Source organism: Glycine max, chromosome 11, assembly GCF_000004515.6.
Source record: "Glycine max cultivar Williams 82 chromosome 11, Glycine_max_v4.0, whole genome shotgun sequence".
NCBI lineage: Eukaryota > Viridiplantae > Streptophyta > Magnoliopsida > Fabales > Fabaceae > Glycine > Glycine max.
In genome coordinates, this window is record NC_038247.2 from 22,001,051 (window position 1) to 22,073,139 (window position 72,089).

At 38.4% G+C, this 72,089-nt stretch overlaps 1 protein-coding gene and 1 non-coding gene across 2 annotated transcripts; one reads left to right on the forward strand and one right to left on the reverse strand.

Moving 5' to 3' along the window:
- Positions 1 to 39,359: 39,359 nt before the first annotated feature.
- Positions 39,360 to 51,052, forward strand: LOC100799035 (26S proteasome regulatory subunit S10B homolog B). The gene is made up of 6 exons (XM_041006835.1): positions 39,360 to 39,597; positions 39,756 to 39,798; positions 40,169 to 40,313; positions 50,210 to 50,296; positions 50,392 to 50,478; positions 50,564 to 51,052. The coding sequence occupies exons 1-6, from the start codon at positions 39,360 to 39,362 to the stop codon at positions 50,717 to 50,719; spliced, it is 756 nt and encodes a 251-aa protein (XP_040862769.1). The 3' UTR covers positions 50,720 to 51,052.
- On the reverse strand, positions 43,863 to 43,969 carry LOC112998468 (small nucleolar RNA R71). Its single transcript, XR_003263570.1, has one exon. It is a non-coding gene; the product is annotated as a small nucleolar RNA R71 (small nucleolar RNA).
- Positions 51,053 to 72,089: the final 21,037 nt, after the last annotated feature.

Sequence of the window (72,089 nt, forward strand, 5' to 3'; positions counted from 1 at the left end):
TCCATTTGATTTCCGGTGTGTCACGGAAACTTACGGATTGTGCATCAATATTTTTTTGGTTTTTCGGCATGTCCTGGAATTTCACAAATTGCCTAATGATGGGTGCTAAGCACCTCACGAGGACCAAAGAATGGTCGCACGTCATCGAGCAAAGGTCCCCGGACGAAATTAGGGTATGACAGTTGCCCCTCTTTACTTGTCTTTTATTGGAGATAAAAGGAAAGTAAAGATAAGACACTAATTTCGTTCCTCTCGACTTGGCGAGAGTCGCGGGTGAACATAAAATCTCCACATGTAAATGACTTGTTGTTCCCGGAGGAACAAAAGGTGCAGAAGACTATGTCAGTCCCTGCATGCTATCAAGCGTTCTGTCTTACAGATAGCAAAAGAATGTTTATACGGATAACCACTCGGGTATTTCCGCGTATCATCGGGCCCGCCGCCTCTGGATGATACAAGGGTGCAGAATGACCAAACTTGGTCTCTGCTTGTCATCGGGCCCGCCGCCTCTGGATGACAAAAGGGTGCGAATAACCGTAAGGTATCTCCGCGTATCATGGGTGCAGAATGACCAAACTTGGTCTCTGCTTGTCATCGGGCCCGCCGCCTCTGGATGACAAAAGGGTGCGAATAACCATAAGGTATCTCCGCGTATCATGGGTGCAGAATGACCAAACTTGGTCTCTGCTTGTCATCGGGCCCGCCGCCTCTGGATGACAAAAGGGTGCGAATAACCATAAGGTATCTCCGCGTATCATGGGTGCAGAATGACCAAACTTGGTCTCTGCTTGTCATCGGGCCCGCCGCCTCTGGATGACAAAAGGGTGCGAATAACCATAAGGTATCTCCGCGTATCATGGATGCAGAATGACCAAACTTGGTCTCTGCTTGTCATCGGGCCCGCCGCCTCTGGATGACAAAAGGGTGCGGATAACCGTAAGGTATCTCCGCGTATCATCGGGCCCGCCGCCTCTGGATGATACAAGGGTGCATGTCACATGACCTCAGGGTCAGTATGACAAAGATTATGGGGCGGCCGACAAAAGCAAGGCTCTTGCTCCTACGTATCCTCCAATGAGGAACTCAGACCTACGTAGTTCTGGATAACTTGTGAGACTTGAAAAGTCTCCATCGGAAAATGATGACATCTCCGGAAAGGGCGCAGATGACCATATTGGTCTCTGCTCGTCAATCACACTTGGGGTCACTGAATGACGAGGTGCGGATAACCGTAAGGTGTCTCCGCGGGCTACCAGCTCTTGAGTCATGGCAACAAAAGGCGGTATGGTCGACAAAAGCGAGGCTCTTGCTCCTACGTATCCTCCAATGAGGAATTCAGACCTACGTAGTTCTGGATAACTTGTGAGACTTGAAAAAGTCTCGTTGTTTTCTCCACTAAAATGCGAACATGCTTTAGCAAAGAGACAAATATTCCAACTGATTTAGAGCAGCATATGCTTTGAGTGAAAAACAATGCGTCTACCGGGGAAGGAGAGTCTGCTGATGGGATCCCCCATAACCATAAATGAGATCTTGGATGTTAGCATTTCGTTTCTAAATGACCATTTAGAGGAAACACTGGGTCCGACAAAAATAGAAGAAATCCACTCAAAGTGTATCAATCTCGCACAGGTAAGTGTTTCATCCTAATTCCGAACCATAGATATGTCATGACTTGACTTTGCAAATTATTTCCTATCAAATCAAAAATTACACGCGTGATCATGGATCAATAGGGCTTCCCTTGGGAATGGGTTCTTTTGGTGGTTTCTTCTTTCGGCTTTTGTGTGTTTCTGGCTTTTGATTTTTTCTGTTTTTTTTTTGTTTAGTGCGGGGCGAGAAAAAAAAGTCGCTAGCGCACGGGATTTTGGTTGGTAATCAAAGGGAGAAGACTATTTTAGGTCGTGGTTCCCTTTCCTTCTTTTTGTTCATTTGGTGACAATTCTGTATTGTTCAGATATTGTCTGGTCAAAAGACCTTTCTGCACATTTCTTCTAGTTCTTTGATCAAGAACTTTCCTTCCTTCCTTTTTTACTTTCTCCCATTCTTTGGTTGGGAATTTTCTTTCTTTTCTTTTTGACTTTCTCTTTGATTGGAAATTTTCCTTCTTTCCTTTTTTGCTTTCTCCCACTCTTTGATTGGGGAATTTTCCTTCTTTTCTTTTTTGCTTCCGAGGGTAAGGATTGACATTCTCACCCTAGGTCAAGGTTCATGGTGAGTCAGGATTTTGGCTCAAGGTTTGTAGAATGGCTAGACATGATACATGTCGGGGTTTGGTTTGGTTCAAGGATAAAAAGGGATGCCCCACATTATTTCCATGACACAAATGCAAAAATGATGATTTAGAAACTTTATGCAAAACTGGTCATGCATGCACCTATGCGGACACTCAAGTGTCAAATCTTTATGGTCATGTGATGCTAGGGTTCAGGATTCATTTCCTTTATTTTAGTCAACCCAACGTTTCCAAAATATGTTCTTTTATCAATTTGTGCATTCATCCGAGTCCATTTCGGGCGTCTGGGAAAATCTTCACAGCATTCACCCTTCAGGTGTATACACATTTTCCAAAAATTGGTTATGATCAATGAATTTTTTCAAAGAAAAGTTGGAAATCGTCTCTTTTCAAAAGCATGTTGGTTTTTCAGCTTAACAACTTATTTTTCTTTTTTCTACCTTTTTCCTTACTTGCCCTTTTTTCCTTATTTGCTCTCTTTTTCTTTTCACTTTCTTCTCTTTTCTATCTCATTTTCTTTCTTTTTCTATTTCATTTTTATCATGATTTTTTTGTTTATTTCACATACATACTTTTGGACGATGTTCCTAAACGAAGAACTCTAAACGGTTCTGGAATTTCAAACATCATTGATAGTAGTGATATATAAATACTAATGCAACAATCTAAACAAAAATGTATGCGCTGTACAAATGACAATCGAAACAACAAAAACAAACGTTAGTCTCTCAAGTCAAAACAATAACATAGAATAAAAATGATAAAAGAAATATGAAAGAAAACATGAATCTGGGGATCTCCCAGTCACGTGTCTCCACTCCCTCCCAAGAAGTCAAGCAAATCGGCCATCTCCTCATCCTCGTGGGCTTCTTCTCCATCGCCGGGAGCTTCCGGGGGCGCCTCTCCTGCTTGGGCCTCGGGCCAATCTCCGGGCCATGCTACCTCTGCCCTGAACTGGTCTGGAGTAGGGCATGAAAAAGAAGCGAAGCCCTGGCTCTGCATGCTAAGGCTCATCTGGTACAGACAGTCATGGGTCCGTACATGTGCTCGGTGGTTGGCCGCCTGCTGGCGAACCAAATGCCGTAAATACTGCTCTATGTCAAATGCCCCAGCCTGGCCAGCCTGATGAGGTGGTGGTGGCGCGCCTGCGGCCTGTGGAGCATCACCCTGAGCCTGTCTCTGGGTACAGTACTTCTCAATAAAAGCCCGGGTGATGGGCGGCCGAATCACCTTGGTAGGTGCAACGGGGACTCCGAACGACTGGCAGAGTCCTGTGATCAGTGCGGGGAATCCCAGAGCCCTGTTGGACTTATCTGGGTCCAAAGGGTGCCTAGTGGGCGTCATACTTGCAAAAATATAGATGGCATCAGCGATCAACTGAGCCACATGGATGCTCATCCGTGTCAGGATGGCGTACACCAGCTGGCACTTCGGCATGGGGAGGTCGGAATTATGATCGGTGGGCAGGATGTTGCTGAGGAGCAACGTCATCCATATCTGGGTCAGGGTGGTCATGTTGGTGCGCATGATTCGCACTCGCCTTCCTGCAGCAGTCCGGGCAAAATCTTGCCCCGGTATACATAGCAGCTGGGCGATGGCCTCCTCATCGAACCCATCAGACCGGTTCCTCCTCTGGCCATACTCGCATTCCTGGCCCTCTTCCAATACCATCGGATATCCCAGGAGCTGGCTGATAGCGTCGGCATCGAACGGGATCCACTGACCCCTAACCCAGGATCTCATGTCACGCACGCCTTCCTCTGTTGGCCAAGCATTGGCATAAAACTCAAGGACTATTTCTGGATCAAACTTGGCCATGGGAGTAACCAGTGGTGCCCACCGCCGGCGCCCTATTTCTTCCTGGAAATCAGTATACTCGTCGTCCTTGAGCTGGACGCGTCGCTCCCGGAGAAACGACCATCCCTTAATGGCTTCGAAGCGCTGCTGGTGTACAACGCTCCTAAAGCGGTGACTGTCGTACTCCGGGGCGGAACTAGTTCCTTCGGCCACCTTGTCCTTCCTGGACCTCTTTGAGGCAAGCTTCCTCGGGGCCATTCCTGCGAAGGCAAACATTTGGAAAGTTAGTTTTACCAGTGGGACGTTACTCTTAAAGCAAAAATGGCATATAACCTCCTCCCATAAATACAAACATCAATGTAAATTTAGAGTAAGCTTATGCGCATATTTCCTTACAAATGTTCTCTTGCACAAGACATTCTATTAACCGAAAAAATGCACCCATATACAATCAAGGCAGCTCCGTTACCTAGATTGTTTACACGTATTTCCAAGGTGTATTTGTTACTTACATCACACACATCTCCTTGGCTAAATTCACATACATGCATACCCAAAGCATTTTGGGGTACCAAAAATTGCACATGTACACCTCTTGGTATTTCTAATACCTATACATACACAAACTTTATGATGAATCTTGACTATCTACACAATAAGGTGCTACATTTCATGCTCTTTTCAAGTTTTTGCTACCTAAAGCCGCATGCAAATTCCAGTATATTTTCCTTTGCTAACTAAAATTGTATTCAAATTAAAAGGTATACATTTTTTTGGTAATGTATCTTCTTTACATAACATGCAACATATTTATGTGTATTTTTGTGAGACATTTTGACTACCAAAAATTATATGTACATACATCCAAGTATTTTGCCATCATACCCAAAGTGTAAATTGCCAAAGGTATTTCGCTACCTATTCTAAACCTACACATTTATGATGAGCAAAATTCCTAACCATCTAGGCATAGGGAAAATATTGTAGCGTGGCCCATAGCTGATTGCTGGCCAAAAGGGTAACTTTACCCAATATGCACCTCCTTTTGTGCTCTTTTTGCAGAAAATTTCAGTTTCTAGGACTAGGATATATGTGGGGCAATTACTCTAGCCTTTTTCGGGAATGAATACATATTCCAAAAAAATAGAAAATATGCACAAACCAAAATACCCCATGGGTTGTCTCCTTACAAAAGTCACACGCTAATGCCATTGAGGCATTTCACCGAACACTTGGTGGGCGCGCGTTTAGGCATCAATAGCAAGAGAACGGGGACAATGTGGCATGTCCTATTGTTTCAAAATGCATTATAGGCCTAGGGCCATCTCATACCAACCCCTAATAAATCAAAATTGCCCCACATATTTGAGCACACCCCCACAATTTAGAGCACCAAAAGGAGATCAAAATACACCAATGAAAAGCTAGAAAGCTTAGGGATGGAATACTTACTTGTTGGTGATGAACAAAAGCGCAAAACGGAATCAAAAATGCGAAAAAGGATGACCCTAGGGCTGCAAATTCGTCAATCCCGCGGGTATGGCTTTTGAAAGGGGGGAAAAGAGGTTTTTGAATGTAAAAACGCCCCCCCTTTCGTCATTTTTATAATTTGGTGCAGGGGTGGCTCGCCCAGGCGAGCTAACCTGCATTTTTTTTTTTTTTTTTTTTTTGAGGGGAACATTAACCATGTCCCCTCCCTTCTCATGGATTAGCATTTTGCCTAACTTGAACTTACTTAGGTTAGAATTAGGCGTTGATTACTTATTTTATTATTACTCTTTTCCTTTTTAAAACAAGCAAATAGTAAAAGAAAGCTGCAAAATACAAAGGATACGGGGCTGCCTTGCAGCGACATTCCCTGCTTGTTTCGCACAGAGCAAGGGCAACGATCGGTCGGTCGTGACCCCATCCCCGCTTGCGTTCATCCTTAAGTACCTGCAAGTAATAAACAACCAGGTATGGCCAATCTTGACCGCATCATTACCCTACCTTGATTGGTTTCTGCCGTTCATGTTTTGTCTCCCCTCCAGAAGGTAGCCCAAGGTGATCCTGCCCCTGTTTTACCACAACAATATACATGCGTATGCGTATGCGTATGCATGGATGTTTTCAAACGCAGAAAATTTAGGGAAAGTTGGTTCAGGTTCAATTCTAATTAAGCGCTTGGGGGATCCCATGAACTGAGCGGAAGGGCTCAGGCGATCACAAATTAACGCAAGGTGTGAAACTAACGTGAGGGCTAAAAGCCTCAAATCCATGTTTATTTTTTTGAAAGATCGTAACAAGAGATACAACAGACCGGAAAATCCTGGGGGGAAATCTAGAAAACGCATAAAGATAGAGAACATGCAGCGACATCCTTAATTGCCCCAGCTTCTAAGCATAATATTGTTTGACGACATCAGAGTTCACGGGTGAAGGTAGCTCTTCGCCATCCATGTTGGTAAGCACCAGGGCTCCTCCGGAAAAAGCCCTCTTCACAACAAAAGGCCCTTCGTAGTTCGGGGCCCATTTCCCTCGATGGTCCTTGACAGCATGGGACATTTTCTTTAGCACAAGGTCTCCCTCATGGAACTTGCGTAAGCGTACTTTCTTGTCGAATGCACTCTTCATTCTTCGCTGGTATAAACGCCCATGACTCATGGCCGTTAAGCGCTTACCTTCAATGAGGTTGAGCTGATCGTAGCGTGTTTGAGCCCACTCTGATTCCTTTAATCCGGATTCTGCCAAGATCCTTAATGACGGGACTTCTACCTCAAATGGTAACACCGCCTCCATCCCATATACCAATGAGAACGGCGTTGCCCCAGTTGACGTTCGTACTGAAGTCCGGTAACCGTGTAACGCGAATGGGAGCATCTCGTGCCAATCCTTGTATGACACGGTCATCTTTTGGATAATCTTTTTAATATTCTTATTGGCTGCTTCCACGGCTCCATTCATCTTTGGCCGGTAGGGTATGGAATTGTGATGCTGGATTTTAAACTCCTCGCACATTTCCCCCATCATCTTGTTATTCAGGTTGGTGCCATTGTCCGTGATAATCTTCCTTGGCAAACCATATCGGCAGATGATCTCCTTCTTAATGAACCTGACCACCACATTCCTCGTGACATTGGTATATGAAGCCGCCTCGACCCACTTGGTGAAATAATCTATTGCTACGAGGATGAAGCGATGACCATTCGAGGCCTTGGGCTCAATGGCCCCGATGACATCTATTCCCCACATGGAGAAAGGCCAAGGGGCGGACATGACATTCAGAGGATGCGGTGGGGCATTGACATTATCCGCGAATGCTTGACATTTGTGGCACTTCCTCACATGGACACAACAATCACTTTCCATGGTAAGCCAGTAATAACCTGCTCTTAAGATCTTCCTGGCCATAGCATGCCCGTTGGCGTGTGTTCCAAACGAGCCCTCATGGACTTCCTCGATCATGTGATTTGCCTCCTTGGCATCCACACATCGCAGGAGTGTCATGTCGTGATTTCTCTTATACAGTGTACCTCCGCTCATGAAGAAACTGGCTGCCAACCTCCTCAATGTCCTTTTATCGTTGTCGGCAATCTCTGGCGGGTATTCTTTGCTTTCGACATATCGCTTGATGTCGTAATACCAGGGCTTTCCGTCCCGTTCCTCTTCCACTTGGCAACAATGTGCGGGTTTGCCACGACACTGAAATTCAATGTAGGGTAGGTCCCCGTGCGGTGTTAGCTGGAACATAGATGCCAATGTAGCAAGTGCATCCGCCATTTGATTTTCCTCGCGGGGAACATGATGGAAGGAGATCTCATCGAAAGTCTCAGCCAACTCCTTGATGTAGGCTTTGTAGGGTATCAGCTTGGGATCTCTAGTTTCCCATTCTCCTCTCAGCTGATGGATTACCAACGCTGAGTCGCCGTACACCTTGAGTAGTTTGACATTGGAGTCAATTGCTGCCTGGACGGCTAGGGCACATGCTTCATATTCGGCCATGTTGTTGGTGCAGTCGAATCCTAGCCTGGCTGTGAAAGGTACACATTGATTGTCCGGAGAGATCAACACTGCCCCAACGCCATGACCTAGAATGTTCGACGCTCCGTCAAACCATACAGTCCATTTGTCCCGATCTTCGTCCAATTTTTCCTCGAACAAGGCCATGATGTCCTCATCCGGGAATTCAGGATGCATGGGCTGGTAGTCGTTAAGAGGCTGTTGAGCCAGATAATCTGCCAAAGCGCTTCCTTTTATCGCCTTTTGGGTGACGTAGACTATATCAAACTCAGATAGCAAGACTTGCCACCGGGCGATTCGTCCTGTGAGAGCTGGCTTTTCAAAGATGTACTTAACTGGGTCCATTTTGGATATCAACCAGGTAGTATGGCTCAGCATGTACTGCCTTAAGCGATGGGATGCCCATACTAAAGCACAACACGTTCTTTCGAGCAAGGAGTAATTCATCTCACAGGTCGTGAACTTCTTACTTAGGTAGTAAACAGCGCGCTCTTTCTTCCCAGATTCGTCATGTTGCCCCAGCATACACCCCATTGACTCGTCCAAGATTGTCATGTACAAAATGAGAGGCCTTCCAGGTACTGGTGGCATAAGCACGGGAGGATTCATTAGGCACTTTTTGATCCTTCCAAAAGCCTCTTGGCAATCCTCATTCCACCGGTCAGTTTGGTTTTTACGCAAGAGTTTAAACAACGGCTCACAAATGGCGGTGAGCTGCGATATGAATCTGGCAATATAATTCAAGCGCCCCAGGAAACCTCGGACTTGCCTCTCTGTACGGGGTTCTGGCATCTCAAGGATAGCCTTCACTTTTTCGGGGTCTACCTCTATCCCTTTCTGGCTTACAACGAAACCAAGCAATTTCCCTGATTTGACCCCAAAGGTACACTTAGCGGGGTTCAACCTTAATTGATATTTCTTAAGCCTTTCGAACAACTTCCGCAGGTTGACAAGGTGTTCTTCCTCAGATTTAGATTTAGCAATTATGTCGTCCACGTAGACCTCGATCTCTTGATGCATCATATCATGGAACAAAGCTACCATGGCCCGTTGATAAGTTGCCCCGGCATTCTTGAATCCAAAGGACATCACCTTGTAACAGAACGTTCCCCACAGGGTGACGAAAGTAGTCTTTTCCATATCCTCGGGCGCCATCTTTATCTGATTGTAACCAGAGAAACCATCCATGAAGGAAAATAAAGCGAAATTGGCCGTGTTATCTACGAGGATATCGATGTGTGGTAACGGAAAATTGTCCTTGGGACTGGCCCGATTCAGGTCCCGGTAATCTACACACATTCGTACTTTCCCACCCTTTTTAGGAACTGGTACGATGTTGGCAACCCATTCTGGATACCGAGCGACGGCCAGAAATCCAGCGTCAAACTGCTTCTTCACTTCTTCTTTTATCTTCAAGGACGTTTCGGGCTTCATCCTCCTCAATTTCTGTTTTACTGGGGAACACCCGGGATTTAGAGGCAATCGGTGCTGCACAATGTCAGAACTCAAACCGGGCATATCTTGGTATGACCAAGCAAAGATGTCTTGGTAGTCTTTTAGTAGGGTTATTAATTCTTCACGGATAGGTGCGGTAATGCCTGTACCTATCTGTACTTCCCTCTTTCCACTGCCAATTCCTAAGTCTACTAGCTCTGTTTCTTCTTGATGAGGCCCCATTTCTTGGTCCTCATGGGCGACCATTCTTTCTAGTTCCGAAGGAAGTCCCACATCCTCATCTCCTTCATCTTCCGTTTGGTTCATTTCTTGCTCGAAGTTGATAGACGGGTCCCAGGTATTAGTACCTTCGGGGGACTCGTCATCGAACCTGCCGTTTCAGAAAAAGAAGTAAACATGCAAATGAATGAGAATGGGTAGAGACCAGGAACAGATGAAGAAAGATCCTTGTATTATAAATTCAAAAACAAAAGACACAAAGCCTTAACAAAATGAAAACTCTAAAGCCTAGGCCCAACTATAGAGCTTTTAAAACCGTAAAGGTTTACATTATGCTTGTTGCGTAAATGCCGGGGCGTTCCTCCACTCGCCAATTTCCCAGCTGGAAATCAGGAGGGCATGGTCGGACCAAATCCGAAGTACTTGGAACATCATCTTCACATATCGCGAACACTTGACCTTCGTCTCCCAGACCCGCACTTATAAAGCTTCTACTTATGTGGCAGGGCGGGCTTCCTTCACTTTCTTGTCTCCAACGCGAGCTCTGACCACTGTTCTTCCTTCCCGCGATGCCTCTTTTCATGTCCGCCTGAGTGGGCTTATAGCCTAAACCATACTTCCCACGATTTCCTTGGGTTTTTATCAGGCTAGTTATGCCGCTATTGTCTTTGCCTAAACCCATCCCGGGTTCATAACCGTTCCCCAACATAACTCGGGCCATCATTACCGCCGCATCGGACAGACAAGGTTGCCCAAAGAGGGAGTCCACGGAGGAAATGCTGACCACCTCAAAAGACTGGAAAGCGGTTTCTAACGATTCTTCTGCGGCTTCCACATAAGGCATGGAGGATGGGCAGCTTACCAAGATATCTTCCTCGCCTGACACGATGACCAAGTGCCCCTCCACTACGAATTTCAGCTTTTGGTGGAGTGTAGAAGGCACAACTCCCACTGAGTGGATCCAAGGGCGCCCCAACAGGCAGCTGTAGGGGGGGTTAATATCCATTATTTGGAAGGTGACTTGACAGGTGTGAGGGCCTATTTGTACTGGGAGATCGATCTCTCCCCTAACCTCTCGGCGAGTGCCGTCGAAGGCCCGAACCACCATTGAACTTGGTTTTAAATGGGAAGCATTGAATGGTAACTTGTCCAAAGTGCTCTTAGGCATCACGTTTAAACTGGAACCATTATCGATGAGTACCTTGGCCACGATATGGTCCATACACTTGACTGATACGTGTAAAGCCTTATTATGCCCTCTCCCCTTGGCGGGGATTTCTTCTTCGGCGAAGGCAAGATAGTTGTTGGCAGTGATATTGTTGACCAGCCCTCCGAAACCTTCTACCGAAATATCTTGGGCCACGTGAGCCTCGTTCAGCACTTTTACTAGCAGAGCCCGATGAGGCTCGGAGCTCATAAGTAACTCTAGCAGCGAGACCCTAGCCGGGGTTTTGTTGAGCTGTTCGATAACCTTGAATTCGCTCTGCTGAATTATCCGAAGGAACTCGCTGGCTTCCTCTAGCGACACCTCCTTTCTACCATCCCTTTTCTCTGGGGGCCCCTTTGCTGGCATATCTTTATTCGAAGCGTGGGGTGCTTCGCCATCTTGTTCCTCCACCACTTTTCCTTTTCCTTTGACGTCGGCGGGTTGGACTGGTAGGTCCGGAGGTGCGAACACACGACCACTACGGGTCACACCGCTCAGCCCCGTGATATTTGTTACTTTAGCTGACAGCGAGCTGACGTCAGTGACTTCTTCTTCCTTCTTCCCCGGAGGTGTATATCTCCACGGGACCGCGTGACTATTTTGGTACGGGAAAGGAACAGGTTTGGCCATTAAGGGGTGCCCGGGCTTTTGCGAGGCTGCACTTTTAGTGAAGTATATCACCAAGGGTTTGGGCTTCGCAACACCGCTCCCCTCCGTAGATTGCATGCATATATGCTGCTCTTCTTTTCCTTTAATGCCGACCTCTAGTCGACCTTGGTCTATCATCCGCTGTAACAATTCCTCTACTTCCAAACACGTCTCCATGTCATGCGTCTCGCCGGAATGTAGCAGACAGGAATCCTCCTTACACCCACTATGGGGAATTACACCTCCCTTTTGTAGGGCCTCAAAGATAAACCTCCTAGGGGTTGCCACATCTCCTAAAGGTTTGGACCTGTGGGGCCTATCGGATTCAACTGCATTAACTGCTCCCCCTCCATGATTGGCGAGCGGGTTGGTCCTCACATTGGGCCGATCCTCTTGGAAAGTCAGCCATCCGGCATCCATTAGATGTTGGACCTTGTATTTAAGGGCCAAGCATTTTTCGACGGAATGCCCCGGGGCACCCCCATGGTACTTGCAAGTTGCATTAGGGTCATACCACTTCGGGAAAGGGGGTTCGAGGACCCTTCCGGGAGTTACCACGGCCAAATGATTGGCGATGAGGGATGGTAGAAGATCTTCGTACGTCATCGGGAGCGGGGTGAATTCCGGCAATGGCCTTGGAGGGAAGTTCCTTGTCGTGTTGGAATTACCGGCCGGTCGAGCCGTGTTCGGAGTTGGAACTTGGGGAGCTTCCCTCTGGGTGGGTGCCTTAGGCTGCACGGGTGTTGAGCTAGAGGCGTTCCCAGCATGAGCCGAGAAGCTTGGGTGATGTTGCGCGTACTGATGGGTACCATGAGGTGTTTGCTGGGGTTTGACCCATGCGGGTGTTGAAGAGACGGCATGGGCATCTCCTTCCTTCCTTTTTGCCCCTGTTGCCCCGATTCTTTTGGCGTTCACGTTTGTGGAGGAAACGTAATCAAACTTTCCTCTCTTCAATCCAACCTCGATTCTTTCCCCGGCAAACACCAGATCCGCAAAGCTGGACGGCATGTAACCCACCAGCTTCTCATAGTAGAACACTGGCAGAGTGTCTACCATCATGGTGATCATCTCTCTCTCAACCATGGGAGGAGCTACTTGTGCCGCCAAATCCCTCCATCGCTGCGCATATTCTTTAAAGGTTTCACCCTCTTTCTTAAACATATTCTGCAGTTGAGTACGGTCAGGAGCCATATCAGAATTGTACTGATACTGCCTTAGGAAGGCGGTAATCAGATCCTTCCAAGTACGGATACGGGAAGCTTCCAAATTAGTGTACCACACTACCGCAGCTCCGGCCAAGCTATCCTGAAAGAAGTGTATCAACAGCTTTTCATCTTTAGAATGAGCGCCCATCTTACGGCAGTACATCTTGAGATGGTTTTTGGGACAAGTCGTCCCTTTATACTTGTCGAAGTCTGGCACTTTGAACTTCGGGGGAATAACAACATCGGGTACTAAGCAAAGATCCGTCATGTCTGCAAACGGATAGTCCCCAAATCCTTCCACAGCCCTCAATCTTTCCTCAAGGAGATCGAGCTTCCTCCTTTCTTCAATTGCCGGGGGCGGCCCTTCCATAGACAAAACTATTGGCGATGCTGCGATGTTGGGTTGGGGCAACGTGCCTGGTGCCGGCCCTTCGGGGATCGGGGGATAAAACTCGACATCCCTCCGAGCATAATCTTGAGGGTCTTTATGGACTTCGTCGGGCTGCTGAGGAGGCTCTTTTTCATGGACGGGAGAAGCAATGTGGCCCGCATCTTCTTGCAAGATGGGTGGTGAATAGTTGGGCGGCAATCCATAAGGGTAAGCCGCTCGGTTGTATCCCAGGTGAGGGCTGCCATCGTGCCCCAGTGTGTCCCTTCCCCGTCCTACTATGTTTGAGGGAGGATGGTGCGTAGTTGCCAAGAGAGTCGGGTCTGCTTCGGCAGCCGAACTGACAGCGGCGGCAGTGGCCGCGTTCTTCTCCATGAGCTGTTTCATACCTAACATGGCCTCCATCATGGAGGCCATTTGTTCTTTCAGAGCTGACATGTCGGCTTTCATCTGTTCCTGCGTCTCCTCTTGATCACCCATCGTTCTAGATTTGGATCTGGTGCGATAGGGATCCCTTGCGGCGCGTTTAGTTATGGTGTTTTTCCCTAAAAAACCAAACGGGAGGAGTGGGTAAAGAAAGAAAATGCATGCTAGAGATGAGATGTAGGAGTGATTTGATTTGCACCAGTTTTTTGGAGTAGGAACATGGGACCAACTCATTTTAAAAGGAAGTCATATCTAGTCAAGGTCTAAGAGACCATACAAGTTTCCTAACGATTTCTAATTATGTGGGCCATTAAGTCTATCATATGCTGACAATAGCTGAGAAGCCCATGAATCTCTTCGGGGGTGGAGTAGGTGTCTGCCATCGCCTTGGCCTTGGCTAACAATCGGGGAAGTTCTTGACTCCCGTTCAAGGTAAGAGCAAACCGATCCATCCACATGGTTGCCTCTTGGTGTAAAGAGTCGATCACCCTTCCTCTAGCCTCTTTTTCCTCATATACTTGAGCATACTCATCCGCGATTCTATGCTCGTGGGCCGTGGCTAGACCTAACTCTTCTTCGTACTTGGCGATGATAGCTAACATGTTGGACTCTGTCTCGCATAAACGCTGAGACAAGCTTCTTTTGGACCTTGAACAAGCAATCAACTCCTCTTTCAGAACCATGCTATGTGCTCGCGACTGGTCCCTTTCTTCCCTTCGCAACTTGAGTTCACTATTGCTACCCCATAGAGCTCCGCGAAATTTGTTCCGGCCATACTCTTCCTTGCGAGCCCTCTTGGTCTCTCGTTCAAGGGCTCTTGCGGTAATTGCATTCTCTTCCCGTAACCCGGCACACTCCTTCCGAACGTGTGTAGCAGCCAACTTGAACTTCTCCTTGGCGAGTTTTGCCTTTCCTAACTCGCTTTTGAGAGCTTGGACTTCCTCGTCCTCTTCCGGTGCTTCAAAATTCTCTTCGCTGGCGACTTTTAACTTGGCGAGCCAATCTAAACCTCGTATGCGAACTTTCAGCCATTCGCGGTACCCACCAATGATGCCATTACGAATGCCTCTAAGCTCTTGATCTTTCCTTAACGGGGTTTCCCATGCCTTATGGATTCTTTGTATAGTCTTGGAATTTTGTGCGCCGAGATCCCTCACAAGGAAAGGAGACATGCTTTCTTCCGTCGGTGCTCCCCTCATGGGGTACCCTAGTTGTCTTATAGCGAGCGTGGGATTGTAATTAATACAACCCCTCGTTCCTACCAGCGGAATGTTTGGGTATCTTCCACATGAGAAAAGGACTCCTTCTCTTCCTTCCTTCCATCGGGGGAACCAACTGATTGTTCTACTTCCTATCCCGACCAAGAGCTGGTCCCAATCCATTCTCCTCTTTTCAGTACACGAGCGATGGCTCAGGAGCGGACATGGATGTCTTGTGTCTTGTTGGAACAAGTGTGAAACCAACCAAACACAGAGGGCGGGTAAGCAACAGATGATCCGTGCGCTACTCTTCTCGCACCTTCGGTCAAATGTGTCAAATAGATCTGCCAAGACAGCTACCACCGGACTTTCCTTGCTATGGTGGTAGGCAAGGAAAGCGTCGATCGCTGCTAGGCCTACCAAACCATCCACGTTTGGAAAGAGGACGACCCCAAAAATTAGCAAAGCTAACACATCCATAAACGGGACCCATTCTCCTTGATTGGCCATACCCCTCGCTTTGTCTTCTAGGTACTTCTGTGGTAGGCCCGCTATGCCGTTCCGAGTCTGTTTTATGCGGTCCAAACCTCTTGCGGAATCCTTGACCACAGTTACAATTCTGCTCAAGGAGGGGAGACATCCGGAGGAAAGATATGGTTTTCTTCCCCCGAGAGGACATCCTAGAATTTCTTCAAATTCTTCAATGGTTGGTACTAATTGGAAGTCTCCGAATGTGAAGCATCTCAAAGGCTGGTCGTAGTATTGGGTGAGTGATGCAATGGCTTCTATGGACACTTCTGCTATGGTCAACTCTAAGATCTTTCCGTAAGTCTTGCGGAAGGCTTGCATTTGGAGGGGTTCCATCAACCGCCCTAATTCCTTGATGCTGGTGGTATCTGGGCTTTTGATCTTGACTTGGTAGAACCTCCTGCTGGTTTGATTTGTTCCCATGCTTACTAAAGTGAGACAAAAGCTGGTGCAAATCAAAACTCCGATATCTCATGGGTGGGATGGATGAATGCATGAAGAAATGCATATGACACAGATGCAATTTACGAATACGGGGGTCCGGGGAATTTGTCCCCTTCTTAGATACGATGTCTAGGGGTAGCGAAATGCCCCAACGCACGTTTTTAAGAAGGCGACACGGACCCTCCGTTGGTTGGTTTACAGCAGGGATCAAGACAGAACCCATATGCAATGCCTATGCAAAAGACACAATGCGGGAATGTGCACAGTATGACAATATTTACCGAACATAAGCAAACGGGTATATGATACTCATGCATGGCAGTGTGAAAAATGGCACGCAGCGTGTTTGCTTCGTGCCCCTATTTAAGGGACCTATAAGGGAGAGAACTAACAAGGCTTTTAGCAATAATCCCCAAGGTAGTTATATCTCTCTTGATGGTTTCTAGAGGTATCATCCCCTTTGAAGAACATATTGTAGCAGTAGGGACTACTAGCAACAATAGGTTTTTCAAAGAGAAAAGCTCTAGATGAGGGTTCACTGTAATCAAGCAAGTCGGAGACCTAGCATGATCACAGATTCACCTCCACTCCTTATGCTCCCATGAACCCGGGTATAGGGCCCTTTTTCACTCACAGTGTGTGCAAATAGTGTTGGTGTTTGTGTGCATCAAATGAATAAATATTTACTTCATGCATACATTTAAAACGCACTAAAAGCAACAAAGAGTTTATATATACAAGAACATAATGAAAGGAAACCAACAAAGGGGTAAGTCACGGTAAAACATTGCACAAAATTAAATGGCCTAACTCTCTAAAAACAGTCCCCAGTGGAGTCGCCAACTGTCGCAACCTACCCTTCGGTGGGAGGGCGACGCGAGACTCGCGGGATGCGTGTTCCACGAAAGGAATACGCGCGGAGTCGCCACCAACGTTTATTTGAGGAAAACGTCGGAAAAACCGGAAAAGACGCGATCTACGAACTTTTAAGTGAAAGGTTCGGGAGTTGTATTTACGCACGGGGAAGGTATTAGCACCCCACACGCCCGTCTTAAGGGACGGCAGCCTTTAATCGAATGTGCAAACATGACTTTGATTTTTATGTTCCCTTTTATGTTCTTATATCCTTTATACCCTTTTTATATTTTTCTTTCTTTTTGTGGTCGACAAGGGTGTTTCCCTTTGCTCCTACGTATTCCTCAATTTGGGATGAGAAAATCAGACCTACGTAGTTCTTTCTTATCAAGTGATTCTTTTTTACTTAAGTGGTGATCATTTTAAGGCGTTGGACCTTAAAAATGATCCATTTTACTTAGTGAGGAATTGAAATGACAAACTTCAAAAGCCTATTTTTGTGGACGAGCTTGACTAGGCGAATTGATTTTAGCCTTAGTTTCACTTTAGTTATTAATCAATTCGGTTAAGAATGAGAAATCCCAAAGAGAAAACGTCCGATTGATTTTCCGCTTTATTTCACTAAAAAGATATTTTTTGATTATTATATTATTTTTTACCTCTTTTTGATTTCCAACGTGGTTACGGCATGACCGAACGGTCGGAATTGATTTTAACCGAAGTTAACGGATAATATAATTCAAACGTTCGGTGGAAATTTATTTTATTTTTAAGTTAAGCGAGAAATGACTTAAGTAAAATGGCTTAAGCACGTCAACAGGGGGTATAAAAAGTAAACAAAACGAGAATAAAAATGCACGAAACACAATGTGGACCACTACGGGTACATAGAATGAATCGAAAAGCTTGGTTCGAGGTACTTACCCGTTGAAGATCGAAGAACGATGAAGAACGAATGAAGAACGTCGAAGAACGGTTGAAACCTTTGCGAGATTCCTCACGGAAAACGTTACGGAAACGTTTCGGAAGCGCCTCGGCTTAGATTTTCTTCACGGAAACAATTTTTCCAAGCAAATTCGAAAGAGAGAGAAGTGCCTAAGGGGCTGAACCCCTTCCTTCTTGCATTCCTCCCCTATTTATAGCAAAATAGGGGAGGTGGTTGCCGCCCAGCTCGCCCAGGCGAGCTCAGCTCGCCCAGGCGAGCAGGGTTGCTTCCTCCAGAAGCAACCGCCTTCTGGAGGAATCTTCTGGAGGGCCCAAATGGGCCTGGGTGCTATTTGCACCCCCATTTTTACTAAGTACACCCCCTCTGCTGTTTTTTGGTGATTCTTTTTTCGTAAAGTTACGGAAACTTACGAATTTCGTAACGATACTTGTTTTCTTTCCGTAATGTTACGGAACCTTGCGGATTACATAATCATCCCCTTTTTGACTTACGGAATGTTACGGAACCTCACTTAATTATGCAACGATGCTTCCATTTGATTTCCGGTGTGTCACGGAAACTTACGGATTGTGCATCAATATTTTTTTGGTTTTTCGGCATGTCCTGGAATTTCACAAATTGCCTAATGATGGGTGCTAAGCACCTCACGAGGACCAAAGAATGGTCGCACGTCATCGAGCAAAGGTCCCCGGACGAAATTAGGGTATGACAGTGTCGTATCACGTATTTAGGCTTCATAGTTTACAACACAATTGTTTACTAGGAAACCTATCGAGTCGCCAATTCACTCACAAGTCACACCTCTTCCTTCAATCAAGTCAAAAATTAAATTCACTTTCAAAAACAATCAAACACACTATACCACATCTAATCTAATAGCATTTTTGGTCAAATAACCAATTGAATTGATAGATTTGAATCGGTTTTCATAAAATAGACACTCACTAACTCACATTTTAAGCCATCAGCCAGAACATAACATATTAGATCTTCTAATTGGAATACCAAAAATAGGATTTGTCAAGGGCTTCATTTTATGGGAATGTCCATAGACCATTATGATTGATGGTTATTTTAAGCTTATATGGAAACTAAAATTCAAAAATTAATTACTTTAAGTAATATTTTGTCTCTATTACTAAGAAGTCACTGAAACCATGCATAACACAATATAAAAATGTTCCAAAGCTGAATAATTTAAAAAATACTAAAAAAAGGTGATTGCACTACAACCAGCATATGTTGCACAATCACACAGTTGATCTCACTTCAAGTCTGTAGTTCAGTTTTGATAGACCTGAACAGGCTATTAAAGCTGCTCAAAATCATACAATAAAGAACCTAAAATTAGAGAGCAAGACACAAAAAATTCATAAATTAGTTTTGTACAATTTTGATATCATAGGAAAAGAAGAGATAAAAGTCTAGTTTTGATTGTAGGATATGATATGTTCCAACCTAGCATTGATCTGAATATCTGTAAGCATGCATTTTTCCCAAGCTAGAGGTGGAGATCGAGTCGGCATCAATTGCATCTGAATTACGCATTTCATGTTGATTAGCTTGTAATTGAATAATCTGGAATTCTCTAATCCTATTCACTCATGCTATAAATCATCTTTGTTTTTAAAAATATACCTTTTTGCCAACATAATTAACTTTTATAGTACAAGTTCTTTAATTGTTCATAACATTTAAACCAACGGAAACGTTAGTTATAGCGAATTAGAAGCCATATATCATTTTAATCAAGTACTCATTAAATAGGGAAACAATATTTAATAAAACTAGAACATTAAATAATTAAGAACCCTCCACATAAACAAAAACAGTGCATTTGAAATCCTATTCTTCATAATTGCTTACTGTGAACCACTACAACTTCTAGAGACAACTATATATATAGAAACACACCAGAAACAAAAACCAACCATCCAAATTTCAAGTCACATTGAAGAAATCATAAAACTGGGAAATCTATTGTAAAGCGGTGCCTAATTAAGGTTTGTGGTTCAGAGCAATTCCCCTTGTAAGATTTGTCGGATCCATCGATCCCATGTTGTTGGGTAGACTAAAGTTCATTTCATGCAAATTTGGAACAGCAGGAAACTACATCTCGCTTGGCTCTGGTGGTATGTATGACTCAAGTGGATCCACTTCATTTGCTGCAACTTAACTCAAAATGGAAAAGTATAAGAAAATCTTAGTTGAAGAGATGTGTGCATCTACAAACTTATACATTTTCAATGATAAATTAATTATGTTAAAACATTGTATTTTAAAATGAAATTATTTTATTTTTATGAGACAAAGGCAATACTAGTTCATTTACAAAGACTCGAGAAAATTAAAGCACATGAGAAACTGTTAAAATATAGACAAGCAATTATTCCAAAACAATTGCTTTAATTTCTTTATTTAATTACTATGATTTCAAATTTATTAGAGGGTCCATTGATATCGATCATATGTGTAAACGACCATTTTCACCAACTGAGATATGACTTTATTTTGATGCATGCAGTATTAGTATGATATTTTTCCCTAACATTATTTGATGCCGAAGATTTCACATGAAAACCATTACAAATATCTAATGATCAATTATAATTAGAGAAAAAATAAGACTAATTGAAAGGAAGCAGATGAAAAACTGATAAAATACATGTTTTTTTAATACTTTTCTTTCTATATAAGTTGTTGATTTAAAATATAACCATGCATGCCATTAACTATTTTTTTTTTACATTAAAGCAAGCAAACAACTTAAATGTCAATTTGAATGGGATGCATATTTGAATAAGAGGAAATAACAGAGAGAGTATGAGAGACAAAAGTAATGAATAATAAAAAAAGCATATGCAATTTAAGATTTGCTTGTATAATTAATTTTTGTTGAGAGATATGACTACCTTTAATAAGCTTACTAATTGGTGGAGAAATTCAGAACATTTTTGCATTGATTTAATATAAAATTCATTGCACAATTAAATTTTTGTACATCCAGTTTAATTTGTTTTGATTAAAAAACAAATTAAAGAAGCTTCCTTAACTGAACACTCAGGAAAAAAAATCCAAAACTCACATTAATTAATTATACATGAAGACAAATGATAATAGATGTTGCCATCTACAAGGACCATCTTTGTTGTCTTATTCACAATAGCATCTGGTTCAATAAAAAATACATGCAAAAGCAAGCCCTCTAATTAACAACACATGAGGGTACTACTAGTGTTACACATACACACACACACACATACAAATTCAAAACATTTTTTCTATTTGAAGAGCATATAAGAATCTCCCATATGTAACTGAATCATTCTTTAATTACTAGTAATAGTAGTAAATAATCCTTTAAAAAAATCTTTTTATAACGAAAAAATGAATAAATAATTTATTGAAATGAAACAATTTTATGTGAAGGGATGCAAACATAAATAAAATTAATAAATGTCATGTTGTTACCTGGATATGAGTTTGCATAATAATTTGAGGTTGGATAATTGGACACAGGCTCCTGTGGACCAATATTCAAATTAACCAACCGTGCTTGCAATTCCTCTTGTTGCTCTATCACTTGGAGTTCCCTCTCCCTAATCACTTCACCTTTGTTCTTGTCAATTTCAACTGAAAATAAAAATCCTTAAAATTAGTAAAATTATCTCTAATAATCCATGTTTTACAAGTTGGATCAATGAAACAATTGGATTCTGTGCATGCATACACATACAAACAAAAAAAATTCTAAAGAAAGATAAGATGGGGATTACAACTAGATAATTAACATTAATTACCATCTTTGAACATTGAATAATTCTTAAGAATATAATTTCCTAGTACAATGTTTCTTCTTCTACTATCTAAGCCTGCCTCTTATTTTCGTACAAATCTTGTAGTCGTTGTTTTTGGGCTATTTCATTCTGCATATGTATACACATACATATATAATAATACATCAACAACAATAGTCCTACCTCTTTAAATAAGGTTGATCACATCATGTAGATCATACAACATCATTCAGCTTAGTTTAAAATTAAATTTCCAAATAACCTTGTCAACAACGTTGATTCCAAAAAAATTAATAACATTATTCACCTCAAAAGTTTTCTTTTGAATCTCCAAATCGGCAAAATGATTTTTCTTCTTCTCCCTTGATCTTTGGGCAGCAAATCAGTTTGAAAATATTCTAAAAGGAAATTAAAGAATACATTAAATGGAATACATGTAAACAAAACCTTCTTATTGCAAAAATAAATTGAAACTCAAATCAGATAAGGTACCTTCTTAATTTAGGATCCAATATTTGTTGTTCTGGATTAGGATCCATATTACCTTCTGCATCTTCGAATTCGTTTACTAGTTTTGTAGCAGAAAAGACAAAAGCAAGACTCAAAACTGCATTCACCGTATGATGGTTCTCTACCTTGTTATTTTCTTTAGGGTTCTCCATTTGATCTTCAGTGCAAAAAAAAAAAAAAGCAAAAGGTATATATAAGATCTAGATACTCACAATTTAGTTTGTATGTGATATAGAGCAAAACAGCCCAATTAAACAAAATGGGCCACCAAAACAGGTAGATAGACCCAAGCACAACTGAAAATGGTCTCTTTATTTAAAAGTCTACATCTGACCCATATGACCCTAGTCAGAAATAAAAGTAATTTAGGAAATTGTTTATGTTTATTTTACAATTTTGTAAGAGGGACACTTGTCCTCAGATCCCGTAGGAATTCCTGTATCAAGGTTGTTATAACCTTTTCGTGAGTGCTAGGAAAAAAGGGAATAACTTTAAGAGAAAAATATTCTCTCTCTCTCTTCCCTTCTCCTTTCTTTCTCTCTTAGTAATTTTCTTAGCCATTGTTCCCTTATTAGTATGTAGCCTAAATAAAGAAAATTATCTATTACACCTAATTTCACTATCAACCGTAATTGCACTAGCTCTCTTAGTGTTATGGAGTGCATGGCAGCTGTTCTTATATTTGTGAAAAGCATAGTCAACAAGGGTAATTTGGGTAGATAAATTTTCAACACCATCGTTAATATTGAGGCTGCAGTTTATTTGAAGTGCATTTGCCCTAATTCTCGTGCATGTACACTCAGATTATGCTAGCTGTCTGCAAAAACACACTTAAAATTGAACCTTATCCTTGTCAAGTTGAGGACAAAACCTTCATAAATATTACACCCAATTTTTTAATTGACATGCTTGTTTTGATTCCCTAATTAGAATTAGAGTTTCAACTTATTAATTTAATTGTATAATAAAAGTTTGCATTAAAAGTCAATATAAACTACTAAGATAAAACTTTCATATTAATTAGTAAGCAACATAAAAAAATTAATTTTTTTATTTAAATATCTTCGGAAACTGATAAGGTCTAGAAGTAGAAATAATCACTAAGCAGAAGAGGATAACATGTTGTGTATAACATGTTGTGTGTGTCTCTCTCTTTAACACTGACTTAGGGTTTATGTGTGTGTATATGTTGTGTAACATCCCATTTTTGGTAGACTAATTTAAATGGGATTCTATTTATAAATAAATAGAATTTTAGAAAAATGATGAGGTTTTTATAATTAAATAAATAAGGAGAAATAACTTTATTAATTAAAATAATGGTTTGAGAAAAAAAGTATTTTATTTATTCATTGGATAGAGAATAAAATAGAGTTCAATAGAGTAAATAATAAGTTGTAAGTACCCTAGCTATAAATAGATATGTGTTAGGTAAGTTTTTACACTGACAATACCTCCTCTTTCTCTCAATTTCATTTTCCGCTCTCCTCCTCCCAAAACCCTCTCTTTTTCTCGCATACCACCAAACCTATCTTAGAAAAGTGATGATCTCAGACTCATTCACCGTTGGATCGTTGTGAAATTTGAGGACCAGGTGGCGAACTCATTTTTGGATATTCTCACCGTTGGAAATTACAAAAGTCTATTGAAGCTGAGAGACATGTCCTTTTCATCGTAGCTTTTTCTTTTCTCGCGGAAATCCAAAACTGTCTCTATAAAACTATAATTCTAGATTCGTTAACCGTTGGATTGTCGTGAATTTTTTATATGAGGTTTGAGATTTATTTCCGCACTTCCTCACCGTTGGGATCTGCAAATTAATATAATGAAAGCTTCAATCCCTTCTCCTTCTCTCTAACATTTGGGAACCCTAACAGAACAACTGGAGGAGGAGCTCTAGAGAGCACCAGAAACATCACAATTGATAATGGAGAACACTTGAGTGACTACATCGAAGTAAGGGATGAGTTTATCGCAATTAGGGTTAGAATGAACATGTGTAGGGATCCTTAGAGGGCTAAATTGAGGTTTATTTTGGGATATTTATTGAATTATAACTTCTCCTTTATGATTATAAGTACAATATTGATGTCTTAATGCAAATTGGTTGATAAAATAGAGTGCCTTTGGTGTTTTCATTTTTTTGTACATATGATTTTGATTAATTGATTTTGATATATATTTGAGGGCTTTTACTCCCCATGTTGTGATAACCTTTTGTATAAATTGTTATATTGAAATTATGAAAAGGTGATTCAAATTCTGAGTATGTGATAAATTGAACCTATGATGAATGGTGAAATACATGTGTATTTAGATATATGTATTGTGTTGTGAGTTGTGAATTATACAATAACCTGACCAGTGTTATTTTGAGAAAAGTGTTGATGTGCAATGTTAAAGAGAAAGTGTAGGTTTCCTATTTAGGAACTAGTGTTAAATTTTAGCGTAATGTATTAAACGTATTTGAAACACGAGTGTGAGGTCGTGGGTATTGTAATAACGTGTGTAATAACGTGTTGCTTTGAGATTATAATATTGTTATTGAGATTGAGTATAAGTGAAAAGTTGAACATGTGTTAATTTGTGAGATGCATGTAAACATGTGATGGTGGATTGTGACATTATGAGAAGTGAAATTGTGATATGAGTTTTGGTTGTGAATAAGTGTGTGGTTAACACTTGATGTGACATTACTTGTGTTGTGAGCTGTGAATTATACAATAACCCGACCAGTATTATCTTGATAAAAGTGTTGATGCGTAGTGTTAAAGAGAAAGTGTAGGTTTCCTATTTAGGAACCAATGTTAAAGAGAAAGTGTAGGTTTCCCATTTAAGAATCAGTGTTAAATTGTAGCGCAATGTGTTAAACGTGTTTAAAACACGAGTGTTAGGTCGTGGGTATTGTATAATTCATAAGCAATGTCTGCATGTAAAAAATTGTTTTAGGGTTGGACCTGAATCAGGAGGGAGAGGCCCTGACGGACTCTTCGGAGTGTACGTTGGGGGTAAATACACCCGGTTTGAGTGCTCCTTTAAGCCTATGTCGATTCCACATGGTTGGAGCATTCTTGCAAAACAGCGTGATCCTGATTGGTCTCCCTATGATTTTACTTAGTGATAGTAACCTGACATACCCATTTTATGGTGTGTCTTGTTATGTACTCCTAAGTGCCCCATGGTGGTTTTTCACTGACATGGTACCATATTGCATATAGACTTGAGTCTTAGCATAACTGTTGCATAAGGCTTGCTAATTGTTTATTATGAAATTGATGTGTTATTATGTCATGATCGGATTGTGTGATTCATGTGTAATGTGATTGATGATTGAAAAGTGAATTTTAAATGACAGAGTGGTGGAATTACGCGAGCTATGTTGAAGTAAGTTGTATCTCATTTATATGATATGTATATCTAGTTGTCTTAATTCTTTATTAGTTAGGAATGTGATAACTCATTCCCTGTGTGTTGTTTGTGTTTGGATCCTGTGATGATCTTGAACTCTGTGTTTGGGGGAGCAGATGACTAGGTTAATTGTTTTAAGGAACCTTGTGTTGAAGGACGTCGGGACACAATGCTCTAATAGGATGTGGCATTGGGGTATAGGCTTCTATATTAATTGTATGAAGTCTTGGACGACCTTGTTTTGAGTCGAGAAGTTTTATTATTTATTTGGACAAGTTTTATTATGATGTTAGAAAAGTGAATGTGAGCCTTTTACCCTTTTGAAAGACTTTTATTTAAACGTGTTTTAAAAAATTTTAATTAATTATAATTTATTATTCATTTTATTATTAGTACATATATGTATGGGTAAAGGGTGTCACATTTAGTGGTATCAAAGCAGGTCGAACCTTTCGGCCAGTGTGTTATGTGTTTACCATATTCTGGTGTGCACTCTGTGTGATTACTTATGAATACTTTTGTTGAACATGCTAGAATTACTAATTGTATTTTCCTTTGCATGATTAAATGAGATTGAATGATGCTTGTGATGTGCATTGCATCCTTAATGTCTGCTATACCATAAGTCCACTGTTGAGTCATGAGTTATGAGATTGGCCATCTCTATAATTTGTGAAGTGCGGTAGGATGTCATGGCAAGCCATCAAGTGATACAAGTTGTCTTGAAAACTTGATGTGTGTATTAATGTCGTCAAGAACCTTGAATTTTCAGGTGTGCTGTGAATAGGTGTGTTTAATCTATGTGTTAACTTGTGTTGGCTAATCCCTTCTTTTCTTTGTGTGTGATAAAAAACGTGATTGTTGAGACTTGTGATTCATTAAATACATCCTTAGTGACTATTTAATTCTTACTTCTTATATGTACGTTATATACTTGTTATAGGAACCTTATTATTCTAAGTATGCTTGTAGTATGGTGTTCTATCTTTATTGCATAGATAGTATGGTTGTTTGTGGTTTCTTATTCTTAGCAATGCTGATACTCTATAGTTCTATGACTCATATCGAGATATATTTCATAAAGAATACTCTTTTGACTGTACCTTTTGATTCTAGTGCAACATATTCTTTGTGTTTCGTGCTTAAGTCAAGTAATTCGATTACACTTGCAAGCTTGAGTATAATTCATTCTTTGTGTTATGAGCCTACATCAAACAGTTTGACTATTGATGTTTATGTCACAATCAAGTGATTGTTGATGTATTCATATATGTGTACACTGTGATCATGTTTTTGTTTCTAGAATTCATTTGGAATGTCTATTGTTGATCATGAATAAGTGATCATTCTTGATTTAAAATCATTGTCTCCTAATCCATCAAGTGTCCATCTTGTTATTGGTTGCTCATCTTCCAATCATGTCTTGTCAACCTACTTGATATATTGTCATGTTGTTACTTCTGTTATGAATAGAGAGAGACTTCGCCCTTGTCAATCATGTTAAGATGTTTGGAGAGGAAATACTTGAGTAGGCATGATCCTTGTTACCTGTAGATGAAAGTCAAACTTAGTAAGTCATGTACTTGTGTTCCTTGAGGATATGCTTAGTTACCACCTAAGTGGAAGATTGAGAATCTTATAAGTGCAGTACCCATAGAAAATTGTAACCGTAGTTCCTAGGAGATGACTAGTAAAAAGTTGTTTAAGAATACAAAGTAGTTGAAAAAGTTGTGAAATATAGTTTAGAGTGTGAAAGCAATGACTTCCAAGATTATTTTGATGATGCCAAAGAATCAAGAGTTAAGCAAGTTCCAAAGAATCAGGCTTTAAGAATCAAGTCTCAAAGAATCAAGATTCAAGAACAATTAAGTTTCAAGATTCAAGAACAATCAAGATCAAGATTCAAGATTCAAGAGAAGTTGATTTCAAGATTCAAGAGAAGAAATCGAGAAGCAACAGTCAAGACTTCACAAGGGAAGTATTTTTTCAAAAAATCCAAACATAGCACAATTTTGTTTTACGAAAGAGTTTTCTCAAAATTTTCTAAGTTACCAGAGTATTTACTCTCTGGTAATCGATTACCAGTGACCAAATTTGATTTCAAAATGTTTTTAATTGATTTGCAATGTTCCAAAATATTTTTCAAATAGGGTAATCGATTACACTATATTGGTAATTGATTACCTGTGTATCTGAATGTTGGAATTCAAATCCAATTGTGAAGAGTCACAACTTTTCATAAAATGCATTGTGTAATTGATTACATAATTATGGTAATCGATTACCAGTGATAACTTTTGAATAAAAGGTCAAAAGTTGTAACTCTTGACATGATTTTCTCAAGGTTATAACTCTTCCAATGGTTTTCTTGACCAGACACGAAGAGTCTATAAAAGTAAGACCTTGACTTGCATTCAAAAGAACTTTTACAACTCTTTAACAATTTTTGAGAACTTCTAAGAAGTCCTTTCTACTCATCTCTCTTCTTGTTCTTCCTTTGCCAAAAATCTTTCTAAGTTTTGTTTTTCCAAACCATGTTTTTCTGCAAGTGAAAATTCTGCAGAAAACAAAAGTGTGCTATCTTTTCTTCTCTTTTCCCTTTGCCAAAAGAATAGAAGGACTAACCGCCTGAATTCTTTTATGTCTCCCTTCTCACTTTCAAGAGAATTCAAAGGACTAACCGCTTGAGAATTCTTTGTCCTAACACATTGGAGGGTACATCCTTTGTGGCACAAGTAGAGGGTACATCTACTTGGGTTGTTATACTGAGAACAAGGGATGATACATCTCTTGTGGATCAGTTCAAGTGGAGGGTACATCCACTTGGTTGTTCAAAGAGAACAAGGGAGGATACATCCCTTGTGGATCTTTGGCTTGTAAAGGATTTTACAAGGTTGAAAGAAATCTCAAGAACCGATGGTTGCTTGGGGACTGGATGTAGGCATGGGTTGTTGCTGAACCAGTATAAATCTTCTGTTTGTCTTCTTCTTCCCTACACTCTTTAATTTCCACTGTGTACTTTTTATTTCCGCTTTACTTTTGTTCTTTACTTTCTAATAACTTAGTAGTAAAGCCTAATTGAATGTAGTAACATTAAGAAGGATAAGTTTTTAATTAGTCAAGGCTTATTAATAATTAATTCAATCCCCCCTTCTTAATTATTCCGAGACCACTTGATCCAACAAAGAGGTTTAGTGTGAAACCTTAAGAAGAGTGTAAGGTAATTAGTAAGGCATTAATTGCTAAGCATGGAAAGGTTTGAGAGTGAGTGTTCTTGCATAAGGTAGGTGACCTAAAGGATTAATAATGATAGTTGTATGATTAGCGAGATAAATCTTAGTTCTCCTTATCTTAATATGGGAAAAGTCTAAGGATGCTCCAATGACTACCTTAGTACCTTTCATGGCCTTTATGTGTACCTGGTCATGTCTTGATAAGATCAATGCCCCTGTGTGTTCATGGGATGCATGGACGGGATCTCCCACCCTGAGTTAGCCCTTGTAGTGGTTTTGATGATTAGTGCTTAGTGTATTTCCAGTTAAGTTGGATTATGGGGTGTATCATAAGTTGTTATAGACCCTTGAGAATCAACTTACATGTTAAGTGTTTTGCTATGCATTTTAGATAGATGAGGATGATCTTTAGAGTATGCTATGTCTAAGTGAGAGATAACCATAAATCCTTCTTAAGCAGAAGTTTTTTTGAGATGAGAGGAAACCTAAGATTAAGATAAGTCACCCTTAATTAGTAGTCGAACCAAAAAGTTATTTTAGGATTCCTTGAACTACCCTTAGCCCTTGTTAGAGATGATTCAAGTAAGTTTAAGTTTTTTGGTGAGATCCTTATAGGGACTAAACTCCTAAGTTCATAGAGAAGTCGATCACTGTAAACCATTGAGTGTTATTTTAGCCGAGTAGGTCCTTGTTGAAGTAGTAAAATGTTTGAAGTAAATTTCAGTTGATGTTATCCAATTATGTAACCTTTATTTTAACATTTTTGAGACACTAAACTAAAACTTTAATTTGACCACAGTTGATATGATTTATTGTGATCTAACATTTATAATTATGGAGGCTGGATTATTAGTTTTTAAAATAGTGATTTATTAAATTAAATAGAAGTTGAGAAAACTAATAAAATAATAGAGTTTAATATTAATTTAAAAATAAAAAAAATATTCTTAAAATTCACCCACTTTTTTAATTTTTATAATGGAAACATGATTATTTCATTTCGTTCATAATGTGAGAAAGAATATAGGCAGAAATATAATAATTAATGACATGATAAATAACATAAAATCTTAAGACCCTTGCTAAATTTGTTAATTCATGCAAGATTTTTTCACGGTATTTATACTCCAACTTTTTAAAAATATTCACCTACACAATTTCTACAAATTTGAAATGTTTTTTTATAAATTAGATTTATAATGTGCACTCACAAATTAAATTTATAACGATCAAGCCATAATTAAAAAAATTGATTGAATAGAAATTAATGGAAGGAAGCTGAAAGGTTTTAATAGAAATTAAAAGTTATCATTTTAAATGTGAGTTCCATCACCTTGAGGTCTAGCAACCAAATTCAAGTGCCTCCACCAGTAGCAGCACCTGCACCTGAACCTGTCAAGCTTCATTCTACACCTGAAAAAGAGGATGAGATACTTGCACAAAAGAGAAAGCTTCCTAACAAAAATTTTCATGCAGGTGGACCTTCTTCTAGTAATTCTGACTTACCGCAGCCTCCTATCCCTCTTCCATTCCTACCTAGAGCAATTCCAAACAAAAAGATGGAAGAAGTGGAAAAAGAGATCTTGGAGACCTTCAGGAAAGTAGAGGTGAACATACCTCTCCTAGATGCCACCAAGCAGATTCCAAGATATGTCAAGTTTCTAAAGAACCTGTGCACCCACAAAAGGAAGCTCAAAGGCAATGAAAGGATTAGCATGAGCATAAATGTGTCAGCATTGATAGGTAAATTTGTTCCTCACATTCCTGAGAAATGTAAGGACCCAGGTACTTTCTGTATACCTTGCATTATTGGGAACAATAAATTTGAGAATGCCATGCTAGATCAAGGAGCATCAGTTAGTGTCATGCCTTTGTCCATTTTCAATTCTTTATCTCTTGGACCTTTGCAATCTACAGATGTGGTGATTCATTTGACGAATAGAAGTGTTGCTTAACCCAGGGGTTTCATAGAGGATGTGCTGGTCCGGGTTGGTGAAATTATTTTTCCTGTTGATTTTTATGTTCTTAATATGGAAGAGGGATTTTCCCATGGTTCAGTTCCAATTATTTTAGGCAGACCATTTATTAAAACAGCCTGAACCAAGATAGATGTTTATGCTGGCACATTGTCTATGGAATTTGGTGATATTGTTGTTCATTTTAACATTCTTGATGCCATGAAACATCAATCTGAGGATCATTCTATTTTTCATGTTGAGATAATTGATCATATTGTTGATGATTATATGTTTGATTTTGATTTTGTTCTTCATGGTAGGAAACATCCATTTTTATCTGATCTGCATACTTCTTATTCCTTATGCATTGAATTTGAATATGAGTTTGAATTTGATCCTGTATCTGATTTTTATGCTGAGAGTGAAATTGAATTTGAGTCTGGTTCTGATTTTCTGGGTGTTGTACCTCTTGATGTTGATTTTTAAGAGTCAGAATGCACTAACCATGTTGCAGGAAGTACATATACTTCTGACTTGCTTTATGAGGTACAGGCTGAGGAACTTTCTTCTTCTCCTACCCTGGTTCCTCCCACTGTTCAGCCACCACCCACACCAGAGTTGAAGCCCTTACCAGCAACCCTCAAGTATGATTACTTGGAGGACAAGGAAAAATTTCCAGTGATCATCTCTGCCTCCCTTACTGCTGAGCAAGAGGAGAAGTTGTTCCTAGTTCTCAAGAAGCACAAGAAAGCCATTGGATGGACTTTAGCAGACATTCCTGGTATTAGCCCATCTACCTGCATGCATAGGATACTTTTAGAGGATGGAGCTACGCTAGTGAGGCAGCCACAGCGGTGACTCAACCCCGTCATTCTAGATGTGGTGAAAAAGGAAGTAACCAAGCTCTTACAAGCTGGAATCATCTACCTTATTTCTGACAGCCAGTGGGTGAGTCCAGTCCAAGTGGTTCCTAAGAAGACAGGCCTCACAATGATCAAGAATGACAAGGATGAGCTTATCCCCACAAGAGTGCAGAACAACTGGCGAGTCTGCATTGATTATAGGAGGCTGAACCGGGTAACCAGAAAAGATCATTTTCCCCTGCCATTCATTGACCAAATGCTTGAGCGCTTGGAAGGTAAATCACATTACTGTTTTCTTGATGGTTTTTCTAGTTTTTTACAAATTCATATTGCTCCTGAGGATCAAGAAAAGACCACATTCACCTGTCCCTTTGGCACTTTTGCCTATAGGAGGATGCCCTTTGGCCTATGCAACGCCCCTGGTACCTTCCAGCGGTGTATGCTTAGCATTTTCAGTGATTTTTTAGAGAGTTGCATAGAGGTGTTTATGGATCCTCTTTTGATGTATGTTTGGATAGTTTGGATAGAGTTCTTAGTAGATGCATTGAAACTAACCTTGTGCTGAATTTTGAAAATTGTCACTTCATTGTAGAACAAGGTATAGTTTTAGAGCATATCATTTCCAGTAGGGGCATAGAGGTAGACCCTGCAAAAATAGAAGTTATTTCACAATTGCCTTACCCCTCTTGCGTGAGAGAGGTTCGTTCTTTTCTTGGTCATGCAGGCTTTTATAGGCACTTTATCAAGGATTTTAGCAAAGTGGCCCTTCCACTATCCAATCTGCTGCAAAAGGAGGTGGAGTTTGATTTTGATGACCAATGCAAAGAGGCTTTTGATTGCTTCAAGCGTGCGGTGACTACCACCCCTATCATTTAGGCACCTGATTGGACAACCCCATTTGAGCTAATGTGCGATGCATCCAATTACGCATTGGGGGTTGTCCTTGCTCAAAAGATTGATAAGCTGCCTCGAGTGATCTACTACACTTCCAGAACTTTGGATGTTGCTCAAGCAAATTACACTACCACAGAGAAGGAGCTATTAGCGATAGTTTTTGCTCTTGAAAAATTTCGTTCATATTTGCTTGGTAATCGTGTTATTGTTTATACTGACCATGCAGCTCTGAAGTACCTGTTGAAGAAGGCTGAATCAAAGCCTAGATTGATCAGGTGGATGCTTTGGCTCCAAGAGTTTGATTTGGAGATCCGTGATCGGAGTGGTGCATAGAACCTCGTGGCTGACCACCTGAGTAGGATTGAGCGTGCGTTTGAGGACTCACCCATTCGGGATGATTTTCCGGATGACCATTTGTACATTTTGTATAGTATTTCTAATTCCTTTCCCACTCCTTGGTTTGCTAATATTGTGAATTATTTGGTTGCTTCTGTTTTTCCTCCCTTAGCATCTAAAGCTCAAAATGATAAAATTAAGAGCGATGCTAAGCATTATATTTCGGATGACCCCTATTTGTGGAAGTTGTGCAGTGACCAGGTTATTAGAAGATGCATTCTAGACCATGAGATTGACTCAGTCCTGTAATTCTGTCATTCTTCCACACCAGGTGGCCATCTTGGCATACAAAGAACAGTGCGCAAGGTGCTTGACTATGGTTTCTATTGGCCCACCATCTTCAAGGATGCGTGGAGAATATGTATCACTTGTGAGCCTTGTTAGAGAGCAGGCGGCTCACCTTCATGGAGACAACAAATGCCTCAACAACCCATGTTATTCTGTGAGGTGTTTGATGTCTGGGGTATAGATTTTATGGGGCCTTTCCCTGTCTCTTTTGGTTTTGTTTATATTATCCTTGCTGTTGATTATGTTTCAAAATGGGTGGAAGACAAACCCATCAGAACTAACAATGCTAAGGTCGTTGTGGATTTTGTTAGATCTAATCTGTTTTGCAGGTTTGGAGTTCCTAGAGCCATCGTTAGTGATCAAGGCACCCATTTTTGTAACAAATCCATGTATGCCTTGCTCAAAAAGTATGGGGTCATGCACAGAATTTCCACACCTTGCCACCCCCAAACTAATGGGCAGGCTGAGATTTCAAACAGGGAGATAAAAAGTATCTTGGAGAAGATTGTGCAGCTGAACAGAAAGGATTGGAGCACTAGGCTAGATGATGCTCTTTGGGCGCATAGGAATGCCTACAAAGCACCCATAGGAATGTCTCCTTATCGGGTTGTCTTTGGCAAGGCATGTCATCTTCCTGTAGAGATAGAGCACTAAGCCTATTGGGCTGTAAAGACCTGCAACTTCTCTATTGATCAGGATGGAGAGGAAAGGAAGTTGCAACTAAGTGAGCTAGATGAGATCCGTTTAGAAGCCTATGAGAATTCCAAATTCTACAAGCAGAAGACCAAGAAGTTCCATGACAGCTTGATAGCTAAGAAGGACTTCGTGGTTGGACAGAAAGTTTTATTGTATAACACTAGGCTCGGACTCATGAGTGGTAAGTTGAGGTCAAAGTGGATTGGTCCTTCTGTGGTGACTAATGTTTTTCCTTATGGTACAGTTGAGATCAAAAGTGAATCCTCAGAAAAGGGCTTCAAGGTCAATAGACACCGGCTGAACCATTCCTCACAAATCCCTCCTTAGTGGATGTAGTGGTGGAAGAGACCTCATTACTTCACCCTACCTCTTTTCCGCCATGACTTAGGGAGTTTTCTTTTTCTGTCTCCTTCCTTACTTTTATTGCACTTGTCCAAATTTATTGATTGCTTTGATTGTTCTTGATCTTATGATTGTGCTACATTGAGGACAATGTGTTGTTTAAGTGTGAGAGGGGGGGGAGGAAAAGATTGTCCTTTAATTTTGTTGGGTATTCTAGTTTAATTTTGTTAGGTTTTCTAGGTTAATTTTGTTATTTTGGTTTTATGTTTTGTGTACAACATTGCATGTTCTCTTTGAATTATAGGTTATGTACAAGTAATGGGTAATTGTTTTTGAAATAGGAGTTTCTTGGCATTTTGTGAATTGAAATCCTTGTTTTTCTCTGCATGTCAAGTTAGTTTTGAAAGTTCGAATTGAAGGTGATAGATTTACCCTGGGTAAGAATTTGAGCCATCATCATCTATTTTAGTCGGAGTGTTTTGCCCCATTGATTGCTTACACAATAGCCTTGGCTTGACTCTTGTTGATACTTATTGCTTCACATGCATGTTGGGAGATGATTTAGGCATTTTATTCTTATAAGCCTCTAGCCAAATAAACCTACCTTAAATTAATTCCTTTGATAGCCCCTTTGAGCCTATGTCCCCCTTTCTTTGTTTTGAAGCTCATTACAAACCTTAAGTGAAAAACCAGGATTTCACCCTACCCTTAAGGAATTTTGGAGCTTTGGAATTGTTTTGGGAATAAGTGTGAGAGGGGGGGGGGGGGGTATGTTTAATTAGATGATATGTTTTTATTGGCCATGCTTGATGATGTATACATATATTGCCTAATTGTTGCTTTATTTTTTCAATTGATTTCAAATGCTACTGTCCACGTTCAAAAAAAAATTAAAAAATCATATATATATATATATATGCGATCTTGATTTGAAGACTTGGATTGGTTGAAGACTTGGTTGATTTTGTTTTGGGTTTATTTTCTAAGGCTTAATTTGTAATTTTGGTTTTGGGGTTTATTACTTTTTCGTACTTCCCACTTATTCCCCATTGCTCCTCTATTCCTTTGGGTTTTAGCTACCATCCCATACTTTCATCTACGTTGTCCTTGGCCCCATTACAACCTTAAAAGACCTTTTGATCCTCATGTGCATGTGCTTGTGATGTGGTTGTCAATTTTAGAGTCTTGCCAAGTCTATGTGGTGTTTGTTTTCATGGGTGCTCTGAGAGTAAACAGTAGCCAAGACACTTGAGAGATAGAGTGCATATCTTGTGAGGCTCTATCCCTTTTCATTCTTGAGCTGATTGACTATCTTGCCATGCTTGAGATGCTTGGATGATTTTCATGACGGCCTTGACTCTTTAACTCTTTATGCGTTGGATGTTACCCATTCTTTTCATTCCTTGAGATTCATTGAGAAATATGTAATTGTTGTTGTGTCTGTTTGTTTCTCTTTAATGTCTCTGGATTTGTCCCTTGCTTTGTTTTTTTTTTTTTTTGCCCAGGAGTGCAAAAGGCTAAGTGTGAGGGAATTTGATTTGTCATCATTTTCTCCTATTTCTTAACCCTTTTTGTCACCATTTTAATTACTGATTAGCCTTAATTGTCAATTTAATTATGCCGTTTTATCAATTGGGCCTACTGGACTAATTTTGTGTTTTTAATTTAATTTCAGGAGAATTATAAGCAATTGGGCTTGAATCCAGAATTGGGCTTGGACTTGAAGAGAGCAGACAATTTTATTCTACCAAATCTTATCTTATCTAGATTTTATTTCATCTAGATATTATTTCATCTAGATTTTGTCTTATCTTATCTTATCTAGATTTTATTTTATTTATGGGCTTGGACTTAAAATAGATTTGTAAGCTTTAGGGCTGAGAACTATATAACAGCACCAAGGTTCTAGTTTTAGGCTTTCTCCTCCTCTCTCTCCTCTTTTCGTTTTAGGGAGAAAGAATAATTTTAGGTTTTGCAATTCCAGTTTTTACTATTTATGTAGCAATAAAATTTTGTTTTTTGTTTCAATCTACAATTTGTTTCTACTGATTAATGGAAGGCTGAGTCTCCAGCGTTGTTTTCCCTTTAGGATTAAGCACAAATCTCTTTGAGGTTTTATTATTTCTATTGAATTCTGATCAGTTTTTCCTCTTCACCAATTACTCTATATTTGTTGCTATTAATCCATGCATGCTTAGTGCTTGATTAATTGCACCTACGCTTAATTTATGTTCATGCTTAATGATCAATTTCGTTCATGATTAATTGGTGTATGTGTTGCTTAATCACATAATGAATGCCTTATGTTAAATTTCGCTTAGTAATTTAATTTAGGGTTGGATTAAGTGGTTGAACTGATAAAGGATAAATTCTCGTAACCTAGGATATGAGACTTGCTTGTGAATCAAGGGGAAACAACGTGTTTTCAATTCTAATATTTTCTAATTAAAATTCCCTTGCTCTTTAATTTACAAAAACAAACAACCCCCCCCCCCCAATTCGTTATTGTTTTATTACTATCTGTTATGAACGTTTGATTGACCATTGCTCGTTGGGAGACGACCTAGGATCACTTCATAGATACTGCATTTTTAATGTTTATTTGATTCGGGTACGGCCTTGATCAGTCCCCTTACGAATGATGATCCAGCCCCCCCTCAATACACCTGTCATACCCTAATTTCGTCCGGGGACCTTTGCTTGATGACATGCGACCATTCTTTGGTCCTTGTGAGGTGCTTGGCATCCATCATTAGGCAATTTGTGAAATTCCAGGACATGCCGAAAAACCAAAAAAATATTGATGCACAATCCGTAAGTTTCCGTGACACACCGGAAATCAAATGGAAGCATCGTTGCATAATTAAGTGAGGTTCCGTAACATTCCGTAAGTCAAAAAGGGGATGATTATGTAATCCGCAAGGTTCCGTAACATTACGGAAAGAAAACAAGTATCGTTACGAAATTCGTAAGTTTCCGTAACTTTACGAAAAAAGAATCACCAAAAAACAGCAGAGGGGGGTGTACTTAGTAAAAATGGGGGTGCAAATAGCACCCAGGCCCATTTGGGCCCTCCAGAAGATTCCTCCAGAAGGCGGTTGCTTCTGGAGGAAGCAACCCTGCTCGCCTGGGCGAGCTGAGCTCGCCTGGGCGAGCTGGGCGGCAACCACCTCCCCTATTTTGCTATAAATAGGGGAGGAAAGCAAGAAGGAAATGGTCCAGCCCCTTAGGCACTTCTCTCTCTTTCGAATTTGCTTGGAAAAATTGTTTCCGTGAAGAAAATCTAAGCCGAGGCGCTTCCGAAACGTTTCCGTAACGTTTTCCGTGAGGAATCTCGCAAAGGTTTCAAACCGTTCTTCGACGTTCTTCATTCGTTCTTCATCGTTCTTCGATCTTCAACGGGTAAGTACCTCGAACCAAGCTTTTCGATTCATTCTATGTACCCGTAGTGGTCCACATTGTGTTTCGTGCATTTTTATTCTCGTTTTGTTTACTTTTTATACCCCCTGTTGACGTGCTTAAGCCATTTTACTTAAGTCATTTCTCGCTTAACTTAAAAATAAAATAAATTTCCACCGAACGTTTGAATTGTATTATCCATTAACTTCGGTTAAAATCAATTCCGACCGTTCGGTCGTGCCGTAACCACGTTGGAAATCAAAAAGAGGTAAAAAAATAATATAATAATCAAAAGACATCTTTTAGTAAAATAAAGCGGAAAATCAATCGGACGTTTTCTCTTTGGGATTTCTCATTCTTAACCGAATTGATTAATAACTAAAGTGAAACTAAGGCTAAAATCAACTCGCCTAGTCAAGCTCGTCCACAAAAATAGGCTTCTGAAGTTCGTCATTTCAATTCCTCACTAAGTAAAATGGATCATTTTTAAGGTCCAACGCCTTAAAATGATCACCACTTAAGTAAAAAAGAATCACTTGATAAGAAAGAACTACGTAGGTCTGAGTTCCTCATTGAGGATACGTAGGAGCAAAAGCCCCGCTTTTGTCGACCACCCCAAGAGATCGTTAATGGTCCAAATGCCTTAACGTTTCTCTCCTTTCAAAAACAAGAGATCGTTAATGGTCCAATGCCTTAAACGTTTCTCTCCTTTCAAAAACAAGAGATCGTTAATGGTCCAATGCCTTAACGTTTCTCATCTTTCAAAATCAAAAAAACGTTTAATGGTCCAACACCTTAAATGACCTTTTGTTCAAATAAAAACATATTTTGCAAAAAAGACATAAACAAACTTAACCAAACACTTTGTTCCAAAAGAACTACGTAGGTCTGATTTTCTCATCCCAAATTGAGGAATACGTAGGAGCAAAGGGAAACACCCTTGTCGACCACAAAAAAGAAAAAATATAAAAAGGGTATGAAGGATATAAGAACATAAAAGGGAACATAAAAATCAAAGTCATGTTTGCACATTCGATTAAAGGCTGTCGTCCCTTGGGACGGGCGTGTGGGGTGCTAATACCTTCCCCGTGCGTAAATACAACTCCCGAACCTTTCACTAAAAAGTTCGTAGATCGCGTCTTTTCCGGTTTTTCCGACGTTTTCCTCAAATAAACGTTGGTGGCGACTCCGCGCGTATTCCTTTCGTGGAACACGCATCCCGCGAGTCACGCGTCGCCCTCCCGCCGAAGGGTAGGTTGCGACAACACCACACCAAATTCCAATGACACAACAAACACAAAAAATTTTGTTCCAAAATTAACTGATGAATTCATTGCTTGTCGCAAGACAGATTGTCTTCTTCGAGGGTGGATAATTGGAACACTCTCTGAGGAAGCACTTGGACTCGTTGTTGGCTTAGACACTGCCCATCCTATTTGGACTACACTTAAATATTTATATGCGGAAGACTCGCAAGAACGTGGATTCACACTCCGTCAATAGATCACATACCTCCATAAGGAAGATGATCAAAGTATTGGTGAACACATCCGCATTTTCAAAGGTTTATGCTACAACCTTGCTGCAATTGGGAAACCTGTCCCAGACAAAGATAAAGTTTTCTATTTCCTCACAAGCCTCGGGCATGAGTATGAAACATTCACAACAACCATGCTAAAACCTCTAAGGCCATCATACTCTGAGTTAATCTCACAACTCTAAAGCCATGATCAATGTCGCAATTGGTTCTCCAATCATTCCAATGCGCACAACTCTTCCACTCCTCAAGTGGCTTTCTATGGCGAACAACAACGATCTCATCAGTTTTCCTCTCAACGTCAGGGAATTCTCAAACCTTCATGTCAATTGGGAGAGAATTTCAGGCTCAATAACCCAGGAACCAAAATAAAAGCCAAACCATTATGAGCACACAACAGAGATGTCCTCCACCTCCAGGACAACTTCATATGACTTTGTAGAATGAGAACAGTATCAGAATGCAAAATGTCAATATTGTGATAAAATGGGCCATATAGCAAAGATATGTTGGTGGGTGTCCAAGAAACCAACTCAATCTGATGATATACCTCAAGCACTTGCAGCCCTTACCTTAGACAACACAATTGTTGAAACAGAATGGACCTCTGACACCGGGGCCTCTAATCACATGACAGGTAAAGCTAGTATATTGAGTAATATCCAACAATATTTAGGTACAGACTCTGTGCTTATTGTTGATGGTTCTTCTCTCCTAATTCATGGTATTGGAGACACATTCATTAAGCAAAAAAATATTACTCTACCTCTTCATGATGTCTTACTTGTCCCTGATTTAACAAAAAAATTGCTTTCTATAAGCCAACTAACAAAACAATTTCCTATTAATTGTGAGTTTTCTAATTCTGATTTTTGTGTTAAGGAACAAGAAACACAGAAACCAATTATCACCGAGAGGCACAAGGGTGACTTCCTGTTCTCTCCCCTATGCCAGAATCATATTTTTCTAATCGTTTCAAATCAGGATCAGCAAACATTTGGCGTCAACGTCTACGACATCCTCAAATAAAGGCTTTACAATTACTAAAGAACAAAGGATTAATTGATGTAGTTGGAACCTTGAAATCTGAACATCTTTGTGATAGTTGTCAATTGGGAAAACTTACTAAATTGCCTTTCTCTTCTTTTGAACACTCTAGTTCTTTTATCTTTGAAAAAATACATTGTGATTTATGGGGACCTGCTCCTGTCTTATCTATTAGTAAATTCAAATATTATGCAAACGGTTATTCAAATTTGTATGTGCATCGATACTGAGTGTTCACGTTTCAAAAGGTTATACAATTTATCAGTTTTCTTCTATATCAGCTATTCAACTGTTGGTGGCTTATCTGATCAGATTGGGGAATTAAGGGAGTCAATTGAACTACCTTTGATGAATCCTGAGCTCTTTCTTCGATTTGGAATTAAACCTCCAAAGGTGATTTACCCTTTCACTGCTCATTCTAGTCTTTGACTTCTTGATCGAGGCCGTACCCGAATCAAATAAACATTAAAATGCAGTATTTAGGAAGTGATCCTACATCGTCTCCCAACGAGCAATGGCCAACCAAACGTTCATAACAGATAGTATTAAAACAGTAACGAATTGGGCGGGAGGGGGGTTTGTTTGTTTTTGTAAATTAAACAGCGAGTAAAATTGAATTAGAAAACATCAGAATTAAAACACATTGCTTCCCCTTGATTCACAAGCAAGTCTCTTATCCTAGGTTGCGAGAATTTATCCTTTACCAATTCAACCACTTAATCCAACCCTAAATTAAATTACTAAGCAAAATTTAACATAAGGCATTCATTATGTGATTAAGCAACACATACCCCAATTAATCATGAACGATCATTAAGCATGAACATAAATTAAGCGCAGAAACAATTAATCAAGAACTAAGCATTCATAGATTAATAGCAACAAATACAGAGTAATTGGTGAAAAGGAAAAACTTATCAGAATTTAATAGTAATAATAGAACCTCAAAGAGAGCTGTGCTTGATCCTCAAGAGAAAACAACGCTGGAGACTTAGCCTTCCATTAATCAGTAAAAAACGAAGAAAACTAGAATTATTCTTCCAAAATGAAAAAGAGACTAAAATGAATTGAGAGTAGCACTCTAAAACTAAAACGAAAGAGAGATAGAGAGAGAGAGAGCCTAGAACTAGAACCTTGGTGCTGTTATATAGTTCTCAGCCCCAAAGCTTACAAATCTGTTTTAAGTCCAAGCCCATAAATAAAATAAAATCTAGATAAGATAAGATAGGACAAAATCGAGATGAAATAAAATCTAGATAAGATAAGATAAGATCTAGATGAAATAATATCTAGATGAGATCAAATCTAGATATGATAAGATAAAATCTAGATTTGATGTGTCATCATTTTCTCCCATTTCTTAATCCTTTTTGTCACCATTTTAATTACTGATTAGCCTTAATCATCAAATTAATTATGCAGTTTTATCATTTGGGCCTATTGGACTAATTTTGTGTTTTTAATTTAATTTCAGGAGAATTATAAGCAATTGAGTTTGAATCCAGAATTGGGCTTGGCCTTGAAGAGAGCAGACTAATTTTATTCTACCAAATATTATCTTATCTAGATATTATTTCATCTAGATTTTATCTTATCATATCTAGATTTGATCTCATCTAGATATTATTTCATCTAGATTTTATCTTATCTTATCTTATCTAGATTTTATTTCATCTAGATATTATTTCATCCAGATTTTGTCTTATCTTATCTTATCTAGATTTTATTTTATTTATGTGCTTGGACTTAAAGCAGACTTGTAAGCTTTGGGGCTGAGAACTATATAACATAACCAAGGTTCTAGTTTTAGGCTCTCTCTCCTTTTTCGTTTTTAGTTTTAGGCTTCTCTTCTTCTTTTAGACACTTTTTCGTTTTGGAGAATAATTCTAGTTTTCTTCGTTTTCTACTGATTAATGGAAGGCTAAGTCTCCAGCGTTGTTTTCTCTTGAGGATCAAGCATAGCTCTCTTTGAGGTTCTATTATTACTATTAAATTATGATCAGTTTTTCCTCTTCACCAATTACTCTGTATTTGTTGCTATTAATCCATGCATGCTTAGTGCTTGATTAATTGTCTTTGCACTTAATTCACGTCCATGCTTAATGATCGTTCATGATTAATTGGTGTATGTGTTATTTAATCACATAATGAATGCCTTATGTTAAATTTCGCTTAGTAATTTAATTTAGGGTTGGATTAAGTGGTTGAACTGATAAAGGTAAATTCTCATAACCTAGGATAAGAGACTTGCTTGTGAATCAAGGGGAAGCAACGTGTTTTAATTCTGATAATTTCTAATTCAATTTTACTCGCTGTTTAATTTACAAAGACAAACAAACCCCCCTCCCCCCCAATTTGTTACTGTTTTACTACTATCTGTTATGAACGTTTGGTTGACCATTGCTCGTTGGGAGATGACCTAGGATCACTTCCTAGATGCTGCATTTTTAATGTTTATTTGATTCGGGTACAGCCTCGATCAAAATTGGCACCGTTGCCGGGGAGCAGTTGTCCAAAAGTTCATAATAGCTAGTGATTCCTGTTTTATGTTTAGTTGTTTTATGTTTACTTCTTTTGTTTAGTGTGTTTTTGTCATGTTAGTGTGGTATTAGTATGTTGTGTTAATGTGTTGTTCTGTTTTATTTGATGTCCTGTTTTGCAATTTAGTAGTACCCCTTGTTCAGCGTTTCCCCTGTTTCAGTTTTATGTTTTGCTGTGAATAGTGCTTATCGACGAAATTAGAGACTGATTCTGTGTTACTGTTCACACAACATTACATTAGTGACTGAATTAGCGACGATTGTTTACAATTTAATTGACGATTTTTGTTTTGATGGTTAGGGTTGTTATTTTTGGCTGAATTTTTGTGTGGTAGGTTCTTTTGATTCATATTATGTGTGAAAAATACCAGGAACACTTGGTGTGGCCGGATTTGAGAGATTCAAAAAAATTTGAGAACTTGTGTTTAGCAAAACTTCAAACGGCCATAACTTTTGCTCCGGGTATCAGAATAACTACTATTATATATGTATTTGGGGTAGAAAAAAATTTCCCATATCGTGGCAACCCAGCGGAGCTCGGTTGAGGTCTCTAACTAGCCAAACTCGCCTGTTTACTAGTTTTTTTTTCAAGTTTTATTGTTCTATTTTTCTAAACTTTCCTTAGGCAGTTTCCATAGTTAGACTTTGAATTTTTGTCTGAAAATTTTTGTGCTATCTTTTTATGATTTTAGGGTGTTGCTCACAAAATTTCAGCTCATTTGGATATCGTTTGAGTATAGCTATAGTTTTAACCCACCTTTTTTTGCCTTGTTTGAGAAACACATGAATTGCTGCATATAGTGCATTACTAGAGGCAATCCAGGCGACTTACAACCCTTTGATCCTGAAATAGATAGAACATTTAATAGATTAATTAGGCATAGTGTGCATCTTGATTACCCTGAACATTTTGTGCCTTTTGAGCATCCCGAGCATTCAGTTAATGGTAAGTCTGAGCATTCTGTGGTTGGTAATTTTGAACATCCTAATTTTGAGCATTCTGATTTTTAACATTATGAAAATATGGCTCAAACTCCACCTCGTGAGAGAACTCTTAGGGAGATGGCTACACTTGATTTCACTTATGAAAGCTTGTGCATTCAATATCCTGATGAGGGTGTTCCATATGTTCTCAAGACTGGACTAATACATTTGCTGCCCAAGTTTCATGGTCTTGCAGGTGAAGATCCTTATAAGCATCTTAAGGAGTTCCATATTGTTTGTTTCACCATGAAGCCCCCTTGATGTCCAGGAAGATCATATCTTTCTAAAGGCTTTTCCTCATTCACTGGAGGGAGTGGCAAAAGATTGGTTGTACTACCTTGCTCCCAGATCCATCTCCAGCTAGGATGATCTTAAAAGGGTGTTCTTGGAGAAATTCTTCCCTGCATCTAGGACCACTGCCATAAGAAAATACATTTTAGGCATCAGGCAACTTAGTGGAGAAAGCTTGTATGAGTACTGGGAAAGATTCAAGAAATTGTGTGCAAGCTGCCCTCACCACCAGATTTCTGAGCAACTTCTTCAATATTTCTATAAGGGACTTAGCAACATGGAGAAGAGTATGACTGATGCTACCAGTGGTGGAGCTCTTGGTGATATGACCCCTGCTGAAGCTAAGAACTTGATTGAGAAGATGGCTTCCAACTCCCAACAATTCAGTGCAAGAAATGATGCTATTGTTCTTAGAGGAGTCCATGAGGTGGCCATGGATTCATCTTCATCTACTGAAAATAAAAAGCTTGAAGGAAAACTTGATGCCTTGGTCAACCTAGTAACCCATATTGCCATGAATTAGAAATCTACACCTGTTGCAAGAGTCTGTGGTCTATGTTCTTCTGCAAATCACCATTCAGATCTTTGTCCTTCTTTGCAGGAATCTAGAGTCAATGAACAACCTGAAGCTTATGCTGCAAACATTTATAATAGACCTCCGTAGCAGCAAAACCAACAACAGCAGAATAATTATGACCTTTCAAGCAACAAATACAATCCAGGTTGGAGGAATCATCCAAATCTGAGATGGATAAGTCCTCCACAACAACAACAGTCTGTCCCTCCTTTTAAGAATGTCGCTGGTCCAAGCAAGCCATATGTTCCTCCTCCAATGCAGAAACAACAACAGCAGCAGCAGCAACAACAAAGACAACAAGCAACTGAGGCCCCTCCTCAACCTTCCTTAGAAGAGTTAGTGAGGCAAATGACCATCCAGAATATGCAATTTCATCAAGAGACAAGAGCCTCCATTCAGAGTCTGACAAATTAGATAGGGCAGATGGCTACTCAGATGAATCAAGCTCAGTCCCAAAATTCTGAAAAATTGCCTTCCAAAACTGTGCAGAATCCGAAAAATGTGAGTGTCATCACCTTGAGGTCTGGCAACCAAATTCAAGTGCCTCTACCAGTAGCAGCACCTGCACCTGAACCTGTCAAGCTTCATTCTACACCTGAAAAAGAGGATGAGATAGTTGCACAAAAGAGAAAGCTTCTTAACAAAAATTTTCATGCAGGTGGACCTTCTTATGGTAATTCTAACTTACTGCAGCCTCCTATCCCTCTTCCATTCCTGCCTAGAGCGATTCCAAACAAAAAAATGGAAGAAGCGGAAAAGGAGATCTTGGAGACCTTCAGGAAAGTAGAGGTTAACATACCTCTACTAGATGCCATCAAGCAAATTCCAAGATACGCCAAATTTCTAAAGGAGCTGTGCACCCACAAAAGGAAGCTCAAAGGAAATGAAAGGATTAGCATGGGTAGAAATGTGTTAGCATTGATAGGTAAATCTATTCCTCACATTCCTGAGAAATGTAAGGACCCAGGTACTTTCTGTATACCTTGCATTATTGGGAACAGTAAATTTGAGAATGCCATGCCAGATCTAGGAGCATTAGTTAGTGTCATGCCTCTGTCCATTTTCAATTCTTTATCTCTTGGACCTTTGCAATCAACAGATGTAGTGATTCATTTGGCAAATAGAAGTGTTGCTTACCCCGCAGGTTTCATAGAGGATGTGCTGGTTCGGGTTGGTGGACTAATTTTTCCTGTTGATTTTTATGTTTTTAATATTGAAGAGGGATTTTCCCATGGTTCAGTTCCAATTATTTTAGGCAGGCCATTTATGAAAATAGCCCGAACAAAGGTAGATGTTTATGCTGGCACATTGTCTATGGAATTTGGTGATATTGTTGTTCATTTTAACATTCTTGATTCCATGAAACATCCATCTGAGGATCATTCTATTTTTTGTGCTGAAATAATTGATCAGATTGTTGATAATTATATGTTTGATTTTGATTCTGTTCTTTATGGTAGGAAACATCCATTTTTATCTGATCTGCATATTTGTCATTCCTTATGCATTGAATCTGAATCTGAGTTTGAATTTGATCTTGTGTTTGATTTTTATGCTGAGAATGAATCTGAATTTGAGTTTGGTTCTGATTTTCTGGGTGTTGTACCTCTTGATGTTGATTTTTTAGAGTCAGAATGCACTAACCATGTTGCAGGAAGTACATATACTTCTGACTTGCTTTATGAGGTACAGGCTGAGGAACCTTCTTCTTCTCCTACCATGGTTCCTCCCACTGTTCAGCCACCACCCACACCAGAGTTGAAGCCCTTACCAGCAACCCTCAAATATGCTTACTTGGTGGATAAGGAAAAATTCCTGTGATCATCTTTGCCTTCCTTGATTCTAAGCAAGAGGAAAAGTTGTTGCTAGTTCTCAAGAAGCACAAGAAAGCCATTGGATGGACTTTAGCAGACATTCCTGGTATTAGCCCATCTACCTGCATGCATAGGATACTTCTAGAGGATGGAGCTAAGCGGCGACTCAACCCCTTCATTCTAGATGTGGTGAAAAAGGAAGTGACCAAGCTCTTGCAAGCTGGAATCATCTACCCTATTTCTGACAGCAAGTGGGTGAGTCCAGTCCAAGTGGTTCCTAAGAAGACAGGCCTCAGAGTGATCAAGAATTAAAAGGATGAGCTTATTCCCACAAGAGTGCAGAACAACTGGCGAGTCTGCATTGATTATAGGAGGCTGAATGAGGTAACCAGAAAAGATCTTTTTCCCCTGTCTTTCATTGATCAAATGCTTGAGCGCTTGACAGGTAAGACTCATTACTGTTTTCTTGATGGTTTTTCTGGTTATTTACAAATTCATATTGCTCCTGAGGATTAAGAAGAGACCACATTCACCTGTCCCTTTGGCACTTTTGCCTATAGGAGGATGCCCTTTGGCCTATGTAACGCCCCTGGTACCTTCCAGCGAAGTATGCTTAGCATTTTCAGTGATTTTTTAGAGAGTTGCATAGAGGTGTTTATGGATGATTTTACTGTTTATGGATCCACTTTTGATACATGTTTGGATAGTCTGGATAGAGTTCTTAATAGATGCATTGAAACTAACCTTGTGCTAAATTTTGAAAAATGTCACTTCATGGTAGAACAAGGTATAGTTTTAGGGCATATCGTTTCCAGTAGGGGCATAGAGGTAGACCCTGCGAAAATAGAAGTTATTTCACAATTTCCTTACCCCTCTTGCGTGTGAGAGGTTTGTTCTTTTCTTAGTCATGCAGGGTTTTATAGGCGCTTTATCAAGGATTTTATCAAAGTGGCCCTTCCACTATCCAATCTGCTGCAAAAGGAGGTGGAGTTTGATTTTGATGACCGGTGCAAAGAGGCTTTTGATTGCCTCAAGCGTGCGGTGACTACCACCCCTATCATTTAGGCACCTAATTGGACAGCCCCATTTGAGCTAATGTGTGATGCATCCAATTACGCATTGGGGGCTGTCCTTGCTCAAAAGATTCACAAGCTACCTCGGGTAATCTACTACGCTTCCAGAACTTTGGATGCTACCCAAGCAAATTACACTACCACAGAGAAGGAGCTATTAGTGATAGTTTTTGCTTTTGACACCGACTGAAACCATTCCTCACAAATCCCTCCTTAGTGGATGTAGTGGTGGAGGAGACCTCCTTACTTCACCCTATTTCACTTCCGCCATGACTTAGGGAGTTTTCTTTTTTCTATCTCCTTCTTTACTTTTATTGCACTTGTCCAAATTTATTGATTGTTTTGATTTCTCTTGATCTTATGATTGTGCTACATTGAGGATAATGTGTTGTTTAAGTATGGGGGGGAGATTGTTCTTTATTTGGGATTTTCTAGTTTATGTTTGTTAGGTTCTAGGTTAATTTTGTTATTTTGGTTTTATGTTTGTGTACAACATTAATTTTGGGTTATGTACAGGTAATGGGTAATTGTTTTTGAAATAGGAGTTTCTTGGCATTCTGTGAATTGAAATCCTTGTTTTTCTCTACATGTCAAGTTAGTTTTGAAGGTTCAAATTGAAAATGATAGATTTACCCTTGGTGAGAATTTGAGCCATCATCGTCTATTTTATTCGGTGTGTTTTGCCCTATTGATTACTTGCACAATAGCCTTGGCTTGACTCTTGTTGATACTTCTTGCTTCACATGCATGTTGGGAGATGATTTAGGCATTTTATTCTTATAAGCCTCTAGCCAAATGAGCCTACCCTGAATTAATTCCTTTGATAGCCCCTTTGAGCCTATGTTTGCCTTCTTTGTTTTGAGCTCATTACAAGCCTTAAGTGAAAAACCATGATTTCACCCTACCCTTAAGGAATTTTGGAGCTTCGGAATTGTTTTGGGAATAAGTGTGGGGGGGGGGGGGGGTATGTTTCATTGGATGATATCTTTTTGTTGGCCATGCTTGATGATGTATTTTGGCCATGCTTGATGTATATACATATATTGCCTAATCATTGCTTTATTTTTCAAATGCTTTCAATTGATACTGTTCACGTTAAAAAAAATAAAAAAAATATATAAATAGAAAAAGAATGAAGTTGAATAAATGAGGTCTTAGTTTGAAGACTTGGATTGGTTTAAGGACTTGGTTGATTTTGTTTTGGGTTTACTTTTTAATTTTTGTTTTGGGGTTTACTACTTTTTCTTACTTCCCACTTATTCCCCATTGCTCCTCTATTCCTTTGGGTTTTAGCTACTATCCCATACTTTCATCTACCTTGTCCTTGGCCCCATTACAACCTTAAAAGACCTTTTGATCCTCAGGTGCATGTGTTTGTGATCTGGTTGTCAATTTTAGAGTCTTGCCAAGTCTATGTGGTGTTTGTTTTCATGGGTGCTCTGAGAGTAAACAGTAGCCTAGACACTTGAGAGATAGAGTGCATATCTTGTGAGGCTTTATACCTTTTCATTCTTGAGTTGATTGACTATCATGCCATGTTTGAGATGCTTGGATGATTTTCATGATGACCTTGATTCTTGAACTCTTTACGTGTTGGATGTTACCCATTCTTTTCAATCCATGAGATTCATTGAGAAATATGTAATTGCTGTTGTGTCTATTTGTTTCTCTTTAATGTCTATGGATTTGTCCCTTGCTTTGTTTTTTTTTATTTTGCCCAGGAGTGCAAAGAGCTAAGTGTGAGGGGATTTGATGTGTCATCATTTTCTCCTATTTCTTAATCCTTTTTGTCACCATTTTAATTACTGATTAACCTTAATTGTCAAATTAATTATGCAGTTTTATCATTTGGGCCTATTGGACTAATTTTGTGTTTTTAATTTAATTTCAGGAGAATTATAAGCAATTGGGCTTGAATCCAGAATTGGGCTTGGACTTGAAGAGAACAGACTAATTTTATTCTACCAAATCTTATCTTATCTAGATTTTATCTCATCTAGATATTATTTCATCTAGATCTTATCTTATCTAGATTTTATTTCATCTAGATATTATTTCATCTAGATTTTGTCTTATCTAGATTTTATTTTATTTATGGGCTTGGACTTAAAACAAATTTGTAAGCTTTGGGGCTGAAAACTATATAACAGCACCAAGGTTCTAGTTTTAGGCTCTCTCTCCTTTTTCATTTTAAGTTTTAGGCTTCTCTTATTCTTTTAGACACTTTTTCATTTTGGAGAAGAATTCTAGTTTTCTTCGTTTTCTACTACAATTTCGTTTTCTACTGATTAACGGAAGGCTAAGTCTCCAACATTATTTTCTTTTGAGGATCAAGCACAACTCTCTTTGAGGTTCTATTATTACTATTAAATTTTGATCAGTTTTTCCTCTTCACCAGTTACTCTGTGTTTGTTGCTATTAATCCATGCATGCTTAGTGCTTGATTAATTGTCTCAATGCTTAATTCACGTTCATGCTTAATAATCGTTCATGATTAATTGGTGTATGTGTTGTTTAATCACATAATGAATGTCTTATGTTAAATTTCGCTTAGTAATTTAATTTAGGGTTGGATTAAGTGGTTGAACTGATAAAGGATAAATTCTCGTAACCTAGGATAAGAGACTTGCTTGTGAATCAAGGGGAAACAACGTGTTTTAATTTTGATAATTTCTAATTCAATTTTACTCGCTGTTTAATTTACAAAGATAAACAAGCCCCCCCCCCCCCCCCAATTCGTTACTGTTTTATTACTATCTGTTATGAATGTTTAGTTGACCATTGCTCGTTGGGAGACGACCTATGATCACTTCCTAGATACTGCATTTTTAATGTTTATTTGATTCGGGTACGGCCTCGATCACTTATGTTAGTGTTAATCTATGTTTTAGATTTTTAGTAGCTTTGTTATTTCATTTTTCCTACATGTTTTTCTTGTGGAAGCTTACTTGTAATAGCTGTACTTTTGAATTTTACATTTAATCAAAATCTTTTCAATTCTAATTTTCAGGGTGTTCTCCTTTACGGGCCTCCTGGTACTGGTAAAACATTGTTAGCCAGGGCTATTGCCAGTAATATAGATGCTAACTTCCTAAAGGTCAGATTATGTTTTTTTTTTTAATATAAATTCTGTGTGCTTTGAAGTCTTCTTCATTGTAAAAGTTATTTTGCCTTCCCTTTATTCTGATGTAGGTTGTTTCCAGTGCCATAATTGACAAGTACATTGGAGAAAGTACTAGGTTAATTAGAGAGATGTTTGGTTATGCACGTGATCACCAGGTGAGATACTTGTGTGAAATTGTCTTCCTATAGGTTTACACATACTAATTTAAAGATGTTCTAAATCTATACTTTTCTTGATTAGTCGTGCATCATTTTTATGGATGAGATCGATGCCATTGTAGGTTGCCGTTTCAGTGAGGGAACAAGTGCAGATCGTGAGATTCAGAGAATGCTAATGGAGCTACTTAATCAACTTGATGGATTTGATCAACTTGGAAAGGTATATTTTATTCCATAATCCCATTTAACTTGGAGTTAAAAGGTTGATTCGTTGTAGCAAATTCCAAGGTTAAGGAACTTTTGTCTTTTTTTTGAGGAGGTAGTGGGTGGGTAGGTCTATGTTAAGCCTGTACAGAATGCAATTCATTATTTTTTTTTTTAAAGAAAATGTTATAGACATGGCTATGCTTATTAAATAAAAAATATGGAGAATGCAAGCCCATATATTCAATACGTTTCACATACCTTGTACTTTCAGATTGTGACTTTACTTTCACTTGTTGAATTGTTATAGACAGTTCTTTCCTTTATATTAGATAAATTCAAATGTAATAAATATAGAAGCAGTGACCTTTTCTCATTCATGTATTCTTATGGACATAATAGGTCATGTACAAGTTTTGTATGTGTCTTTCACCTTATTAATTTTTATAGGGCCCCACTTATTTAATATCCATCATGAGAGAGATTGACACAAAACTTGCACATGATCTATTTTTATTTTATAGATTCCATTTAAAAATTCAATTTGGTATTATAGTTGTGCCGTAGAGAAATTCACTCTATTGATTATCCTTTGGCAAGTATTTATACCGTGAGTATTGTCTAAACACAAACGCCCTTTGGCCCATCCTACTCAATTCTTGTCATAACAAACCAAAGTGCCGTTGATTACTACATAGTGGCCTCTCCCAAAATTTAATTAACTTCATAATTTAAATAAAATATAATTGATCATTTATTTATCTAATTTATTTTTTAGTTTTAAAAAAACTATATTGTTCTAAAAAAATCTAATTAAACATTTAGTCTTAAAAATTGTAAACTTTTAATTTTATTTTCTTCTTTTTTTATTCTTTTAAATATTATATATTTTTCAACTTATATACTATCAATTAATCAAAAAAATGATAGATATTATTTAGTATCGGACGATTAATTAATTGATAAAAGGTTGTTTCAATTTAACTAATGTTTAAGAATTTTTGAATTGAAATATGTAGACATTTCGAGAGAAAGTTTTAGTACTGTCCATAATAATTATATTCATCTTGAACAAAAAATGTCACAGATGAAAATTACAAGATCTATGAAAAATTTAATGATTTTAAGGATAATTATTATGAAAATTAGCTTATCGTTTAATTTAATTTGTGATGGATGTTATTAAATATTTCATCTGTGGAGAAGTTATGGAGTTTAGGTTTGAGAGTAGGGTGGAGTTGGGAGAAAGGGGTTGAGAGGTGGAGGGAGGATGCTAAAGCCATTGTGATGATATGTGGAGGAGAAGAACAACAACTATTTTTCAATGATTACAATAATGTCTACAAGGCAACCATTTTTCCTCACAATGTTGGGCTAGGAATTACTAGGCAAGTATACATGCACTCAATTAGTAGTCATGTTAACTTTTTTTACTTATTGGTAATATGAAGACCTTGGTTTTTCAAAAGCTAATGTTGTTATATGCAGTTGAATATTTCAATATGCTAGCATTTGATTTATCACTAGACCCCTCAATTAATTATCCTTCATTCAGAGATAAATCAAATTTGACTTTAAAATTTTATTATTGAAACTTTTTAGATCTTTAAAATGAATTATTATTATTTTTTATCTGTTTGCACTATCTACTTGCTTAACTGAATAAATAGCTATAATTATATAATGCTGATAGGGATCCAGTGCTGATAAACAAGATTGGAGATGCAACTACCCTTGAAGTTAGAGCTACTAGAATTTAATATGTGTTTGCTCCATGCATTGCGGTAATTAAGCAAGTGTTGATTATTATGTTTTCTAGATGACATAAAAGTTTAACATTGATCTAGTGTCCTACTATGTTGATACTTGATAGCCTTATTCTTCCACAGGTCTGCAGAGATCCTAGATGGGGACGTTGCTATGAAAGCTATAGTGAGGACCCTAAGATTGTTGAAGCAATATGTGTTTGACATTTAAAGATGTTGTATGGTGCTCCATGCTAGGATTATTTAACTCCTTTTTGTAGTTATGTGTTGCTTTCTTTGGGTCCCCAGCCCTTTCTTACCCTAAAAAAAAGAGTGGATATGTTCGTGCTTCTTAATGGTCATGGGATGTTTATTTGGAGTGCTTTGAAACTATTCTCATCATATGGGTTCACACCTGCTCCTTGTATCTTCCAGATGGCAATGTCTATTATTCCATCTTTTTCGGAGAACAATGTAGCAAGTACAGTCATGCCTCTAGAAGCATCGCTATATTCATGAGGCTAGAAGCACCAAAAGACCTTAACTCTTCCTTTGTTTCACCTGTGATACTGCAACCCTTCACTAGTGTGCCCATGAATGAAAATGCGACACATGCACCTGACAACATTACTATTCCTAGATTTATGAATAGTGATTACTCTGAAGCTCACTCTGTGACATCTGAAATGTCCCACCTTGCCTACACAGACCCACTACTAGGTGAAATGTCCATCATAGAAAACATGAATGAAGATGCTTTCATAGATCCATTACCAATAGAAATGGAGAGAATTGAAAAGGAGAAAGAAGAAGCCTTCAAGATACATGAGCAAAAGGTACGAGCAACAATCCATTTCTTTCTTTCCCCACCCTTTGATTACTATCATATTTGGATTCTGATCCCTTCTACTTTCAGCTTACTTTTTGTTTCCTTGTCAAACAGATATTGCAGCTCCAATCTGACTATGAAAAGGAGGTTGAAAAGTAAGTGTAAAGTACAAGATGTTGCTTCAGAATGTTAATACTGAAGTAGCTCTAAAAAGAACGGAACTTGAGACACAATGTGAATTAGTGTTAAGGAATAAGGTATTAGCTCAAGTTTGGACCCATAATCTTGATAGTTGTGAAGGAAATGGTGTACAGTGCACAGAACAAGGTACAGATCATGCATAAGGTTCATATATTTGTTGAGCATGTTAATTATCCATTTATTGTACACTTATATAATTATTCTATTTTAATGTTAGATTCTTATTATTTTGCACCCAACTTGTGCTAAATTCTTCATTTATCACTGGTCTTTCTACCTTGATGATATATGTATATAAAAATTATAAATTATAATTGATCAAGAGGTTGCAGTTGGATAAAGACATTTTGGGTGATTGTTTCTAGACATTACATGTTGATTAGCAATGTCAATGTTTCATTGTTTACATTTTTTCTATCTCTTTCTTCATTTTCTTTTAATTATTCATGTTTACGTACCTTGCTTTAGATTTCAAAGTCACAACTGTAAATTATGTACCTTGCTTTAAATAACAATGTCATTTATTTTTACCTATTCTTTTTTGGGGTAAATTACAATTTTAGTCTTTCTTTAATTCTTGATAAATAATTTTGATACACAAAGTCATTTATGAAGCAAAGAAAAATACAGAGGAATTGAATATGTTGTATGGTTTTTTTAATTTTTTTTTAAAAAGGCATTCTAAGACGGTTCTCGAAAAACCGTTTTAGAAGATTTACATTCTAAGACGATTTTTCAAAAAACCATCTTAGAACCCTAAAATTATTTTAATTTTTTTTGTTTGAAAAATTATATTCTAAGACGGTTGTTAGACAACTGCCTTAGAATGTAATCACATTCTAAGACGGTTATTTTCCCAAGAATCGCCTTAGAATGTGTAGCTTTACTAAGACGAATTTTTAAGAACTATCATATAAAGTTTTAACAAAACTTTCTACGACGTTGGTGTTAGTCGATGAAAACGACTAACTTTTGTGTATAAAACTTGTGTATATTGTATCAAACTTCTCCAATTTATAGTTGTTTTGTAATATTATAAGTACTTTCTATTAAATATAGGTAATAGATTATTTATACTTTTGTTTTGTGTGTTTAATAATCAATTTCTCTCAATTTCAGGTTAATTAGGCAAATTGACAAAAGTGTTGTTTTCACCTTCTCGCTAAGCCAATCTGCTGGCTTAGCAAGCATTCGCTAAGCGCAACACTTAGTGGCTAAGCGCAAGGAAGAATCCAGAAGAAGATGAGCTGTCAGGTTCACTGAGCGCATCGTTCCAGGTCATCAAGCGCACTGCTTTAGCTCATCCGCTAAGCGAGAGAAGCGCGCTAAACCAAAATCCACTTATGCGCACTAAGCGATTTAGATTTGCGCTAAGCACGCGAGCACGAACCAACCCACCTATTTAAGCTTGAAATCAGATTTTTTGAGGGAGTTTGGCTTTTTTTCTTGAGAAGCCTCTGCATGCACAAGAGTCTGGCCATGGCTTGAAGCTTTTGCATGTTTAGGAAGTTCTAGAGAGAGAAATGTCCAAGTTCCAAAGAGTTCTGAGAGATTTTGCTGTGTGAAGATCTGCAAAGACGAGAGCTCAAAGCGGAAGGCATTCTGAAAGCTTGAGATGTGTTTGTGAGTGATTGTGAGATCCTAGAGGTGAAGGAGACATCCTTACCACTTGTATTTTTGCACTCTTTCATCTTGTTCTTCTATGTGTTGTAAAGGAGGTTTCCGGACTATGGAAAGCTAAATCCTCTGTTGGATCTTCCCTGTAGGTACCTGATGTAAATATATTTCTATCTATGTAATGATGTTTTGTGTGTTCTCTGTGCTATCTTCTTTTCATTACAGTATGCCTTTACCTTGATCACGTAGATGCATTCGTTGTTAGGGTCATTCAACAGTGGAAACTGGTCTGATTCTAAAGTCCTTGATAGTACGGGGCTAAGTTGTTATACTTTCACGAGGAATCGGGGTACAAGAACTTAGTTGTGTATGTGTGTCTTAATGTGGTCCTGGTTGAGTTTAGTCTTATAAGAGGAATCTGTGGACGAGGCTTGATCAGGATTAGGCTTGCTATCATGAGGAATCGGGGTCTAGCAGTCCAGGAGACAACATAGGAATACATGGGCATTGTTGATAGAGAACATCCATTTTAGCATCAGGAACCTATTAGGAAGACCAACGCGTTCTCTACATGTTTTTACACAACATTTCTCTTGCGTGATTTTCTTTCTTTTTACATAGATAGTTTACATACCTGTTCATAACCACAATCATCTTTTCATACTAGACACCTATTTTCCGAAATAGCTTGTTAGATAACACAAGTTCCCCGAGAGTTCGATACTCGATTCTTACCATTTTATACTACTTGTGCGATCCGGTACACTTGCCGGCTGCGAACAAGTTTTTGGCGTCGTTTCTGGGAAACTTCGTTTTATTTTGGGAAGTTAGCTTGTTCTTAGGTGTCTATTCTTTATTTGTTATTCTTTGATTGTTTCTGTGAATATTTGTTCTTTAATTTATATTTGTCTTCTCTTATTGAACTGGATAACCGTTGTTCTGTTAGTACTGTTTATGCATAGATCTCCCACAGGCACTTTAGTTCCTTTGGACTTAGAAATTGAAGCTACACTAAGAAGGAACAAGGCTGAGAAGAGAAGGAAACTATTGCAAGACAGAACAGTTGCATCCATTCTTGAGGAAGAGAACCATTTTTCTGATTCATCATCATCTGATTCACCATTATCAAGGGAATCCACTAATCAATTGTCTGAAATTGCTACCATGGTAGATGAGCATGACCAGAGGACTACCCTTGAAGACTATTCAAGTAGCTCAGTACCATAATTTTTCACTAGCATTGCACGTCCTGAAGTGCAAGCGCACAACATCACCTTCCCACATTCTTTAATCCATCTGATACAATGAAATCTATTTCTAGGATTACCTAATGAAGATCCCTATGCACACTTGGCAACATTTATTGAGATTTGCAACACTGTTAAGATTGTCGGTGTACCAGATGAAGCTATCAGACTCTAAGATTGTTGAAGGGAAGGCAACAATATCTTCATTTCATCAATTACCTAATGATTCCTTGAGTGAGGCATTGGAGAGATTCAGAGACTTACTGAGAAGAACTCCCACCCATGGATTCTCCGAGCCAATCCAACTGAATATGTTCATAGATGGGCTGAGACCACAAACCAAGCAATTACTAGATGCTTCTGCTGGGGAAAAATAAAGTTAAAAACCCCAGAGAAGCAACTGAGCTCATAGATAACATGTTAGCCAGTTATCATGCCATTTTGAGGGACAGAACCCATCAACCCACAAAGAAGAGCCTATTGGAGCTAACATCACATGATGCTTTGTTGGCACAGAACAAGTTGCTATCTAAGCAACTTGAGATCCTAACAGAAACACTTGGTAAGTTGCCAACTAAACAGTCTATTGGACAACCTACACATTCTTTTGTTTTGCAGGTCACAGGTTGTACCATGTGTGGTGAAGCTCATGAGACAGGCCAATGCATCCCCACTGAAGAAAACGCTCAAGAAATTCATTTCATGGGGAATCAGCAGAGGCAAGGGTATACTCAAGGAGAATTTTCAGGCTTCTAGCAAGGTCCTTATAATCAGCAAGGACAGTGGAGGACACACCCTGGAAACCAGTTCAATAAAGACCAAGGTGGATCCTCAAATAGGCAAATTCAACAAGGGCCTTAACATCTTTTAGAGGACGACTAAGTTGAAAGAGACCTTGACTCAGTTTATGCAGGTAACGATGTCAAATCATAAGAGTACTGAGTCAGCACTAAAAAACCTTGAGGTCCAAGTGGGACAACTGGGCAAGCAGATAGGTGACAAATCATCCAACAGTTTTGGAGCAAATACCAAAAATAATATTAAGGAGGAATGCAAGGTTGTGATGAGTAGGAGTAAAAAATTTGTGGAAGCTGAGGATGAAGAGAGTATGGTGTACAAGGAGCAAATGGGTGAAAAGATAGGTGCTGAGGTTAAGGAAAATGATGTGAAGGGTAAAAAGAATCAGGAAAAAGGGAGGAAAATAATGGTTCAGAATAAAAAGATGGAGAACCAAGAAAAAGATAAAGAAGGAGAAAAAGAAATAGAAAATGAGAAAAATGAAAAAGAAAAAAAAATAAGATTTCAGAGAAGAGTAGAAGTGGAAAGGCTATGGACAAAGGTGTGGAAGTACCATATCTTGTGGTACCTTCCAAGAAAGAAAAAGATCGTCATTTGGCAAGATTTTTGGATATTTCCAGGAAAATGGAAATAATCATGCCCTTTGGCGAAGCTTTGCAGTAGATGCCACTCTACTCCAAATTTTTGAAAGATATGTTGACAAGGAGGCACAAGTACATTCACCAGGAAAACATCATAGTGGAAGGAAATTGTAGTGTTGTGATCCAAAATATTCTTCCACCTAAGCACAAAGATCCTGGGAGTGTAACTATTCCTTGTTCAATAGGAGAAGTCAATGTGGGAAAGGCTCTGATTGATCTGGGAGCCAGCATTAATTTGATGCCACTCTCCATGTGCAAAAGATTGGGAGAGTTGGAGATTATGCCCACTCGAATGACTCTAAAATTAGTTGACTGCTCCATTATCAGGCCCTACGGAGTAATTGAAGATGTATTGGTCAGGGTCAAGCATTTTATCTTCCCAGTAGACTTTGTGGTCATGGATATCTCTAAAGATACTGACATTCCTGTAATCTTGGGGAGGCCGTTCATGTTGACCGCAAGCTGCATAGTTGACATGGGGAAGAGGAAGCTGGAGTTAGGTTTTGAAGACTAGAAAATTGATTTTGACTTATTTGTTGAAGACAAGCTTGCTCCAGAACACAATGTTTGCTTGCAGGTAATGGGAGAAGGTCAAGAGGTTTTGAAGGTGAGAACCAAAACGTAAGATCGCCCAGTGAGGTAAAAATGTCAAGCTAATGACGTTAAAGAAGTGCTCCCTGGGAGGCAACCCAGTTTCAATTTGTGTTATTTTTGGTTTTTCATGCATTTGATAATTGGGAAATTGTTGTATAATCTGAACATTGGAGCATATCAGCCTCCCTTTGAATGGTAAAATTAAGGGTTTCAATTTCTTGGGAAAGGACTAAGTTTAAAACTTAGAAAATCTTTTTGAAAATTAGTCCTTTTGCCAAGCGCCTGCTTCTCGCTAAGCGCATAATCATTCATGCACTAAGCCACGAGATTCAAGTGCTTGGTGCACAACCCTGGCATCTGAGGCTAATTAATTTCGCTAAGCTAGCCAAGGTTTAGCTAAGCCAAAATCATTTCGAGTTGAATTCAGCTAAGCGACAGACTGATCGCTGAGCGATGGATTCCCATGGCTAAGCGAGACCCAATGTCGCCAAGCGCAATTGATAGCGGCCAAAATTAAGGGTCATGGAGCTTAGCGCTTAATCTACTGGCTAAGTGGATATTCTTGTGGTTTAAACTGGATTTGATGCAGCTTAGCACCACTCATGGTCGCTGAGCTCAATCGCTTGCGGCAGTATGCGTGTTAAGCGATGCTTTTAACCGCTCAGCGCTAGCTCCTCTACACTTAAAATGCATAATTTCAGCTAAGCGGATTAGAGCTTGGCTTAGCGGAAGTTGCAGGTTTTCTGATCTGCAGATCCCGCTAAGCGACAACAACCTCGCACTAAGCCAAATTCTGTGCAAATATATATATATATATATATATATATATATATATATATATATATATATATATATATATATATATATATATATATATATATATATATGTAATATTTTTTAATTTTGAATTTGGCTAAGCGCGGGCCGCTAAGCGGGAAAAATTGAGAAACCAAACATCTCGCCTTCTCGCTCAGCGAACCTCGCCGCTCAGCGAAAAAACGAAACGTTCTTGGTGGGTGCAACGTTAGTTACACCCACTTTCCAAAAATTTGCACCCTTTCTGCTCCCTCTCTCCCTAAAGCTGCTTTCTGTGCGTTTTGTTCTTTTGCCTTGCATCCTTTTGTTCTCATCAATCATTCGCAGCACAAGTAAGTTCCTTGATCTTTCTCTTTGTTATTTTATCAAACCTTAGAATATATAACTCTAGAGTAGGCTTAACCTTTTAAGGTTTTGATGTTTTAAGAATAATTTTAAATTGAAAACTTTAGGTTCATTTTGTGTCTGAAAATTGTATTGAGGGTTGTGCATGTTTAATCCACTAGATAGAGGCCCAAAATATGGGAGAAAACGTGCCACTGTTTGTTCATTTTTTTTGGAAAACATAATGAATTTGCTAAGCGCGCTTACCGCGCTAAGCGAGTTCATCAATATTCGTTAAATATAGGCGTTTTCCTGAAGAACTCGCTGAGCGCGCCTACCGCGCTAAGTGAGTTTATTTCTTGAGGATGAACACTCATCTGCCTGGTACAGTACCTGTGGCTAAGCGAGGCTGATTTGCTAAGCCCATGTTACTTAGTAAAAAAAATTTATTGATTAGTCGCACGCTAAGCCAGGATCTCCTGCGCCAAGCGAAATTCCTTGCGGCATCTGCTGAGCTAAGCGGCCCTGTTTGCTAAGCCTGCATAACTTAGTGAAACTTTTGCTCAGTTTAGTGCCGCTAAGCGCAACTTATCCTTGGCTAAGCGCAAATCCATGCGGCCAACCTTAGGCTTAGCGGGCTCCTTGCCAGCTAAGCCAACTTTGTAGACATTGTAACCTAGCATTTTCCAATAAGCGGCATTCCTATGTCGCTAAGCTCAGTGTCATTTTTTGTGAAGCCTGCTAAGCGAATCTTGTCTCGCTAAGCGGCCAGTGTCTTTTCCAGTTCTATTTTTCAATTTTTAAAATTTGAATAACTGTGTCCTGATTAATTGTTTGATTCCTTTGTCTGCAGATGTCTTCCAGGAAAAGAAAGAGTGTTGGTTCAAGGCCCACCACTCAACATGATACAAGAAGATTCCACTTTTTTGAGGCTTGTACCAGATACACTAATAATGTCCTGGGAAGACATATATTAGCTGAGAGGAAAGTGGAAATATATCATACAGAGCTAGATGAATTTAAGGATGAATTGGAGAGGCGTAACTTCCATAAGCGCCTCACCAATTTAGCTAATAGTAGCATTCACCTAGCATTGGTGAAGGAGTTCTATGCCAACCTCTACAGTCCTAAGGGACCTTCACCAAAACAAGTTAGAATACGGGGCCACTTGATAAGGATTGATGCAGACAGCCTCAATGCCTTTTTAGAAACACCTGTGGTGCTTGCTGAGGGTGAATCTTTACCCGCTTACTCAAGATATTGCAGGATTCCTACTGACATCAGGGAAATTGAGGCTTCTCTGTGCATACTCGGCCGAGGGTTTATTTTAAATGCTGAAGGTCACCCTGGGAAGATCCTCAGAAAAGATCTAACCACCCTTGCTCAGGTCTGGAGTGTTCTCTCCTACTCCAACCTGGCTCCGACTTCCCACACCTTGGATTTGATTGTGGATAGAGCTAGGTTAATCTTTGGCCTAGTTACTCAGCTGGACATGAATGTCGGAGCTCTTATCTCTGGACAGATCATTTCAATGGACCAGTCTAACTCCTCTAGACTCAGGTTCCCTACTCTTATCATAATTTTATGTAGGTCTAGAGGAGTCATTTCCGATAGCTTAGCCTTTGAACGTTTGAGCCCGATCATTAATTTGGCCTACATTAGGAAAAACTGTTGGAACCCAGATGATCCAATAGTTATTATTAGGGGGGCCAGAAGACCAAGGGCAAGGCCAGCTAAGGTTCCTGCTACATCAACAGCTCCTCCTCCATCACGCATGACAACAACTCCTTCTACCCTACCTCCTGCAGATTTTCAACGTTTTGAGGCCATGCTTCGAAGCATACATCAGGGGTACATTATTTTACAGCAAAGCCTATAGCTGGTAGCGCCTCCAGACTCCATCCCGATGGTAGAGCAATTTAATGAATGGGTAGCTTGGCCAGGGACTCAACCTCCTCTTCACAAAGAAGACGAAGATCCCGCCACTCAGGTACCCCATCAGTCGGAGGATGAGTCATCAGAGTCTTCCACTCCTGAGCCCTTGATCAGGAAAAGGAGGGTAGTTGTAACCTAGGAAGCTGCAGCAACCTCTGAAAAGTCTCTTGAAGCTACTCCAGAGCTTCCGGCACCAGTGGCAAATACCACTTCTCCACAGCAGGCAGTAGACCCTTCCACGCCTGAGGATCAAACCACCCCAGTCTTGTCTCCGAACACCTCTCCTATAGCTACTCCTGTACTTCACTTGTCGGAAGAGGAGGAGGGTCAGACACTGGACACCCAGGACCAATCACAGGATATTTAAATTCCTTTTGATTTTTTGTGCTTTTTGATCTATTATTATAATTATGGTTTTAGTACATTATTTACTTTTTATTAGTTTTGTGCATGAGTAGTGTAGTTGCTCATCCAGAGGCATCTGTAACAGTTTAACTTAACTTTTGTTGGTATGGCAGTGAAATAGTTTATTTATTTTGTGAAATGGATGTATGCCTTGTTTTAAATTGAATGCATGCTTAAGATGAGATATGTGTTTCTTTTCATGAATTTGAATGAATATGCATGTTGAACAAAGAAAGAACAAGAGTGTGAACTTACAGTAGAATTGTTAGTCAATAGACAAATTGATTGTGAAAGAAAAAGCTTGAACCAAAAACCGGTGAGAGTGTGACCTTACTCTATGAGTGAACGACTAACTATGAGTAATGATCTTTGCATGAATCTTTGAATTCAAGAATGATATGTATAACTTAGAACATGATGAAGGCCATGATTTGTATATACACAAGCTCTTTTCACCAAATAGCTGACCTTGAATGATAACTGTATCTTTTGCTCCTTCTATAAGCTGAATTATTTTTGTCATGAATTGAACCCTAAACTTAAATGATTATCTCCTGATACCTTGTTTAGATTCTAGGAAAGCATATGGTTCAAGGCAAATTTACTCTAAATTTGGGGGAGGAAAGTCAATTAGAATGAAAAGAAAAAGTTTAATAGTGAGAAGAAAAATAGAAGAATAAGTGTGATGTTTCAATAAGGTCAAAAGCAACTTAAGAGAAGAAAAATAGTGAGAAGGCTACTTGTATGATACAAGAAAAGGTCATTGGGATAAGTCTAGGACTTGTGCTCTCTTAGAATCTAAACCTTGGAATCCTAGAAAAAACCAATGAATTTTTGTAGCCAAACCTCACTACAAGCCTAAGAAAGTTCTTCTGGTTCTATTTATACATTTCTGACTTGATGGCATGAGATGAAATGCAAAGATTGAACCTCCCGTTAGTTGTTATCAATGAATAGCTTAAACACTTGTGCTTGAGTGAAACGGTAGCCATGAGACTTTGGTTTGAGCTACTTTCCTTGATATCTGTCTTATGATTAACTTCATCTAACTGTATAGTTCAGATTTGTAGAAGCAAGCTTCATGATGAATCAAGATTGATTCAAAGAAGTTTTGATGATAACAAAGGTGATGACAAAAAGCTCAAAGGTCAAGAACACTTCATGATAACAAAGATGATGATCTCAAAAATCAAAGAATGAGTTCAAGATTGAATTAAGAACACTTCAAGGTTCAAGAGGAAATTTGATTTCAAGAATCAAGAATTAAGTTTCAAGATTCAAGTTCCAAGAATCAAGATCAAGATTCAAGACTCAAGATTCAAGAATCAAGAGAAGACTTAATCAAGATAAGTATGAAAAAGTTTTTCAAAAACTAAGTAGCACATGGATTTTTCTCAAAACCTTTTTACCAAAGAGTTTTTACTCTCTGGTAATCGATTACCAGATTATTGTAATCGATTACCAGTAGCAAAATGGTTTTGAAAAAGTTTTCAACTGAATTTACAACGTTCCAATTGATTTCAAAATGTTGTAATCGATTACAATGTTTTGGTAATCGATTACCAGTGTGCTTGAACGTTGAAATTCAAATTCAAATGTGAAGAGTCACATCCTTTAACAAAAAAGCTTAGTGTAATCGATTACACTAATTTGGTAATTGATTACCAGTGATAGTTTCTGAACAAATCAAAAGATGTAACTCTTCAAATAGTTTTTGACTTTTTCAAATTGGTTTTATGTTTTTCTAAAGGTCATAACTCTTCTAATGGTTCTCTTGACCAGACATGAAGAGTCTATAAAAGCAACGCTTTGTTTTGCATTTCAAACATCTATCTTTCTAATTCATTCTTTAGACAACAAACTTTTGCCAATTTATTTCTAAGTCTCTTTGAACTTTTTCTTCTTCCTTTTGCCAAAAGCTTTCCAAAGTTTTTTGGTTTTCCAAACCTTGAAAACTTGTGCTATTCATTCTTTTCATCTCTTCTTCCTTTGCCAAAAAGAATTCGCCAAGGACTAACTGCCTGGATTCTTTTGTGTCTCCCTTCTCCCTTGTCAAATAATTCAAAACGACACAGTTTGGGAATTCTTTTGATTCTTCCCTTTCCCATATACAAAAGATTTCAAAGGACTAACCGCCTGAGAATTCTTTTGTATCCCCATTCACAAAGATTCAAAGGTTTAACCACCTGAGAACTTTGTCTTAACACATTGGAGGGTACATCCTTTGTGGTACAAGTAGAGGGTACATCTACTTGGGTTTGACTGAGAACAAGAGAGGGTACATCTCTTATGGATCAGTTCTAGTGGAGAGTACATCCACTAGGTTGTTCAAAGAGAACACGGGAGGGTACATCACTTGTGGATCTTTGCTTGTAAAGAAATTTTACAAGGTTGAAAAGAAATCTCAAGGACCGCAGGTCGCTTGGGGACTGGATGTAGGCATGGGTTGTTGGCGAACCAGTATAAAACTTGGGGGAGTTGTTAGTTGGTGAAAATGACTAACATTTATGTATAAAAGTTATGTATATTGTATCAAACTTCTCCAATTTATAGTTGTTTTGTAATATTATAAGTACTTTCTATTAAATATAGGTAATAGATAATTTATACTTTTGTTTTGTGTGTTAAATAATCAATTTCTCTCAATTTTAGGTTAATTAGGCAAATTGGCAAAAGTGTTATTTTCACCTTCTCGCTAAGCCAATCTGCTGGCTTAGCAAGCATACGCTAAGCGCAACACTTAGTGGCTAAGCGCAAGGAAGAATCCAAAAGAAGATGAGTTGTCGGGTTCGTTGAGCGCATCGCTCCAGGTAATCAAGCGCACCGCTTCAGCTCATCCTCTAAGCGAGAGAAGCGCGCTAAGCCAAAATCCACTTATACGCGCTAAGCAATTTCGATTTGCGCTAAGTGCGCGAGCACGGACCAACCCACCTATTTAAGCTTGAAATCAAATTTTTTGAGGGAGTTTGGCATTTTTTCTTGAGAAGCCTCTGCATGCACAAGAGTCTGGCCTTGGCTTGAAGCTTTTGCATGTTTAGGAAGTTCTAGAGGGAGAAAGGTCCTAGTTCCAAAGAGTTCTAAGAGATTTTGCTGTGTGAAGATTTGTAGAGACGAGAGCTCAAAGGGGAAGGCATTCTGGAAGATTGAGATGAGTTTGTGAGTGATTGTGAGATCCTAGAGGTGAAGGAGACATCCTCACCACTTTTATTTTTGCAATCTTTCATCTTGTTCTTCTCTATGTTGTAAAGGAGGTTTCTGGACTATGGAAAGCTAAATCCTCTGTTGGATCTTCCTTGTAGGTACCTGATGTAAATATATTTCTATCTATGTAATGATGTTTTGTGTGTTCTCTATGTTATCTGATTTTCATTACAGTATGCCTTTACCTTGATCACGTAGATGCATGCTTTGTTAGGGTCATTCAACAGTGGTAACTGAACTGATTTTAAAGTCCTTGATAGTACGGGGCTAAGTTGTTGTACTGTCACGAGGAATTGGGGTACAAGAACTTAGTTGTGTATGTGTGTCTTAATGCGGTCTTGGTTGAGTTTAGTCTTACAAGAGCAATCTGCGGATGAGGCTTGATCAGGATTAGGCTAGGCTATCATGAGGAATCGGGGTCTAGCAGTCCAGGAGACAACATAGGAATACATGGGCATTGTTAGATAGAGAACATCCATTTTAGCATCAGGAACCTATTAGGAAGACCAATGCGCTCTCTACTTGTTTTTACACAACATTTCTCTTGTGTGATTTTCTTTCTCTTTGCGTAGATAGTTTACATACCTAATCATAACCACAATCATCTTTTCATACCAGACACTTATTTACCGAAATAACTTGCCAGATAACACAAGTTCCCCGAGAGTTCGATACTCAGTTCTTACCGTTTTATACTACTTGTGTGATCCGGTACACTTGTCGGCCATGAACATGGCTACAAAGATGGTTTTTTAAAAGTACCATAGAATCGATGTAGAATCATATATTTGGTTTGACTATATTACTATCTATTTGGTTTATTGATTATATTGCAGGTAAACTTTAAGGATATGTTTAATATAAGGAAATTTAAGGATATGCTTAATATAAGGAAATATTTTTTATTTTTTCTTATAATTACAAATGTCATCTTACTTTTATTTTAGTTCTTGTTTTAAAAATATAAAGAAAATAATATTTTTATTATATCTACAAAGAAAATAATATTTTTAATTTATTTAAATTTTATTTAAGAAAATATATTCTAAGACGATTATCTGAAAAACCATTTTAAAAGGTCTACTTTCTAAAAAAATCCTCTTCGAATTCTCAACTTTTAAAATATTTTTTAATTTTTTTTAAAAATTTCTTATACAAAATCATCTTAGAAATTATACCCTTCTAAGATGGTTTGAAAACCGTCATCACAAGTCTTGATTTTCCACGACGACAACTTCAATGACAGTTGAAAATCATCATAAAATGTCCTTCAAAACTGTCGTAAAAAACACTTTTTTTAGTAGTGATGTTTCACCAAAATAGCTAGTACAATAGTTTTATTATTACAAGTGATGTGTAACACACACACATAATACACATTTAAAACTTTTTTTTTTCTAATTGAAGAGCATATAAGAATCTCTCATATGTAATTGAATCATTCTTTAATTACTAGTAATAGTAGTAAATAATTTTAAAACAAAATCATTTTATAATGAAAAAAATGAAGAAATAATTTATTGACATGAACCAATTTTATGTGAATGGATGCAAACATAAATAAAATTAATACATGTCATGTTGTTACCTTGATATGAGTTTGCCTAATAATTGGAGGTTGGATAATAGGACACAAGATCCTATGGATCAATATTCAAATTAACCAACCCTACATGCAATTCCTCTTGTTGCCTCTCACTCAGAGTTCCCTCTCCCTATTCACACCGCCTTTGTTCTTCTTAATTTCAACTAAAAAGAAAAATCCTTAAAATTAGTGAAATTATCTCTAATAATTCATGTTTTTCAAGTTGGGTTAATGAAACAACTGGATTTTGTGCATGCATACACATACAAACCAAAAAAAAAACATGTTGAAGATAAGATAAGATGGGGATTATAGCCAGAGAATTAACATTAATTACCATCTTTGAACATTGAATAATTCTTAAGAACATCAATTTATTGGTACAATGTTTCTTCTTCTACTATTTGAGCTTGCCTCTTGTTTTGGTACAAATCTTGTAATGGTTGCTTTTGGGCTATTCTAGTCTGCATATGTATACACATACAAATTTATAAATGTTTTATAATAATAGATCAACAACAATAGTCCCACCTCATTAAATAAGGTTGATTGCATCATGTACATCACACACATCATTTAGCATAGTTAAAAATTAAATTTTCAAATAACCTTGTCAAAAACATTGTATTCACCTCAAAAGTTTTCTTTTGAATCTACAAATTGGCCAAATGATTTTTCTTATTCTCCCTTGATCTTCGGGCACCAAATAGGTTTAAAAAGAAAATTAAAGAAGACATTAAATGGCATGCAAGTAAACAAAACCTTCTTATTGCAAGAATAAATTGAAACTCAAATTAGATAACGTATCTTCTTAATCTAGGATCCAATATTTGTTTCTCAAGATCAAGATCCATATCAGCTTCTACATCCCCAACTTGGTCTGCTAGTTTTGTAGCAGAAAAGACAAAGGAAGAATCCAAAACTGCATTCATCGCATAAGGGTTCTCTACCTTGTTTATTTACTTTAGGGTTCTCCATCTAATCTTCTATGGAAAAAACAAGCAAAAGGTATATATAAGAGCTAGATAGTCACAATTTTGTTTGTATGTAGCCTAAATAAAGAGAATTATCTATTACAGCCAATTTCACTATCACTCGTAATTGCACTAGCTCACTTAGTGTTATAGAGTGCACAACAGTTGTTTGTATATTTGTGAAAAGTAGAGTCAACAAGGGTAATTTGGGTTGATAAATCATTTACACCATCATTAATATTGGGGTTGGAATTTATTTGAAGTGCATTTGCCCTGATTATCGTGCTTGTACGCTTAGATTTTGCTAGTTGTCTGCAAAAATACACACTTAAAATTTAACATTATCCTTGTCAAGTTGAGGACAAAACCTTCATAATTATTACACCCAATTTTTTTAAAATGACATGCTAGTTTTGATCTATGTTTTGGTTCACTAATTAGAATAAGAGTTTCACCTTAGTAATTTAATTGTATGATAAATTTTGCATTAAAAGTAAATATAAACATATGAAGCATGGGGATGCCTGCTAGGTTGCGTTCCCCATCTCCGGTACTGCACGGGGATGAGACGGGTATGACCATGAGACAGTCAAAGGATGGCATTGACTTATTGTGTACGGCTAGCCAAGACGGGGACGACGACTTCATTTTGTGGGGATGTGTTGGGGACGACAATGGCCTACACGTGTGTCCTCATAGTCCAAAACTTTAAAAAAAGGAAAAAAATGGAAATAGTTGAGGGAAAAGCCAGCGGTTTTGAGGAAGCTGGAGAGGAACTAGAGATGTATCACGAGGGGTCCACCGAAGGTGCCGATAGTGAGTAAGAGCCAATCTGTTACGAGAAAAAGGTGCTTCGTGGTCCTGTCTTTGTCATCGTTTCTTCCTTCAGCCATGTTTGCTTCAGTTTTAAATTTTGATTCTTCTCCTCTGCTGCTAGCTTGTTGCCAATGGACCTTCTAATACTTCAACAAAAACGTAGGAAACTTATTGTTTATCGATGTCTTTTACGCTATTTATAGTATATATATTTCACATTTTTTTAGTAATAAATGTTTGTTTTAATGTTTTTTTGGCTTTCTTAATAAGTACAACTACAAGAAAGCAAGTTGTTTCTTTAATAATAACGATAACAATAATAATAATGATGATGAAAACTGAATTAGGTCTATGCCTCTATGTAAAATGAAAATATTTAATGGGCACCTACAATGCCATTTAACATGCAAGGAGAGATCGAAAAAAGAGATGGAGAAAAATAAAAAATAATATAAAATTTTGTCATTTTCTAATCATACCCGTATCTTGGGATTTCTAGATTTTCCATTTCTCGTCCCTGTCCCCGTATATGTCCCCATCCCCATTTTGGTGCATCCTAGATATAAACTACTAAGGTGAAACTTTAATGCTAATTAGAAAACAACATAAAAAAAATTAAATTTTTTATTTAAAGTTCTATCTAAGGAAACTAATGGGGTCTAGGGAGTTTATATCTACTAGGTCTAAGAATGTTTGGTGGTGAACCAGAAAAAAAAAATAATCACTAAGTGGAAGAGGAACATAAACATGGTCCAACATTAACTTGGTGTCCAAGGGTTTACCATTCAGGTGGTGATGGTGGGTCAAAATTCCAAAACATTTCGGCCCAATTATAACACTTAGGTGAATGAGGTTTAGGAGGTAGAAACTAATTAATAGCACAAATATTAACGAAAATGTCTGAAAGGAGAACTACATCTTATAAAAATAAGAAATAGTCACAAATAGGGTTTGTTTTTGTCAAGCACATAGTTCAACACTCAGTGAGAAGCACAGATCTAATAATGTGTGTTAACTGTCTAAAGTAATTTTGTTACAGGCAGTGATAGTAAATAGTAGAATTATGTTATCTCTAACAAATCAAATGAAGAATTAGAAAATGAGATTTAGGAATTTTGGAAAATGTTGGGGCTGAAAAAGCTAAAGGGAGGAAGGAGAAAACATTAATTAGTAGTTGGAATATTAAATTGCTATGGTGGTTGGATCATCATCACTAGCTAGATCTTAATATATTTTGTTGCATTTAAGGGAGGTTTAGTTAGTTTTTGCTTGTTCTTGCTAAGAGTACTTATGGTACTTTGTTAATTATTAATAAGTTTTTCTTACTTAAATGAAAACAAAAAATATGGTTTCCCAAATTGAATTGAACCATTTATTGTTTGACATGGAATTAAGAAATTAAATTCAATTATATGTAGTAGCTCTTTGGTTAAATTTAATTCATCACTCATTCATATTGATCAACTATAGAAGATTATGAAAGACTTAGGACTAACCTAGCCTAATTCATCTTTTGTGTTGAGTTGTTAATTGTGAATATAATAGGAGAGTGTAAATGGGCTTGATACTGTTCTATGCTTCACTACAAAAAAAAATTGTGATTTGTGGTAGTTAAAAAAGTTATTTTTGGTCGTTTTAACTTCCACAAAATGTGTTTCCAATGGTTAGAATTAATTTTTAGGAGTATTGACATAAAAATGGTTTGCCATAAAATTTGAAGTGGTTAAAAATAGCCACAAAGTTCTTTTTTATTTTTTTTCTCTTTTTTCATTTTTTGGAATTCTAGCCTATTTTCTCTCTTTAAATAATAGGAGTTCTCCCTGTGTGTTTTGTTGGAGCACCCTAGATTGGATCATTGAAAAATGACTTTATCTGGTATTGCAATTAGAAAACATACATGAATTATTTCACATGTAGACACTACCACAAAAATAGTCTTCTACGACGCAAGTTTTATGACGGTTCTACAAAAACTGATGTCATAAGTAAAGTAGTGGCATTTTTGTAAATAACTGCAAAATTTTTAAAGATGGTTTTATCATAATCTTCTTTGAAAATGCATTATGACATTGTTTATTGATGAACCGATCTAGAATGCAAGAATACAATGTCTTCAGGAATGCGAACTGGCTCTTTTTCGCTCCTTATTTTCATCTTCTTTTTAATCTCTCTCTCCCTCAGTTTTAGAAAACCCTAAATTCCTCCCCCAACCATAAATTCCTCGCTCTCTCTGTGTCCGTGTTTCCATCATTTGGAGACCCTCATGGAGGTGTCGGTGAAGGTCAACAAGTACACCCTCACTCTACCCTTCTCATACACCCTTTCTTTGTGCTCTGACTCAAAAAATCTCCTCACCATTGTGACCCTCACAATCCCTTACCGGCATAGTCACTTCGCAATTCCTTATTAACAAATCATTAGGGATTTTTGTTGTGCAAGTGAGAGAGAACAATGAAAGGCATAACAGAGGGAGTGAACAACATCAATATCGTTGATTCTTATAAGAAGAATCGTATTCAGGTCTCTAACACCATGAATCCCCTCCTCCAGGACATTGGATTTGATCTCTGTTTTTCGAACCGTGAGCTTCCTCTCCCTCACCTTTTCCTATATTGCTTCCTTCATATAGGTTCGCATGCTATCTGCTTCTCTTTGCCTCTTTCATTGCATAAATATTGCAGAATAATGCGTGTCAGCTAATATTGTAGCTTTGATTTGGATTTTAGTGTTTTAATGCTTTCTTTACCTAAAATCGGTTTTCTACATTTGCTTCTCCATCATTGTAGTTCTTGAGAGACACCTTTTAATTTTGTTCTTCACAGAATGCGTACCGATATTGTACTGGAGTGACGATAAATTGTTTAATGGAACTTATTTTAACTCTAATTCCTTTTTTTTACTAAGAAGAAGAATATTGTTATGATCATTCTATTTTTGTGTTGTTATTGGTCTTCTTTTTTTTGGATGAGTTATTGTTAAGTATATTTTGGTTAAATGTTTCTCCTACAGTGGAAGTATTAGCTTGTTTGGATTGAGTTTGGGCTTATTAAAATTCTTAGTTGTTGCAGTGTATGTGTTATTGATTGAGGGGGTGAAGAGTGTTGAAAATGAGCATGCAATGGAAGTAGGAGGGGCAGGGGAAAGGGAGAACTGACAAAGGAAATGGGTTTCCTCAGGCAGGTGTTAACTGAAGAGAATTTTCACGGGCTTCTCTTTAATGAGATGGTTAACTCAATTTTTTGCTGACCTACTCTTTATGCAACACTAGATTTTGGTATGGTTTCAGGTAGCCAGCAGCTTGACCCAAGTTTATGTACCAACTTTATTTTCATACAATGATTCTATTTAATGGTATTTATATCAAAAATATCTTATGAAATTTCAAGGGTATATAGTAAAAGTGTGAAGTTGCAGGTGCTTATGTGTGGCCAATAGTATATCCTTGAATGTTAGTAGTTATGCTTGTCCCACCAGTCTATTCAAGCTTTTTGCTTGGTTTTTCATTATATTTTAGCATTTCATTTGCCTCCTTCACATTTGTATGCATCATCGGTGTCTTCCAGCAGTGATGATATAATTTTTATAAGATAACCAATTGTCTACTTCTTCCAAAATTGAGGTGTTTGTTTGGGTTGTTGAAATTTTCATATTTGATGTTACGCTTTTACCCTTTATT

What these genes read in the sequence shown, in the direction of transcription:
- LOC100799035 (XM_041006835.1), top strand. Translation starts at nt 39,360, where the DNA reads ATGGGCCATATAGCAAAGATATGTTGGTGGGTGTCCAAGAAACCAACT. An exon ending in TATCACCGAGAGGCACAAGG is followed by an intron (nt 39,799 to 40,168) that starts GTGACTTCCTGT and finishes ACGTTTCAAAAG; the next exon opens with GTTATACAATTTATCAGTTT. An exon ending in TAGATGCTAACTTCCTAAAG is followed by an intron (nt 50,297 to 50,391) that starts GTCAGATTATGT and finishes ATTCTGATGTAG; the next exon opens with GTTGTTTCCAGTGCCATAAT.